At 38.0% G+C, this 60,948-nt stretch overlaps 1 protein-coding gene across 1 annotated transcript; it reads left to right on the top strand.

The window, feature by feature from the left end:
• The first annotated feature begins 209 nt into the window (after positions 1–209).
• On the top strand, positions 210–49,158 carry LOC139463492 (D site-binding protein-like). The gene is made up of 4 exons (XM_071244763.1): positions 210–312; positions 21,729–21,977; positions 23,245–23,469; positions 48,854–49,158. Exons 1-4 carry the CDS (start codon positions 210–212, stop codon positions 49,156–49,158), a joined length of 882 nt encoding a protein of 293 aa, XP_071100864.1.
• Positions 49,159–60,948: the final 11,790 nt, after the last annotated feature.

Raw genomic sequence — 60,948 nt, 5'->3', positions numbered from 1 at the left:
ACTAACACCGGTGTAAATAAAGGTTATTGTTCCAATCAAGGTAATAAGAAATCATATGTCTGGTAAACAACAACCCTGCCCCCCTTCCAAAGTGGACCAACCCTATTGCGCAGGCAGAACGCGAGCTTGTGTCTGTATTATGACGTAACAAGCCTCGGACCTTCCTTGTTGATTTCTTATGTCCGAAAAAAGTGAGGTTTATTACAATAATGGCCGATGGGAGTTTTTGTGACTTTCCCCAACCACTAGATACGTCTATGATCTCTTCTCTACAAGCGTATCACCAACGTTCATCATCTTCAGAAGAGTTTGGTAAGTCAAAGATCAATGAATGTCCATCCGCTCCACCCGAAATGTCGGTAGCCATCTTGAACAGTGTTGCGTTCGTGTTAACCCGAATTATATAATTGACCATAACAACGCGACTGTCATTGAAGATGTTATAACTGTGATCAGAATTAAACGTTGTTGCCAAACTTTATGGTGTAACGAATTATAACACGGCCTTTCGCACAATAACATCGCTATGCACAATATTGTATGTGCGTTATGAACATATATTAACTTGGCAAGTTCGTACCAGTTGTCACGGTCATGCATTTGCATATTTTGCTGACATTACTTACCACCAACCCATGGCATCTGTTGCGAAACGTTTGTAAGAACTGAACTTAACTGTTGTGTCATAACATAAGCATATGAAATTTGTTTAAATATTTTATTGCTCAAAAGAACTTTATGATTTATTACGAAAAGTCATTGATCACAGATGGTGATATACACTGATAAAAGAAGTTTCAAACAAACTTTAAAATGTTTTTATGTGGTTGATATATTTCAGTGTAACATGTGTTATTTCTGATTTTTTAAAGTGAAAATGTTTTATTACTGTCAATGTTTTTCAAGTAGAATTATCCTTATTACTTCTGATCATTATTTGCTTTGGTCAGTGTCAACATTCTGCAAACATGACATATTTAATGTTAGGCAAAAACAATGTTATGTACGTCTTACCATGTCCACTGAAAATGATTAAAACTAAAACATAATTGGCGTTGCAGGGTACTAGTAAATATGAAATGCCAGTCTCCTTATTTTTTTGGCCTTATTGGACTCCTTACTTGAACCGAACATGAAGGAGCAGAAAATGGCGGAATATGTCAATATTAACATAAGAATCTACAGATTTGTCCTGCAGATATTTTTTTGTGAACAGTGACATTGGCTTTGACAGAAAGTGAGTGATAAAATGCTGGCTGTTTATCAGGCTTTTCTTATATTGTAAGAATGTTGTTTTGCAGTACTTATTCAGAAGGCAGGTAGGGTTATATGATTTTGTTTTATTTTCTTTAGTACATTCAAAGTCTATACAAATATACTTGGTTCTAATGTGACCTCCTTTTGCCACGCCCCCCTGCGTCTTGAAGTATAAAGTCCCTTGGCCATTGAGACTACTGTAGTCGGTATCACAGTCGCTGAACCATATTATTTTCGCTTCAGTCCAGCCCTTACAGTAATCCAAAAGCCCCAAATGCAGATTTTTCTCAGGTTCATAAACAAGTAAAATGTGCAACAAACCTTCAAGATGTGAATATTCAGCAAACACCATGATCTGGACAATGGCTGTGAAGTCACAATGTGTCATATTCCTAGCTGATGCATCATATTCCTAGCTGATGCATATCAATGTGTATTGCATAGTTTTGTTTGTGTCATCAGAGAAGATTATAATTGGAACCAAACATCGGATATGGGCATAATATGTTGGACACGTTTTAAGCCTTGTGTCAATCCAGAGCTTTTAAGATGACAGCTTCCAAACCAGTCTCAAAATGATGAAAAAGGTGTGATGTAGGGCTGGGACGGGTACCTGGGTCGGGTGGGTTCTGATAGGACCCGGGTACCAACGGAACTACCCGGACCCATGGTTAGTCACTTGATATATTGTTTAATGGCAAATACTATCTAGAACTTGATCATGTTGATGGTTACACTACAAGTCACTAAAATTCATATTTCTTTCTGACTATGCAGCCATTCCTTCTGACTTTTCATATGGCTGAATAAAGATTTTTTGTCAACTTCAGTGTATGCATGACCAGATTGTTTAATACATCTATCTAAATATTCTTTGCCAGGGCTGTGGTAAATTCCCTATCAGACATTTTGTACCTATCTCTTGAGACCTACAGTGGGTACCCGAGTAGGGTCGGGTAATAGGGGGGTAGGAACCCGGGTAGTAAATTTGGACTTGTCCCAGCCTTAGTGTGGTGTATGAATAGCGTACGGTTTGAAAGTGTCGGTGCAATGCTATCATGAAGCTTCTTGGAAGTGCATAATTCTTGAGTGCCAGTAGGCACCAAGTAGGTCACAGTGATTACCCTTAGAACCTGTTTGGGACCTCAAAAGTATACCTGAGGGAGCTCAGGGCTCCCAAGTCCTTCAACCCAGGTTTTGTTTGTCAATAGCATGTGACCAGTTCCTTCAGTGTATAAATACCTAGTGTAGTGACCATCCTTGGTGTCCTCCACTGTGATATTGCTGAAGGGAAATACTGTTTAAAGCAGCATGAGCATGCTAAAACTTCAATTATACCTCTCTGATACAGGCTTGGTGTGAGCAATAAACACCTGATTGCTGGGCCGTCCACATAAACTTCATCAAACAAAATGAGCCCAGCACACTAATGGTAAATAAATAATGAAAGCACAAAGCACGGTGAATGTTTCTGTCGAGTCAGAAACAAATTAGTGCAAGGTCATCAGTAATTGCCACACTATTAACAGTGCTTTTGCAATAGACGTGAAAGGGGGAAAATACATTGGCCTTACTATTAGCACGGTTAGTAGAGAAGAATGTTGCTTAAGGCCAAAGTCAAGGAATATTTCACAGCAGCCTGCAATTAATTATTTTTTTAAAATTTTATTAAATTCAGTATATGATATTACAGAGTAATACATTGAGTAGCACGTCATGTGGTATACTTATTGGGTGGTGGTTACATACCTATACAGCAGACAGCAAAATTTAATGGCTACAGGTTTCCGACAATGTTTACAAATGGTGAAACAGGCAGGCTACATCTGCCATGTTTATTAACTGAGTGTGAAGCTAAATCCTTACAGTACATTAGTGGAAATTGATCATGTTAAAAACCAAAAATAGTGACATATTAACTAAACAGTTAATTCACTTGCCAAATTTTTTCATTTTCTGTCAAACTGTCTTATTGTATTGTTTTTTTTGTGCAATTGATTTCTCTATCCGAAATATATCAATTAAAGTCTTCAGAAACTTTTCAAGTGACAATTTGTTCTTCTTAATACTTACTACATGTATATATTTTGCATGCCAGTATGATGTGATTTAACAGAATGTTAGAGTTGTACCCAAGTAAAACAGAGCATTTTGTAAATGTAAATTGTTTTGAACATTTTGTATGAAGAAAACATTTGGCTTTGGCCCCAAACTCTTTAACATGCCTACAATCCCAAAATACATGAAGTACCGATTTCAGTATCAGTTTCACAAAATGAGCACTGATCATCATCGAGAATTTTCATTTTAAACAATTCTTTTTTTTGTAAAGATGATGCGATATATAAATTTATATTGAAAATCAAGTAATTTTACATCTTTTGTACATTTTCTGCATCTGATATAAACAATGATAAACATCCTTCCATGATATATCTAAGTCGAGAGTGGTATCCCATTTTTCACAGACTGTTGGGAGATTTGCTGTAGTTATAGACTTATCATAAAAATATCTGGAGCCTTTAGGCGCTACAAGTAAGTCCATCAAAGTTGTATTTAAATGTTGATTATATAAGATAATAGTATCTTTCCAGGATTTTGGTATGTTTAATAGAACTTGGTAATAGCCAATAATTGTGCATTTAATTTGGTATTTTCTTTTAAGTTTCTTAAAGGGCATTATATCATCTTAATTACAGATATCTTTAATAGTGTAAGCCTGCAAATAATTTAGTCACATCTTCAAGACAATACTTAAGCCACATCTAGCATATCCAATGATTTTGTGGGAAAACCTGAGGCATCAATAAAATTCAAAATAAAATCCCAGGCCTACAGTTACTTTCTTTTAACATGGTGTTTTTGTACTGATTGCAATGGTCACCAACTTTCCCGCAATTGAATCATAATGAATATGTAGAGCCACAAGGCTCTGTAGCTCACCTGAAGTGAATATTATTTTAGATCAAAAAGGTCATACAAGGATAAGAAGGGCAAGCAAAGGATTTGACAGAAGTTCATACACACAGGGCTCCAGATAATGGTTTCAGCCATTGACTAATGACTATAAATGTTATCATCTACTTTGGGTATTGATGGTATTTTCACTCCCTTGTGGAATCTATTGGGTATGTTTAAACCAGTGAGTGAACCTTTCCAAACATAGTCTGCTCACAACACTGTTTCAGGAGACTTCTAATTTGCTTCCGTCCATGTGATATCACACAAGCTCACAACAGTGATGTCTGATGTAGCACTTATTTACATTATTCACTGCAGTAGAGTTCATGTATAGGAGATGCCTGCATTCATTCTGTAAATAGATATCGGTAAATACATACAGGTGAGTAAGCTGAAAAATCTCATAAGGTTAATAGTCCTGTGAAGATCCGGGTTAGAATTGGTCTTCAGCAACCAATACTTGCCATAAAAGGCAACTAATGGGATTGGATGGTCAGACTCGCTGACTTGATTGGGGCATGTCATCGTATCCCAATTGTGTGGATCGATGCTCATGATAAAATCACTGCATTGTGTGGTCCAGACTCAATTATTTACAGACCGCCATCATATAGCTGAAACATTGCAGAGTACTGCGTTAAACAACAAACAAATACACATTAGGTTAATATGCACAGTGCTTATTACACTTTGGGGTTTTAAAGTTTTTCATACATATTTGTATGCAAGCATCTCAACATTATTTGGGTTATGGTGATGAGTTGTGCATTTTTTATGCAAATCTGTAGCTCATCTTGAGCTCTGTACACAAGAGACATCCTCTCAGAATGTTCACAGAATTACATTTACATCCATGACCACCTATGCAGAGACAGTATTACATGTTCAGCATGTCACAACGATACATTAAAGTTGAAGTTATGACAACCATATTTTTCATCGGGTCGGAATTCGGTCAGCACATTTTAGAGAAAACCTTGCTTGGTTTACATACATAAAATTTCAGCTTCATAATCCGAGAACTTTCAGAGGAGATAAAGAAAATTCTGAATAATGGGCAAAAGTTACACTTTAAACTTTGATTGGAATTCTGTGAAGCTCTATTGCTGGGATCATTCATGTTACCATGCCTGCATTTCATCTTCATAGCCGGAGATGTAGAAAATTTTTAAAATTATCTTTGGACACGCAATGGACGACTTAAGCATAATAAACTCTGTTAACAGTTTACGTTCAAGCTGCACAATATCAACATCATACATAAGAGAGAACAGAGTAGTGTGTTGGGCAAGAAAATGTGGTCCAGTCTTTAATAAACACAAATAAATAAATGGTCAAGTCTGGAAGCAACCCTAAGAATTATTCCTTAACATGCAAGAGGGTTTTTGTGCTGGAAGAAATTTGCCAAATTTGTTATATGTGGAAAAGGAAAACATGTTATCGTTATTTTTAGCGATTATTCTGTAACCATTGCTATGTCATGGATGAGTAGGCAGGGTAGGATGTCCAGGTTGACTGGGTGTTACAGCGTATTATGTCATCACAGTATCATATCGCTGGCCATGCTGCACATCAAACAGTTGTCAGAGTGCTGGGAGTGCTTCTAGCTGATTCCCAGCAGGGTGTTGCCAGATACTATTACATGTACAGCTCCAAGGATGTAATGCACACCATATATACTCACCGCCAAACTAAAAGCAAATACCATACATGTTGGTTGATATATGAAGACTTACTTATATTCAAGAGATAGAAGTTTGGTTCGATACACAAACAAACATACTGGTATGTTGTGTGAACCAATGCTCATGAAGGCATCGCATGTGACGCCATGGATCCAGGACTCGAGATGCACCATTTGTCTTATGCAGGATTAGCGTGTAAAGTTTATAAATCATGTGTGGCATGTCGTGATAAGAATAAAGTCATCCAGTGATAACATTTGGCAGATTGTTAGTTTTGTCATAAATTGGTATACTTTAGAAACATTTCTTCTTCAATGTAGATACTTCTCAATTTGTTTCTATTGGTCGGTGAGGATATATACTTGTCTGCTTGACCGCAAAGACGGGCTGTTTTCATCTCGGGCAGTTTAATTTTAGAAATTGCATGTCCGGTGGTTTTGTCCAATGTATGAATAAAAATTTGTTTCATAATTTATATCATCTGATGATCTATGAATACAGCTAAGCGACTCCTTTGCTGGGCAATCAAAGACCACTTTCATTAAGTTTAACAAGTTTACAGTCATACAAATCCGGGGCGGTCGGGTAGCCTAGTGGTTAAAGTGTTTGCTCGTCACGCGGAAGACCCGGGTTCGATTCCTGACATGAGCAAATGTGTGAAGTCCATTTCTGGTGTCCCCAGCCATGATATTGCTGGAATATTGCAAAAGGTGTCGTAAAACCAAACTCACTCACTCACTCATACCAACCCCCTTTATTGCCTAAATGTCACCTGATGTTGAGGATACAGGGCCTTCATCACCAATAAACATCTAGGTATTCTTGGAGGCTGGTATCTTGCCCCAGGTCTAGATGACAGTACGGTAAATGTCAGTGTAAATTCCCAGATTGTAACACAAACAATCCTATTTCAAGTTACAGCATTATTTATAACAAATGTCTTAGTTTCGCCAAGGTGACTTCCACTTCTCAGAACACAATCATAAAAGAATAAAATGCTTTCTTATTTTGTTTTATGTTATCGTGTAGAACATGGTTGAAAATTGGATTTGAAGAAATTGAGAGCTTAAATAATGTCGGATTAGAATGTTGGTAGGTACTGTATAAAAAACATAATGTATTTGTTCAATTTCATGAAAAAAGGTGTTTTTTGCTAATTTGAGACTGTAGCAAACTTTCACTATCCAGATTAATGCCTTAACCCAGTCACTGATTATTTGACCAAGTACAGGTGTATCAAAACAACTTTTACGTTATACCTTTATTGTTTATTTACCAGGTATATGTTCCCTTATTACACTGATCAGTCTAAAGAAAAGTATCGGGAGGCAAAATAGAAATGAATTGATATATTTTTTCATGGTAGTTTTGAGGATAATTTAAAGGTTAATGTAATGTATTTTAAGAGTTTATGAACTAAATTGTGTAAATACTCTCTTGAAATAAAAACAAAAAGGATTATTAAAATAGCATGATACTGAAGACATTCTGGATTACTGTAATTTCAAGATTTACACTTGAAAGTGTTAATGCATAAAGTGTAATCTGTAGAACACGGACTACCATTAGGAACATCAGTGTACCAGTGAGAGCCATCATGTGGATATCTGTAACCTCTACCAGGTCTACATTGAGATATTTCCACACCTACTTAGTCCACCAGTGCAAGGCCCATTTAACCTCACTTGAACTTTGTGCAGTGGTCAGTTTTGAATATGTTGATAAGAGGTCAGTGACTAATCTTTACACTATGAACTAGGTAGGGTCTTGACCACTGTGTTGACTCTATCAAGTCTTGGCCACTTGAGGAATTTTATTTTCTTGGCTCTGAAAGATAATACATATATCGGTATTCACTATCAGCTTAATCTTGCAATGGCTTCACTTGTCCATGTGTTATACATCTCTAGAAGTGACCAGGGACCTGGTCATGGGGTGTACTGGACACCTGCACAAGCTTAAAAACACAATCCTGAACATTTACATCTGTGGATTTGTGTTAAGTTAGTTCTGTCCGATCCTCCATGAAGATTAGGGGTGATTATTAGGGCTGTTTTCACTGTTGCCATTGTATTGCCATAGTAACCCACACTATTGCAATGGTATTGTGATAGTTGTCACCTATTGCAATAGTATTGCAATAGTATTGCATTAGTAGTAAAAAAACTTTTAGGCTTGATAATTATATTAATCAATGTAACAGCAATGAATATGGTATTGCTGACAATCTCAAAGATGGCCATTTTCCTCTGTCACCACAAACCAAAGGAAAGTAGCTCAAATGTGAACTCGCAATCCTTGTTCACCAACCACACAGGCTGGTTTGAAATTCTCCTAATCTATGTATTATTTATAACTCATTGCAACTACTGAAACTATTGTTTGCTATGCATATTTTAAATTCCTACTATCATAGGGCAAACAATTGTGATGGTTCAACAGTTGAAATACCATTACACTCCTATTTATGATATCAGAAAATATTTCTCTTTTGTGGCATTTATCCTGTTTATTGCTATGGTTAAACTGCTGTGATGGACATTGTGAAGATACCTGTCTTATGTCAAGGAAAAATTGAAAAATACCAATAATGCTGTCAGCTTAAAATTGATCAATCTCATTAAAATCAGATCTTAGTTCTCGCTACCGCTAAGCAAAGATCTGAGGACATCCCATAAGGGGTCACATCAGAACAACCTTTCTTCCGACCAATCAGAGCGTTGCTTACCAGATCATCTATTCTTGCAACCTCAAAAAAATTTTACACAGGGTATTCCGAACCATAGTTACAGGCTTAACAACTGAATCCACACATTCTAGATCATCTATTAGCCATTCCAGAATGTTGTTTTGTTCAGGTTTCAAATTTTTAATCAAGAATTTGTCCAAATATTTTTCAAAGCGTAGGCGCCAATGTGAAATTTAAAGCATGAGAAAGCTGCCTTTTGTTTGGCTAATGTCAACTTCTTGTCAGTCATTCCATTGGTTGGTCAAAGTTCGCACAAGGTCGGCCTGACGTGACCCGTAATAGGGTGTCCTCAGATCTTTGTCTAGCGGTAGCGAGAACTAAGATCTGATTTTAATGAGATTGAAAATTGATTGGTCTGTGAAGATTATGAAAAAATGAAACATGAACACCAGAGAATAGTTGTCTTGATTATCAGCCAAAACAGATTCCATTAGGCATTAAACGCAAAATAGCGGTGAAAATTGAATATGAAAGGAACACTGAAAATCACTGACAACATCAGGTGTTCACGAAAAGGTAAGCATGTCCTCACCTGCCACTCAAGCAAAGAATCTGTATATGCATGATACAGATGAAGTGACTCTACACAACAACTACACAGAAATAGTTAGCATATGATTATCTTCATCCCAAGACTTTGAAGTATTGGGTTGGAAGATTGTACAGGAACACAAAATAATTGACAATAAATAAGGTCTCACTGTAAGATTTGGCTTAATTAGTAAAAATCTGAAATTCATCCTTTGATGAAACTGGCTACAGTAAAAATACATTACTGTGACATGGGTTAGTCTTCAGTCATGTTACCTGGAATCTTACAATTTTCACATTTAAAAGTTTGATGGTTAAATTAATCGACTACGTTTGATCGAATAGATATGGTTCTTGCAAAAGAGAGAGAGTGAGTCAGTATGGTGTTACGTTAATTTTAGCAATATTCCAGCAATATCATGGCAGGGTACATCAGAAATGGGCTTCACATATTGCACCCATGTGGGGAATTGAACACAGGTCTTTGGCGGATAAGCAAATGCTTAAACCACTGGTCTACACTACCGCCCCTCTAAAGAGAGCATCATCAAAACTGTTAAAACCACCTAAAAGGTCTCACTTACATGTCCCAGAACATGTTAAATAAAGCATTCACCCAATTCCATACTAGTCCCCTCAACTCGAGCAGCCAAAAGTCATCCCTTTTCCTAAAATTGAGAGACTTGTGGGTTCTTTTATTGAATTATTTTTGTTTTATCGTATCCATAACTTTGTTTCAGGGATATAGATAGGTCTACCACAAGGACTGAATTCTCTTGAAAAATGTATGATCAGTGTATAGACCTTTTTAATAAGAAATCACAGAATGAAAAGATATCTATCCGTTGTGATTATGGACAACAAGCCATTGTCTGGTGAGCCTCTGGTCAGGCCCAGTCATCAACAACATGTCCTTGACCTGGCCTGGTGAGTGTGGGATTGGTGGATGAGACAGCACTTTGGTAGATTGACATGGAGTGCTGCTGCTGTTGTAGAGTAGGAAGATGGTGGTCATCAGCCATGTCAGGTGTGGGTGGTGTGTATTGATCTGACAGCAGACATCTATCATACTCATAGGTAGGACACCACACCTGGTATCTTTAGGAGCATGGAAGCGGAGGACCAAGGCATATGTTATTTATCAGCATGTTTACACTATCATGTGTCAGAGAGGTGGGGTGGCCTTGTGGGTAAAGCGTTTGCTTGTCACATCGAAAACCTGGGTTTGATTCCCCTCATGGGCCCCATGTGTGCAGCCCATTTCTGGTGTCCCCCAACCATGATATTGCAGAATACTGCTGAAACCATGCTCGCTCCCTCACTCACTCACTCATTCACTCACTGTATAATGCAAGATTCTATTATTGTCTGTTATCAATCTCTGTTGACAGCCTTCCACTAGATCATGTAGGTGTGCATGTGATGGTAGCAGCGTAAAACCAAACTCACTATCACTCACTCACTCACTCACTCACTCACTCACTCACTCACTCACTCATGTATGACAATAAGGAAGATCATGACAATTAAAACTACTTGACTTACTTCTCAACACCATGGTAGTTTCATAGCTTCAAGATAAGTGTGTAATAAGGGCAATGTGTAAAGTTAGGATCTTGTGCCAGTTTTGATATAAACATACCTCATAACAAAAGGCTAATCTTACAAGGGATGATGTATGCAACTGCCAAAATGATATTTTTAAGAGTGCGACATATTTTCTGTGTCATGTTAGACATTTTAACTTTAAGAAATGAACATATTATCACCTCTACTGCAGTACATCTCTGCAATGTGTTCAATGTCCTGTATTGCATCACATTTCAAATTTCAATATATTGATGCAGGGTTAAAGTCTTTCTTCATTGCACTCAACATGCTCAAGGCCACGAGGCCTGAATTGCTGAAATACACAGAGAATATCAGCCGTCTTTTGATATCAACTATTTCAACACAAGTTGATAAAACTTTACAACTCTGTGGAGTTGTAAACTTTTATCAACAAGTGTTAATATATTTTGTCTGGGTCACATTACATGAGGGTGAGATTCTGTTTATCATCCAAAATCATTCTTCAACTTTTTCAGTTTGTTAACAGTAATAACCGGTGTGTGAAGTGTGAAAATCAAGTAACCTGTTTCAGGGACAGACGCTTTAGTGATGTCATTTCATTTTGACGTCATAAAAACTGGTGGTGGCGCATTGGCCTTCAAAGTATTGTGATGCAAATTTCATTGATCTTGCCCATCCATGTATCCTGTAGAGGCCAGTTTTGGATGTTATGACTGTCTATCTTCCAAGGGTGTTTTATATACAGTCATGCCCCGCTTATACGGACTTCAGATATCTGGAAACCTCGGTTCACGGACGATTTTCATTCAAAACGAAATAATTACTATATAAATTTACCCGTATATCCGGAAATTCAGTTTCCGGAACCGGACAGTCATTTTCATACACAAAACTCTGAAATGCACACAAAATTGTCTCACTTATCCAGACAATACACTTCCGCTGGTGGTAATCCTTTGATTCGTGAGAAGTCAATTAACCAAGTGACACTGAGTTACGTTTGAGAGGAGCTTGTTTATTGTACATGTAATCCCCTTCGATAAATATGGCGTCTGTGGAGGTCAGAGGTCAAAGTTGTGTAAGTATGGCCTGTAAGTATGGCACTGACTTTGGACATACCATAGGAAAATCGACAATTGGTGACAGTTCAAACTTCCGTGACAGACTTTGTCATCTGTCATGAGTTGCATAATTGAAGGGAAGTAACTCTTCCAGTAAGAAGCTGGTTTCAGTTATACGGAAATTCGTTTATACGGACGATTTGTGAAATGACACAAGTGTCCGTATAAACGAGGCACGACTGTATATATATACCCTAGTACCCTCACTGTCAGTGTTTATTGGTGAAATGACAGGCTGTGGTTGATTACACAACCAAGCTTCACACCTCTGCCAGGTCAGAATAGGACTTCAGCAACCCATGCCTGCCATAAAAGGCGACTACGCTGGTTGTTGGAGGCAACTAACAGGACTGGGTGGTCAGGCTTGCTGACTTGGTTGATGCATGTCATCGTATCCCAACTGCGTAGGGGGAAGTCGGGTAGCCTGGTGGTTTGAATCCTAACATGGGTAAAATGTGTGAAAACCCATTTCTGGTGTCCCCCACCGTGATATTCCTGGAATATTGCTAAAAGTGGCGTAAAAACCTTACTCACTCACTCACCAAAATGCGGAGATCGATACTCATGGTGTCAATCACTGGATTGTCTGGTCCAGACTCAATTATTCACAGACCATCGTCATATAGCTGGAATATTGCTCAGTGAGGCGTTAAACAACAAACAAACCCTCAATGAAGAAGTTTTAGAAACTGTGTATGAATACAATCTTTGAGTGAACAGCCCAATGTATCATATAGTGCTAAATGACTTGTAGCAATGTTTGACACATTGGAAAAGCCATATCATAAGCATATTGAGAATGTTTGTCAATAAGTTATTGAGAAAGAAGGCATCACATTGATATATGGAGCTTGAAAGTAGTATTTATTTGATCATGATACCAAGTTTATTGGATTGGTTTACTGCCTTGATAACACAAGCTTGCATATGATAAACAATATGACTGCTGCTATTGAATAATGTCAGAACTTGTGATAATATGTCAAATAGTCATGTTCAAAATGAGTCCTGAGCTGTCTTAAAAACTTTTTGACCAAACAGCTGAATAAGCAGTAAAGGTTAATCAGTTGTTTTGGAATATTTTAGTTTCTTACTCTAAAGATTGAAAGATGATTTCACAGTTCAAATGTTGTCATTAACAGCTGTCCATACATTCTGTATATGCTGCTTCAGATGTTTGGTGTAGGAACATTGATGAATGATCAACATTGTAATAATTATGGCCATTTCTTGATGAGCATGTGTTGAAATAAACATAGAGTTTGATTTTACAATTTCGGAATTTGACTTGATATCTGTAAATGCACAGTACTGTCAGATCAGGCAGCTAAAGATGATTCAAAAACTTCAGGTGAGGCTGTTGACACAATTTGTGAACACATTATTCTTTTTGCCCTCAATAGAACAAGATAATTTGTATTCATACATTTTTGTGTTATTTGTTTGTTTATTTTGTGATACTGAGAGTATCGCTAGCTGGTCCAGTTGTCTAAGGATTTCTGTCAGCTATTAATATGTATTTGGGATATTATAATTCCCTGAACATGCATTTCCTTGGCCATCTTTGTTTTCAACTCAGGAAGACCTACCAGCAGGACAGTGTTCACAACCCCAAAGTCTGGACGTGTACTGGTACTGAACAAATTGTGTGATATGGGAAGATATACAAGCAGATGCCATAAATGAAGACATGAGTGTGTAAAATCTCTCTGGGGGCTGCACCCATGGCTACATCATATGTCCAAGTACAAGCTTTATTGGGAACTGAAATATTCATGATATTGTGGTCAATAACATACAGAATACTTAACGGTACATCATAATACAGTCATGTCCCGTTAAGCCAACATGGCTGGTTGAGGATGATGTCAATCACTGGATTGTCTGGTCCAGACTTGATTATTTGCAGACCGTCGTCATATAGCTAGAATATTGCTGAGTGCGACATTAAACAACAAACAAAACTAACACAATTACACCACCAGTTCACTGTCAGAGTGAACATGGTCAAACAGCTATCAATATTGTAAGCAAAAATAATCCATACCTAAGTAGATGAGGCGAAACAGAAGAAGCTCTCATAAAATCCGTGCAAACCATCATTTCATCACAGCCACTGTACCACCTACCAAGAGCAAATTCCATGTTGTTGAATATGTGTATCAGTAAACTAAAGAAGCTACAAATTCACATTTGATGACATATAATTCATGTATCCAATTATTCCATATCGTAATATTTGATATCTCTGATTATTATGTAAATTAGTGTAGAAACTGTTGACACTAGAGTCTTTTTAAAAGATGGACGAAGCTCTCATAAAATCTACCCGTAGCTACCTCAGTTTCCACCACCCCAATACTGTAGTGCTGTAGTCAGAGCTCCAGATAACATGTTGAGCAATTGAGTTTTTACTCTAGGGTTTCTATTTTAATTGGGTTATTACATTTTTCATTTGGTAACCAATATTTTTCACTCATCTATTCATCACTCTATTTGGTTTTTCCCTAAATGAGTGAATATTTAAAGATTTAAAAAAGAAAAGAAATAATGTCTCAGATGTATATAACTGTTCTATTTTTTAACTCATCTATTCATCACTCTAATTGGGTTTTCCCCCAAATGAGTTAATATTTTAAGATTTAAAAAAAATAAAATTGTTTTAGATGTATATAACTGTTCTGTTTTTTCACTCATCTATTCATCACTCTATTGGGTTTTCTCCCCAAATGAGTGAATATTTTAAGATTTAAAAAAAAAAATAATAATAATTTTTTAGATGTATATAACTGTAGGCTAGACTCTGAGAGTAAATTAGCTCGTATTTGTGTTTCAGTAATTAGCTCCTTTGTGAGCATGCTGAATAAGCTTCATTGGGTATTTACTTTTACGTTATACATTTGAGTTTTTCATTTAATGCATGTGTTTCTGTATGCAAGTTAATTGAAAGTAATTGGGTTTTGAATATTTGGGGGGTATTTCACGCAAATGCGCTGCTTATCTGCAGCTCTGTGCAGTTCCAACTGAGAACACTGTGTCCTCAACACCTGATTGTTAATGTCATGTTGCAATCTACAAATAACTTGCGTGAGAATAAATTACTTGATTTTTTTCTTTTTATGATGTCAAACACAACACACATTGTTGTGTACTCATCCATTTCATTATCAAACACCTGATGTCATCACATAAATTACAATTATTTGCAATTCTAGAAAAGTAAAAAGGAATTAGTTCTGGAGACCAAGTTCTACATTGTCAGTTGTTAGTACATCTAGCCCAGGGAATGCTGTCATGTTTAGTACGTCTAGCCCAGGGAATGCTGTCATGTTTAGTACATCTAGCCCAGGGAATGCTGTCATGTTTAGTACATCTAGCCCGGGGAATGCTGTCATGTTAAGTATATCTAGCCCAGGGAATGCTGTCATGTTTAGTACATCTAGCCCCGGGAATGCTGACATGTTTAGAACATCTAGCCCAGGGAATGCTGTCATGTATGGAACGTCTAGCCTAGAGAATGCTGTCAGGTTTAGAACATCTAGCCAAGGGGAAAGCTGTCATGTATGGAACATCTAGCCCAGGGAATGCCGTCATGTTTGGAACATCTAGCCCAGGGAATGCTGTCAGGTTTAGAACATCTAGCCAAGGGGAAAGCTGTCATGTTTAGAACATCTAGCCCAGGGAATGCAGTCATGTTTAGAACATCTAGCCAAGGGGAAAGCTGTCATGTTTAGAAAATCTAGCCCAGGGAATGCTGTCATGTTTAGTACATCTAGCCCAGGGAATGCTGTCATGTTAAGTATATCTAGCCCAGAGAATGCTGTCATGTTTAGTACATCTAGCCCAGGGAATGCTGACATGTTTAGAACATCTAGCCCAGGGAATGCTGTCATGTATGGAACGTCTAGCCTAGAGAATGCTGTCAGGTTTAGAACATCTAGCCAAGGGGAAAGCTGTCATGTATGGAACATCTAGCCCAGGGAATGCCGTCATGTTTGGAACATCTAGCCCAGGGAATGCTGTCAGGTTTAGAACATCTAGCCAAGGGGAAAGCTGTCATGTTTAGAACATCTAGCCCAGGGAATGCAGTCATGTTTAGAACATCTAGCCAAGGGGAAAGCTGTCATGTTTAGAAAATCTAGCCCAGAGAATGCTGTCATGTTTAGAACATCTAGCCCAGAGAATGCTGTCTTGTTTAGAACATCTAGCCCAGAGAATGCTGTCATGTTTAGTACATCTAGCCCAGGGAATGCTGTCATGTTTAGAACATCTAGCCCAGGGAATGCTGTCATGTATAGAACATCTAGCCCAGGGAATGCTGTCATGTATAGAACGTCTAGCCCAGGGAATGCCGTCATGTATAGAACATCTAGCCCAGGGAATGCTGTCATGTTTAGAACATCTAGCCCAGGGAATGCTGTCATGTTTAGAACATCTAGCCCAGGGAATGCAGTCATGTATTGAACATCTAGCCCAGAGAATGCTGTCATGTTAAGAACATCTAACCCAGAGAATGCTGTCATGTATGGAACGTCTAGCTGTCATGTTAAGTATATCTAGCCCCGGGAATGCTGTCATGTTTAGTACATCTAGCCAAGGGAAAGCTGTCATGTTTAGAACATTAACTGCAGTAAGTTTATGTTAAAGTATGGTAGTATCAATCACTTTAGCAATATAAAGAATGCGCTGTGGAACGGGGCCCTGAACTCACTTGCTTCGCAGATAAGTCAAACTTAGAATACACATATAGATTAGGTCTACTGTTTTGATGTTTTCCAAAATTATGGTCAGTCAGGTGAAAGAAAGACAAGTTTGTGTGTAGTTTCTTTGCATCTTCTGTTTTTACCTACTTTGAAGTAATTTTCATTGCTGAGAAATGTCTTTCCCCTTTTGTGAAATATGTGAAATGAGCACTGGATCCTTAAACCAAATAAACCATAACATCAATAGTGGCATGGCAGGTGGAATTGACAGTTACAAGAGTCTAGATATAATTTGAAATTTAATTTCATGAGACACTCTAGTAGCACAAGTGAGACTAATATCATATTGACCTTCCATCACTGGAACTAATGGCCTCTTATTAAAACAGTGTTGTAATATGGAGACTACCATGACACCTTTGCAACAGCAACATCGGACTCACTTCATATAATAGCAGTTACCAAAATATGCCCTGGTCCACACTCTCTGCACAAATGGCCACATGACTACCTTGTAATCATTACCGCAATGAACGCAGTCACCTATTCAGAGAGAGTGACACTTGGCTGTGAACAACGGCCAGTGTCTATTTCAGTATCTGCAGTACAAATCATGGATTGATTATCGCGTGTCACCTCTGGAGAAAGAGTAACAGTTGATTTAACAGTTTTAATCACACCCCATTGAGTCTGGGACAAAGATTGAGGCTGTCTGAGGTTGTTAATGCTTCATTAGTGTGGCCAGCATGGTGGAGGAAGTAGTGATTTGTTGGGGTCATCCCCATTGTGCTGGCCAATGTCCTTGTGGTCATTATCCTGGTTGGAGCCAGATGCTCGCACTTGGACCCTTCACCTCAGCAAGGACACGAATTTACCACAAATATCACGAATTTACCTGCAGTATATGACCAATGTTTAGTGAAGGCTGTTGTTAATTTGTTATCAGGTCTTCATTTTCACCATGTCACAACTACACACTTTGTCGAACCTTTTTGAAGTACCAACAGATGAAATATATCACTCTCCACTTACTCAATGAAATAAACTATATATAGTAAACTACGGTTGTAACTAACTCAAAGGGACCACTAATTTGAGTTTATTATAAGCATGTATACAGCATATGTACAGGAAATGGATGGGACCAAAAAACAGTTTGTTATATCTGTCAGTTCAATATGAGAGTGTCCATTATTACCGCAGTTTACTGTATATATATATGTGTGTGTGTGTGTGTGTATGTATGTATATATATATATATATATATATATATATATATATATATATATATATATATATATGTATATATATATATATTAAAGTCCTTCATAGTTTTGTGGTTAACTGTATGTATATATATTAGTCCTTCATGCTTCATGTCAATCACATCTGTCGACAATCAATGTACAAATATGCCTTGAACCATTTGTTTCAAAAATTAAAACATTAGATGAAAAATAATGGATGAAAGAAATAATAAATAATTTCTGATAGCCTCACTATGCTCACTAATTGATTGATTCATTTTCCTGTTTTTGAAATGAGGCTACCTTAAATTTTGCTGAAGTTAAGAAATAAACAATATGTTTGATTAAGCAAGTTAAACGATGCTTCTTTATACCATATTTAGTATCCTTTTATTTGATTTCTTTTAATACTTTAACCTCAGTCAGTTTGACTCCATGTTTTAACTTTAAGTTTCCATTCTGCTTCTCATGGCAAATTGCTCAGAAAATCTGTAAGGCAAGAAACGTGATTGGTTACTGTTTGTTGAACTTCTGAATCTGGTCCTCTTGGTGACCTTAGTTGCATTTTAGGGAAATTGTCATAAACATGTACAAGGTTAAACATCTTGAATGAGGTATTCTTCAAAAACCTTAAAGTAAAGTGAAGTCAAGTTTCATAAAAGTAGGACAGTGTTTGCTGTGTACTGTTTGAAATACAGATTGGAAATACGTGGAAAGCATTACAACGTTTGTCCCAATGTACAAGGTGTATATACCAAGTGTGGCTAGTTCTTTCAACATCTTCAATGGTCAGGATGAATGAAACTGAATTCCGGTGTTGTTTCAAACATGGCACTTTCCGACTGATCCTTTTCTAGATGTGTGCCACCTATCAAGTTCAGTTAGATTAACATGAATTAAACTCTATATCATCAGATTTATGTGTCCCCCTCTCTGTAGCGCCCCTTGGTCAAGACTGGCAAGGGGGAACAGGTGTACATCAAAGGAGTTGAGGACAAGTGATACTTGTTGTGGAATACTCAGAAAGAGTAGGGACCCGTTAAGATCCAGGTAGAATAGGCCTTAAACAACCCATGTTTGCCGTAAAAGGCAACTATGCTTGTCGTAAGAGGTGACTAATGGGATCGGGTGGTCAGGCTTGCTGATTTGATTGATGCATGTCATCATATCCAAATTGCGTGGATCAATGCTCATGATGTCAATCACTTGGTTGTCTGGTCCAGACTCGATTATTTACTGACCGCTATCATATAGCTGGAATATTGCTGAGTGCAGCGTTAAACAACAAACAGAAAGAAGAGCACTTATCAATTCTTGTTTAAGGCATGAATGAGTCTAAATGTTTAAATCATAATTGTGTATTTCTTTGTCATCATGTTAATACTAAAATGTCAGAAATCATCCACATGGAAGAGTACACTACATGTTTAATTTGTTCAAAAGCAAATAAAAATGACAATTGTTTATTTTTGAGAAATTCCAAAATGACCATGGGATGTATTCATGGCAATGTAGGGAATAGGAACAATTGTTCAATCACAAGCTAAATATTGTTATGCATATATTTACCTGATTGACATAATGTTATTTTAAGAGGAAAAAATGGTGTCTGGGTAATTTATTTATTTTATCAGTAGTAAATAAATAAGAAAATTATTTGAGAAAACATCTTACTGTAAACTTCGGGACTGTAAGTACCATTCTGATAAACACAGATTTAAGTCATCACAGACTTGATCTTTTTGAAGTAAAGAAATATACAAAATATTTTATCTTGTTAATTGTTTTATAAACAGTCCTATATTTTCATAAGGTGATTTATCATAATATTGGTGACAGTCATGATAGAGCTCCCTCTGAAGGATGCCCTTCATGTAGACATCTATCCATCAGTGTCATGAAGAGATGAATCAAAATGATGATCTTTCAGTAGAAAATAACTCAGGTTCTACCCCAGTGTGTAGATGCCATGGTCAGCAAATAATAAAATCTGCTCTTTATTTGGCAGGGAGTGCCATGAATTGGCATTGGGCACTTCAATAGGCAGATGGCATGTTTGACACATTCACAGCATCCATAACTTGTACTATAATAGCCTTAGCATATGCTAATATTTCCCTACTGGATCCTTGTTTGGTGCATTGTTTGTACAAGGTATCACAATATACGTGCTTCAACTAACAGGTGAGGAAATATTCATAATGTTCCAATAGAAATTCCACCACACCTGAGACTCCTTTCGAAAGGTCCGAGGCACGTGTCTGGATTAAAGGCCTGTTTGCTTTGATTTTTATGGGGGCACGGAAACTATTGTTTGACTCAAATAAAAGGTAGAAAGTAGGATTGAACACTGCAGAAAGATTTGACTGATACACTCACAAAATTATCAGCAGGTGATAGTTTAATTGAATGACCATGATCACTAGATTTCATGCATGGATGAGGACGAACCTCCCTCGCTTGTGTTGTCCCCATGAGCAAAGCTAGAATGTAAATTATGGGTTTTAGATCTTACAACGGTGTGAAAAGGGGATGTTTAGGTGTGTAGAGAAGGGGTGTTTAGGAGTGTAGAGACGGTGTGAGTGAAGTTGGAGGAGGGGGAAGACAAAGGACATGTCTGAGAAGTTGTGGGCAACATAGCTATTGGATCGGCTGTGAGGTGAATGTCCACATGTTGGCTTTGACCTCATGGGGGAATTAGAAGGTGTGTGATGTTATTGTTAGAGGCCCGAGACCTGGTATTTGATGACAGATAGATGATATGGTACAGTGTGGCCTGTAATCAGAAGAGGCGTAGATCATGATGGCTCAATAAGTTGTTGGTAGAATTGTTAAATGTTCATCTTTTCTCCATGCCAGCTGATTAGATGTTCTAATGTCTAACTAGGGGTGTACTGATACACTTTGTGAAGATCTGATACACATCTCCGTAGTAGGACAACATCATCATACACAACACGCTACATAACAACAGGACATGTGGCATGTGATGTCATGTTTCACCATCAATACAAATTTAAGATACGCAATTAAAATATGTAGTAAGTTAAGTCTTTTACAATCCATCAGAAAATAGCTTTTGATGTCACCTGTTCTCCTGATATGTTATATATAGACTTGTACTGGATCAATGAAGGATGGGATGCAATGTTTGTATTATACATGCCAAGTCTTTTTTAAGCCTTTGTTGCATGTCTTTTTATGTATTTTTTAAGATGGATGTTGTAGTTTGTGGAACATGGGCATGTAAAGTTAGGATCTGACAATTTTTGCTCAACATCATCAACTGTAGTGTAGTTAATTACTTTACTATGAACATCACAGAACAAAGAAAACATTTTAAGCTGAAAAAGATCAATTCGATTATCATGGTTATCATCAATTTCAATAATCATCTTCTCAGCATGCTAAACGGTTGAAACCGGAAGGTCCTGTCACCATGTATCCAAAGAAACTGAAATTCACTTTTTGGGTAGTAATTATTGTGCAGAACCTTTCCTTTCCAGATGCATGTTAAGATGCTCCATCATCGATGTAAATATATGAGCCATAACCGAAATATATTGTGAATTTGAGTCATTACAGTCCATCAGATAATTGTATTTCACATTCTATTTGCATGTTACGTGTTCTCCTTATGTAGACTTTTAATATTTTGTAGCGATTGTGATGCATCAGGACTCATCTGTATAGAAAATCTGGTTGTATTGGTTGTATGCAAATGTTAAGTTTTGATATCGAAAATTAGGACCTGCTCATAATAACCAACTCCTTATACTGTCTGTATGTGTGTGGTACATTTAAAACATCATCAAAGAGCAAAAACAACATTTCATGCTCAAAGACAATTTAATTTCACTTCTTTGGTTTGCAATTATTAATGCAAGACTTTTCCTTTCCAGATGCACCTCATGGAAAGTCAGGCCCTGGCTTCTACAATGAGTATGGTCACCATGGCAGCATGGACATGGCTGCGGCAGCCATGGCGATGGGACTGCAGTCCATGGCCCATGCCTCCAGTTCCCTGGACTTCTCGGGCCTCAACGCACTGGCAGCAACAGCGATGTCTTGCGCCAGTGGAAGCATGTTTGATCAGATGGCAATGAACTATCCCCTGAAGCCAGAGAAGAATCTGCCACCTACACCTCCAGGTGATGCCTCAGTACCACAGTGACAAGATTAACTTTCAGGCACAATACTATTGGCTCATGTCGTATAGAAAATAAAGTTACGAATACCAATGCCAACTGAATTATTCATGTCCCCATGGGAGACAATTCTGCTGTACCATCCTTACCAAGTAGTATACTAGTGACTGAAGGGGGCCACAGGTGGCCCAGTCATCTAAGGCGCCGCGATTCGCTGTGCAGAATTGCATCCCTTGGGCTCGCCAAAAACCTATGGTTTGTCAGCACCATACCCGTGCTCGTGGGTTTCACCGAAGTGGTAATCGTCCTAGACCTGCATCACTTAGGGCTTTCCTCCCACATTTAGCTGACACTCCGTGATATGACTGGAATACTGTTAAAAAAGGCGTTAAACCCAACTCACTCACTCACTCACTAGTGACTGAATGATCATTATAATTGAAATTTTTTAGTAATTTGTTTTGGATCCTTATCTGCCAGGATCTGGTCTTAGTGGGATTGAATATAGATTAGCCACAATAATGCTCCTTCATTTGCCAATGTCAACTGTCTGTGACCTGTGTCACTCTGGGATTCTCACCGGCAAGCTATGATATAACGGAAATATTTTTCAATGTGGCAGTTGGAAACTCTGTATCACTCATTGTTGGTCATATCGTCAGTCACTGGATTGTCTGGTACAGACTGAATTACTTACAGGCCGCCGTCATATAGCTGGAATATTGCCGAGTGTGGCATTAAACAACAAACAAACAAACACTATTTTTGATAAACTGCTATTGTTTGGCCTGCCAGCAGACACTCAGGATTATGGCCAAGAATACAGCATAGTGAAATCATCATCAAAAATCATCACAACTTTTATGAGTTTTTGCACGCCAGGTACTGACCAATGAGATATACATAAAGAGCAACAATCATTGTTGTTGTCCCAAGTTTCTTGCTCATGTACATGGACCATATTTGTTGTTTCCTACATAGAGCCTGGCGTATAAAGCTTGCAACTCACTGTGCAGAGTTGCATCCCTTAGGTGTACCAGAGTCACATTGTCAGAGTTTAAATCATGGATTCATTCTTGTTATGATTTCTTGGTTTTTCATCGGTATACCCTTACTAACACAACATGAAATTCTGTTCAAATGGGCATTAAACCCAACTCCCTCACTCGCTTAATGAAAAAATAAAGTTAAACTTTTGAAAGAATGTTGTACAGATAAGTCCTGTATGTGAGTAATGAATGAATTCTCATGACTTTTCTGACGATCCCAGGGAGTCCTGATGATCCAAAGGAGTTACAAGGAATACCTGGCTTGTCCAACTCAGACCACACCTCACAGAACATGATGGCCAAACCTGTAGCCATGAGGAGAGGCTCAGAGAGAAGACATGTCCAAGCCAGAACCAGTTTGACATCACCTCCGATGGTGTCACCATCAATGATGTCACCAGAAGCTATGATGGACCCCAGTATGGGGATGATGCAAATGTCAGACAGTAAGTCGTTATGTGTACCTTGACCTCATGGCTGGTGTTAGCAATTGATAGTACTGTAGTGTATTGCCATTGTGAGTAGTGTTAGAGTAAATAGTATGAGCTAGCTCGAGCACACACCCCTCTAGCGGATTCAGTATTTTTGAAAAAAAAAATCGAATATTATGCACAGAAAAACATTACAGCGTATCCCTTCAGTGAATTCCAAAAGGGTGATGAGAAACTTGGTCAGGACAAAATTTGAAATTTGAGATTAAAAATCACCAGACATGTATTAAAATTGTATTTTTTGTTCTGCTAGGAATTGTTTTACATCCAGGGATTAAGATTACTTTGTGTATTTTCTTGTAAACTAAGCCGGAACAGCAATCAGCTGTACACACGCTTTTCTTGGAATCTACCAGTGATTCGGTTAAGACACACCCAATGATATATATTTACAGGATTTTAATGCAAGGATCGGCAAAAATTTTATCTGAAACTATTTTTTTATCAGGAATAATATATTCCAATATCTTGTTATTTTAGTTGCAGCTTTTACTAAATATATTTAAAATAATAATAACCCTAAGCGAAGCAGCTGATCGCTATTGCTGGTTATTATTTTTCACATGGAACCAGTTCGACCAGTCACCGTCCAGGCTCCCGCGCACGTTATCGTGAGAACTACGTGTTGACATAGAATCGTCAAACTATAACAAATATGACTTTTAACGAGTCAAAGTATGGCATTTATGATATATGTATCCATTCTCTGTCAACTGAAGTTCGTTTCAAGGCGTCAATAGCCATAATCTGACCGTGGTTGCTGTTAATAACTGTGAGTTGTGCGATGTTCCGATCACTTCACACATTATTTGGCCGAAATTAATTAAAACAATATTAAAAGGAATAAAATTTAATGAAATAAGTTACAAACATAAGTCCAGATAAAAAACAAGCCCGACAGTTTAATTACATGATTAATTTGTGTACTTTACCGTCATGTTGGTATCAGTACAGGAATAATCCCTAAACGTTATAGCCTTCTGACACCGTGATGATTTGGGTGAGAATAATGTCTTCAGCAACCCATGCTTGCAATAAAAGGTGAATTTTCTTGTCATAAGAGGCAACTAAAGGGATCGGGTGGTCAGGTTAGCTGACTTCGTTGATGCATGTCATCGTATCCCAATTGCTTGGATTGATGTTCATGATATCAATCACTGGATTGTCTGGTCCAAACTCGATTATTTGCAGACCGCCATCATATAGTTGGAATATTGCCGAGTGTGGCATTAAACAACAAACAAACAAGCTTTATAGTTTGCTGATATAATTTGTATAAGGTGCTTGACAATAATGTGAATATGGATTTGTCTTGGTTGAGCTGAAGTGTGATGCTCTGATTAATTTACTGATATATGGTATCATACCTGGTATGGTTGATCACGGAGTATCTACAACTTGCATTAGTCATGATATGTCTGTATGTATGTCATGACAAATACCCTGATCGATGACCACCAAGCAAGACTTGCCTTGACATATGACCTGTCTTTATACTCAAATTGTCTTGTAATTTCCGGGGGCGGTCGGGTAGCCTTGTGGTTAAAGCGTTCGCTCGTCACGCCGAAGACCCGGTTTCGATTCCCGACGTGGGTACAATGTGTGAAGCCCATTTCTGGTGTCCCCCGCCGTGATATTGCTGGAATATTGCTAAAAGTGGCGTAAAACCATACTCAGTCAGTCGTCATTTTAGAGAACAAACTGAGTTTACATGAAGTTTGCTGATGAATAAATATCCTGTGCACCATAACAAGGCAGTCATTTTCAGTGTCACATCTGAGTAGCTTAAGATTGGGACATAAATTCTTATAATTGATGTTTACATGGGATAATGCTCCATGTACAGGACAAATAAGTGAGTTATTGTTCCACTGTGTTTATGACATTTGAAAACACATTGTTCTTTACCCAAAATTTACAGCTGCCTGAAGAATGATCCCATAGGGACCCTATGCCATAATTGAACTGCTCAAGTAGTGAAGTAGTGTGTTCTAACTCATTGGTTTTTAACAGTTTTTTAATAGCCAGTGCTAGAACTATTCTTGCACATCAACATGTTACATCACAGGTGTGTAATAATAGATTTTACTGGTGCTTTGTCATGTTCAGCCATGTCTTGCCGTCACTTTTGTCACCTTGTCTGTTTTATGGGAGACACATCTCCAGATAATGCTGTCTTTAATCCTGGTCCTGATAAGAAGTGTTGTTTACTGGCCTTATTTAAAACTGACTCGTTTTGATGAAGGCCCTGTTATCTGTGTGACCTGTTATCAGGGCCATCTTTCAGACATGCTAGGGTCACATGAAAGTGAGAGGCATGCACACCTCATGGCAGAGTGTTACAGCCCAATACATACCGGTGTACCCATATTGTGTGTGAGTGTATAAAATATTTCAAATTCCACAACATGATGGAATTTGTATATTTGTTATTCCATTACAATTATTGCTTTGTGTGCAGGTTAAATAAACATTATGTTATGAAGCTAAGAATGGTTAAGTTTGCATCAGAAAGTAATAATTCATATTGATTCAATACTAATAAAAAATCAAGAAGTGAAATTGTGTTTGTTAAACTGCATATATGGTAAAGGTATGCCATGCCAACAGCAAAAATGAATCAACATTATAAAGAACTCCTGATTTATGTCCCAATACAATACATAAATTAACTATTGGATATACTCATTATAAACCTCCCATGTTATAGAGGTATGGTCGTATGATTCATATGATAATAATAACCATAAAATAATAACATAGATGTCTTCTTTGGCATGCCTGAAAAATGTGAAATTGCTGAGAAGTTAATCAACTATGGGGATAGAGTGAGTGAGTGAATGAGTGAGTTTGGTTTCACGCCGCTTTTAGCAATATTCCAGCAATATCACGGCGGGGGACACCAGAAATGGGCTTCATACATTGTACCAATGTCGGGAATCGAACCTGGGTTTTCGGCGTGACGAGCGAACGATTTAACCACTAGGCTACCCGACCATGGGGAATGAAATGTGTTGGGTTTTTTTCAAAGGTGCAATAATTCTCTGACAAAGATCTTTTTGTGTGCATTTAGTAATTTAAGTGTGCTAATAAATCATCAGTGAGAATTAAAAATGTCAACACCCATGTCCAAAGAAAATAATAAGCTGGTACTGATACTTTTTAAGCATTTGGTGTTTTTGTTGGCTTTTTAAATATTATCAAACACATTGCCACAGAGTATTTCAATTGAATCTCTTTGATTTTTAGGAATGTCTTTCAGACACTGGGAATTTATTTTGCAGTGCCATGATGATTTTAACCATGTCATTGGCACCCAAACACATGAACTCTGAGCTCACATTTACATTTGAATTCACCAAATATTAAAGGCAGAATGAAATATTGGTTGAAGCGCTAGTAAAAGCATTGTATTTTTGTCTTTATGCCATGTTGTCATTATGCCGAAGACCAGGGTTCGATTCCCCACATAGGTACAATGTGTGAAGCCCATTTCTGGGTGACGTTGTACAAAACCACCTTAGCGCTATGACTGTCGTAAGTCTGTGTTTAGGTATGGGAGTTACGATCACCTTAGCGTTTAAATCGCTTTGTACATTGGCACCCTGGTGACCCCTGCCATGCGTGATATTGCCGGAATTTTGCCTAAAGTAGCATACAACCATACTCACTCATGCCATGTTGACAAAGTACATAATCTAGACTACCTGTTGTCTGACTTTCGTTTTGTGGAAGCCTTGGTGGCTGAGTGGGTTAGGTCGCTGACTTTACGTGATGGCGATTAGGTGCCTCACTCTGGAAGTGTGGGTTCAACCCAAAACATCACGGGAATCTGTACTTTACTCAGAAAGTGTTATCCCAAATATAACATTTGTTACATGTTCACATCAGGTTGAACATTTGATTGGTTGATTATGTTGTTTACATAGTACACATGTATTTGTGTAAAGATCATCTATCATCTCAAACAAGTGGTTTGTCTCTGTATATACAGGAATGCTAATTTAAAACAGACTTGCCAATTATTTGATTGAGGAAAGTGACATATGTGAAGGATAAAACACGTCAGAGGGTCTTATGAGACTTAAAACCCAACTTGAAGGGATAAAACCGAGGTGCATGAGGCCGAGGTTTTATCCTGAAGATTACTGTTTTATTTCTCATAAAAACATGAAGGTAAGTGTTTTATCTAACCTATACACCCAAAAAGAAAATTTAAAAGAACATTTATCAGCATTTTATGTTTCAAACATACTTTTAAGGAACATAAAATATATTTTGCTGGTGTACAGGTTCTTCAAAAAGACATTCTTTAAAGCATTGTGATTTATCAGCGCATCTGTAGCCTAGTGGTACACTCACTGGGTGGGCTACAGGTACGAAGGTTGTCACTTTGATTCACAGAAATGTCAAGAAAACATTTGTCGTTTGATCTTACAGCATTCCACATTTCATCTCACTGTGTTCAAATGCAAAATAAATGTATAGTGAGAGACATTCGCATGTTACAATATCAATGGAAGTTGTATAAATAAGATACTAGAGATATTATATAAAATCATAGGAATATTATAACATCCCTATTTATTTAACCCTTTTAGTTAAGAAATAAGGTTTGCTTTCACCCAATGTGCAGTGTAATAAAGTATAGTTTGACCCTGAACTATTATAGTTTAAGCACGAGGACAATAGACCCGTGAAGATCAGGGGTAGGATAGGTCTTCAGCAACCCACGCTTGCTGTAAAAGGCGACTCTGCTTGTCGTAAGAGGCTACTAAAGGGATCGGGTGGTCAGGCTCACTGACTTGGTTGATGCATGTCATTGATCCCAATTGCATGGATCAAAACGAGGACAGTAGGATGATGTCACTAGAGGTTTACATGTTTTTAGTCATGCCCAATCAGAAGAATAACATTGTGGAACTGTCACAAAATCAACCTGTGCCCTATCTATTACAGATTACCATATACTGTTGATTAGATGGTATATTTTAGTGTCTTAAGATGAGAAACGAAGGAAGCTGAAACTGTTGGAATTGTGATATTATATTCTCTGAGGTGATTTTTGTATGATACCAGCTGTGTACTGGTACTGTTTTGCAATTCTGGTAAACCAAGGTTTTGCATTGTCATATACAGCATAGGCCACATAGCTGAAGCATATCATGTTCTCTTGGCTTTGCTTGTATGTGAAAAATGTGATGTTCCCATATTCTTTAGTTTTTATTACAGTACCATGATAAATGTTTGACTAACGGACTTTAAGATTTTCTGATAAAGGAGTGTCGAGATGTTTCCTTACCCTTCTTTAGCAATGCTAACTGGTTACCTTCAACTGTCCGATGAGAATCATTATTACTACTCCAAATCAATACTGCAATAGTAGTAAGCATGCACCTGTTTATTCTAAGTGTGTCCTTGATGCTGGAGCGAGGTCTTGACATTCCATAAGTCAGATTTTAGATTAGGACCCAAACCAGGCCAAGATTATTTTTTTTTAAGTTTATCACCTACCAATCTAAATGAAACTTTAAGATGATTTAAAAACCCTTTACAATGCATTTTACTTTTCTTTATATTTTCAACCTATTGACCAAATTTATCACTGTCAAAATATGTAAACCAAAACAAAAAAGTCCTGACTTAGTAGCTATCCAATGTAAAAATCTCTTTGCATTCCGCAAAATGAATCTGGTGTCGTCACTTATGTACGAGTTGTGACAGAAGATTTAGCATTATAAATTGCAACGGGAAATCTATTTAAGAATGATTGTACAATTACTCAAGCCATCAATGCAAAATAGTAAGCATGGTATGTAAAACAATTCTTTTTGGCAGGTAAAATGTAGACATGGAGCATGTACAGGTCTACAAATGGTAAAGGTAAACTCTCTAACATAAGAAGTTTCTACTCCCAAAGAATACCTTTAACATGGGACAGGTGCACTTACAGAGTAAGTGCCAGATATTCTCCTTGTCTCTTCAGCAGAGGATGAACTGATAAGGTGCTAATTAGAAAATACACGGAATGTGTTGGGGACTGGGTGTGTTTGCGGGTGTGCATGCGTGCATGTTACTGAGAACTACACTGCTAATTTCATCCAAAACACCAGCAAATCCAGTCACGAATATTGGCAAAGTGTTGTTAGTCAAAATGCTGTCAGTTATTGTTAAAAGCAATCACTTTCTGTGCATGCAAACAACTGTGAAAAACAAATGGTGTCACTTTGGAATGTAGCGATGTCAACAAATACTGGACGACATCATCAGCTTCCTCAACAACATAACTCCCCCTGGTGAGAGAATATAGAAAAATATAAACTGAAAGGAAGTTTTGTGTTAAAGTTTATTGAAACTTTGGTTATGATGGTGAGAAGAAGTTTCATGCCACATGGTATGTCCTTGCTATTTATCCACAGAGAAGGTTGCCAAGGAATTTCCATTGTTAAATAAGTATGTTTTACTTGTGAAACATTCTTCATATGGCTATGAAAAGATTTTCTGTAGTCAGATGACCATGGTCACTTGTGAATGTAGGGTAACCCTTTATTGGTGTTCATGAAGATAAAATTTACTGTCTAGCATATCTAGCAATGTCTAGTGAAGAAGTTTCTCATAAATTTACTGCAACAATGTAATTCTCAATCTTGTTGCATGATTGTTTAGCTTTGATTCTACATTTCTTCTATGTTATGGTTTCATAGACCAAGCTAACAATATGGAGAAACAGAGCATGAGTGTGTTAGGATCTGTTAATGACGTTATAGCTTTATTCCTGAATTTGACATTTTGATTTGTCTCAGAAAATTCCCGGTGACTTTTGTTGAGTTTAAAAAGCAAATACAAATCTTACTGTAAGTATATTTGATTTGGAGATAGGCATGAATTATATAGTGTTTGAGACAACTATTTTAATCATTTTTGAAGAATTTCACAAAATCAAATGAAACAAAATAATTTACAACACAGATATCAGTGCAAAAAGTGTACTTTCAGAATTATTTTTTTATCAGTCATATAATGTATTGTATGCAGGTTTTAATCATCAAAGCAGTGTCGTTCGGTGTGTTTTGTTTAGGAACCCACAATGAACTTAAGAATGAAATACTAATAATAATACTTGTAGTGTTATGATATTTGAATGTTAAGAATCAGCATGGCCACTTTCCACCAGACGTGGTTCAATTGAAGGTGTAACACCAGACAGATTCAAAAGACAAATAACATGTCTTCCCGGAGTTTCGTTTAATCTTTTCAGGGAATTTTAACAATTATTAGATGTGGTTCCTAAGAAGTTTTGAATGTAAATGTTAGGTGTTGAAAATTGTTAAGAAATAAGAATGCCCGGGCCCCTGACATGGAGAATGGATGGAAGGTGTTTACACTGGGTGGGAGTGAGATATTTGTGTTGGAATGCAAGCCTCCAACATCTGGTAATGAACAGACAGATTCAATAGATAGAAGAATTCTTCAGCTGTTCAAACCTCTTCCTGTAATCACCACTGGTCAGCTTGACCATGCAGACTCTACCATTGTCTGTAGTAGGGGTCCAAGCATGAGTAACTGGGATATATTTATGGAAATTAAACTCAGTTATTACACAGGTGCTAAAGGTTGACAACTACTAATACCATGTTCAATTTGTAATATAATTCTTAACTTTCATAAAGTTATTTCAGGAAAGTTTTGACACCCTTTGTCTCATGAAGCCAATGAGGTAATACTTGCCCATCCGAACATTTGAAGCCATGTCCATCTTTATCAATATGTGCTCCTGACTCTTGTCAGCATATTTATAGATAGCGTCCGTCCACCATTCCTCCAACTTTCCAGGGCCTTGAATGAGATTAATGTCACGGCTGTTACATCATCGGGCCCTTCCCCCTGCCATGGGCCTGATTATGTGTTGGCCCGTTTCTAAATTTATCTTTAATTGCCTGGGGCAGTATGGTCAGTGGTTTGTCCGAAGCCATTTGGAACAGCGGCAAACAGGTTGAGGTTGGACAATAGGGCTCTCTCTGGTCACTAGAAGTAAAAGTGGAAGCTTGTCCCCTACTGGATTAGTCTCATTTGTGACACTGCCCTGCAAGGTTGGGATGACAGTCAACTGACTTGCAATATGGATATGTCAAATATGGATTATTATTGTTCTACCTCTGCTGCCAGTCCAGCAGCATTCCCCTATGCAGCTCTTGCTGGTGCCTTCCCAGGACAATTTGCTGGTGAGATTTCAAATTTATAAATTTAATGAAAATTGAATTTTACGTTTCATTCTTGTGTCAATATTGTAAAAAATGGACATTTATGCTTCTGTTGGTTTTGAGTACTCTTACAAATTGATTTTTTTAGAATAAATTAGAATTAGTTAAAAATTTCTAAATTAAGATTTTATTTTTAGGATTGGTTGGATGTAGATATTTAAATGTTGAGAATTTGTTGATTAAAAAATGATTCTGAAGATTTTATCAGAGGAGAATCCAATTGAAATTATTATGATCTTGCATTTGGTTGTTGGTCATTAATTGAAACAAGTACATGAGAAACAATTCAACTTGTGCAGACAGTGTGGAATGGATTTAGCATAAATCCTAACACTTTTCATTTGCAGAATTCTTGCTTTCTCATGAACTAAAATTGATTCATTTTAAGTTTCTTTAAAAAAGCAAGAAATATACTTTCACAATTTACTTTTGCATATATTACATTAGATAACATATATGGACAAAGTGTTTTCTGATTCCTATAGTTGTACATTATTGCATCTTACTTGTCCAGCAGTGTGAGCAATGGAATATAGTTTGAGTCACTCATTGCAGTTATTTTGATCTTAACCATGCTAAGTATTGAGCAATGCATACAGAATTGTATCATCTGTCTAAATTAGGAAGAGGCTAAAGTTGGATGTTAAATAAAGTTAAAGATGTTAATTGATAGATATGACAAGCATGCTAGTTGAATGCCATTTGGAGAAGTGATTTCACCCTCTCGGTGGCTTAGACACTCAAGCTCAGACAGTTAACCATTCCATGCTCCAAGACAGTATAGATAAGCTAACTAAGAATAGCAACAGAGGCGTTGCATAACCCTGTAGAACTCCAGTGGGGATATATAATATTAGCAATGGTAATGCAATGCAACTATATCACTAAGCGTAAGTTGTCACTTTCTCTACGTCAGTTTAGCTATGGTGTCACATGACGTCATGAAAGGTCGACAACCTTTACTGTTCTAATTAACCTAATAACCTACAGAGTTGCAATAAGTGTTATGTAACACATGTTGTAAGTTTGGATCAGAATGCCTAAGGCTATTGGTCACAAAAACATGGGACTGTAGTCAAGGGCTTTGGTCATAGACCACACAGTACTAGCCCTAACATTACCTGATTGCTTTTTATGAGGCATTGCATCTAATGATTTATTCTGCTTTTGTCGACTTGAATAGGTAATGATCACTTCAAAATAACATTGCATCTTTCTGTGTGGGCTTCATTGTATTGCAGAGTGGGTTTAACCCTTTCAATCCCATTGCATGGTCAGAAGACTGTTTGTAGAGTTTGATACAAATCAATGATCAATCTTAATGGTTATTTGAGCATTGATGTCATGTGTTTTGTATGTAATGAGTAACAATTATTTAGACACATGGTTGTAATCTTTTCTTCAAAGCTAAGTCCATCTGGCCCAACTTCATTTCTTTCCCAGACACTGAGGTTTGAATTGCGTGTTACATTTACTTCACAGAGCTATTACTGACAATGTTCAGGTTTGTCTTTGTTCATACACAAGTGATAGGCATGTGTGTATCGCATTCATGCTTCAGTCTTATATTCCCAGTAGGAGTCAAATGGTTCATTCTGAAAAGTCAGTGTGGAGAAACTGATTAATATTATTCTTAGGTTAAAAAGGACTGAATAATGTATATAAGTAGCTGATGTAATTGAAAAATAACTTGACATATGAGGATATTGTTAATAACTATTATTTACAAATAGTGTTTTAAGTTTATGAATATTTCTATTGTGTAAAAAAGTTTATGTATACTTGTGTGATGTAATGAAACAAGAGCACACACCGTAACTTCCCCAAGAAGACAAAGAAACAAGATGTATAGAGTCACACACATATAAGATGAAAGAACATATAACAGATTAAACACAATTGGCTGTAAATGAGATTCTAGACAGGACAATGTGCTGCCTCAACTTCAACATAAATTTCCAATTAACCAAGAGTCTTCTGTAGGAAGATGAATTTGAACCCTTGGTTTAACTTAAGCAATGAAAGTGTAGTAAATTCAGCACATTACAGTGCTATTGGCTGACATTGCATCATGGGGATTAGGTGGAGAACAATTTAATTAAGTGTTGTGGCTCACACCTGTTTCATTGCCAGCAGGGGGCCAAGTTTATCACATGCCCTCCAAAGATGAGCAGGAAATCCAAGCTTCAAAGAAGGGGCTTTCTATGCCCTACCTGTAGATGGGACAATAAGTAATGGCCATGCTGCATTTGATGGCTGGTCTACAGACGGAAAGTTCACTGACCCTTGGTTGTGTAATCTCACCTAACTGTGACTGTATGTGAAGGATGTAAGTCTGTGGATGGGCTTCAGTGACCACAGAAATTTGTGTGGGATCCCATCGGTTAACTTTCTTTATCATGACAAAGACACATACTGTTTCGCCAAACTTGATAGATTCAGGAATACATCTAGGCCATAATCTGTTCCTGCGTTCAAGTCTCAGATGTTTATGGCATATGAAGTGTGATATGGTTTTAGGTCAAAATCTGTTAAAATGCTGATTGCATGGTCTTCTGTATCATGCCTGTACTTAACATTGTACAGTAAATCAATGTACTGTATTCGACGTAATAAGCGCCCACTGCGATATTTGGCGAGATATTGGCGAGTGAACACTCCCAATTAGTACCCCTTCCGATCGATCAATGTACCCAAGACTTATTTATTCGTGTATAATATGCACTCGTGTGTTATATGCACCCTTAATTATAAGCATTTAAATTCTGGAAAATATATGTATGATACGCACATATTTTTCTTTTGTATCATTTCAGGCTGTCAGCATTAACCATGAAATTCATGATCTTTCAACTCTTTTATTTTTTTACTCACCAAAATTATATTCTAATAAGAGCACCCTATTTCTAATTTTGAGACAGCCCGGACGCTTATTACGTCGAATACGGTATTTATGATATCAGCTGAATATGAACTGGACATAATTGATAATAATGAACATTTCATCCACAATTAGTGGCTAGACATCTTTATTCAAACACTGGAGCGGTATATTGTAATGACTGTAGTGAATTACTTCAAAGTACATATTTATATTTGCTTTGTCACAATTCATGTATTCCACCTGTGGACATCCACTGCTATGCCTGACACACCTGAGTGGCCAGGGAGTTTGTTGACTCTGCCTCAAGCTATTGCATCAGGTACAATATGATTATGGTAATCAGATCAGCTGACGTGTCAATTAGTGCAGTCCTCTGGTGAGGGTGAAGGGCTACTTACCATGCACTTATGTAAATGTAAACACTCAATGGAAACAGATAAATATTCAGGAATAAGATGTGTGGGATTTGTGTCTTTAAATATCCGTAACACAAACGTCAGTTCATCTGAAATTATGTATATTTAAGAAGTGATAATTGATATCACAGGGATGTTTCTATGCTCACAATCTCCTTGGTGGGTTTTAGATACCTTTTCAACTATTGTACAATAGAGGTGTGTGAACCCTACAAGAAGATACATATGGAAGGATAGACAAACATGAAGTCCCAGAAATAACATTTCTTATTTAAAAATATACATCTACAAAATATAAAATATAATCCAAATGAAACCCAGAACAAAGCTTAATTTTCCTGGACCTGAAGCAGTCTAGCCAACCAAATCATTCTAGACTTGAGTTGGATTCCTTTCTTGATTTCTTCTCCTTGGTCTTGGAGACAGACAAATGGAAGGATAAAGACAGAACAGCTCTTTTAGACAGACAGTTACACATACTTGTATTTCCCAGTTCAAGATATTCATTAGAAGACAAATTTGGTTCTACTTGTACCATACCTCTGTATTACACTATTCCTTTTTCTTTATAAGGTATTTTCAATGGACATTCAGGCAAATGTGGCTTGGCCTACTTATTGGAATATGTGTCCAGAAATTCAGTAAAACAGAACTGGTTTGTCCTTAGGAGACTCTTTTGAATATTCACAGCAGTGTTTTTGTCTATCATAAGAATCAAAACAATGTTCATCCATATATCTTATCCTTACTTAGTACTCCAACTTCTAAATGCCTCTCAAAGGATTCATGTTTGAAACATTGTTACGTTATGTTTATGTTAAGTTTAGTAATAAGAGCCCAGGGTGCTCTCAAAATTAGAAGTAGGGGGCTCTTATTAGAATATTATTTTGGTGACAAAAAAACAGTTGAAAGATAAATTTCTTGGTTTATCCTGAAATGTTTCCGTACGACAGATATATATATCCAGCCCATAATTAAGGGTGCATATAACACCTGAGTGCTTATTATATCTGAATAAATAAGTCTTGTGTACATTGATCAATCAGAAGGGGTCCTAATTGGGATTGTTCATTAGCCAATATCTTAGCAAATGTCGCCATGGGCGCTTATTACGTCGAATATGATATCTGACTTGTTGCCTGCAATAGTAATACCAAATTTTTGGTGTTAGCCTTCCAGACCAGGGCCACCACTACTGATTAGTTCAATTAGCCTGTGAGATTATCTCATCAGCTTCAGTATGTTTGACATAGAGGAATCTCTGATGAACTGATCAGAGCATCTCAATTATTGCCCTCAATTAGTGGACATGCTTCACTGGCCAGGCAGGTTGTTGACATTGGCTGAAGATGTTTGGTTTGCCTTAAGGCATGAAATCATTATCTGATGTCAGATTCTTGTCTTGTGAAATTTGTGGCTGTGATAGAGTTAGGTTGGGAAGGAAATCATTAAAAGGGTAACATGGATTTTCTTCTTGGCATTTTCAAACATGTCCAATTTAAGTATGTTTTTGTAAGATTAATTTTTTTACTAAACATGCTTAAATTTGATTAATTAAGGATCTTGACACATTTGACACATTTCAAAATGCCAAGAATACAATTCAGTTATCATGTATAATCTAATTAAGATAGAATTACAGAAATTTTCACTTTTGATAAGCCCAATTTTGTTTTTTGTTTGAGCTTAACCTAAATTTTGAAGGGGAAACAATGTATTTGGACAACAGTGTTATGCCCAACTCACTCACTCACTCACTCAAGAATTGAACAATTCAACAAGAAACCGAGATTGATACTTTCATACTCATTTGCTCTATCCAATTGCTGGATTGTCTGGTCCAAACTCAATTATTTACAGACAGCTTGAATATTGCCGAGTACAGTGTTAAACAACAAACATTTGCTCTAACAATACCCATTGAAAAAAAGATGTGTGTAATCAACTGTTACATAACTCTGCACAAGCTTCAGATTTACTTCCTTCAGAAAGCATTGACTGACACTAACTGTTCTTTCCCACATAGTAGTAGTGGACATGGTCCAGTGGCCATGGAGGACATTGACTTCAGCACAAGACACAGGTAGCCTGAAGCCATGTCTGGCCACCCATCACTAGCTAGGTGATTGGCACAGTAGATATAGGTGTTACACAGTATTGACAGGATGATGACTGCAGTGGGTCATTCACACCACCTTTATAGGCCATGTTTTCACATTTTTGTTAAAACATTTTGTGTAGACTTATTTAAAACTTTTAAAAACATGTTTTTATTCAAATCTTGAAAGTAAACCTGTATATAGTGAGTGGGTATGGTTTTACACCGCTTTTAGCAATAATCCAGCAATATCATGGCGGAGGACACCAGTAATGGACTTCACACATTGTACCCATGTCGGGAATATAACCCAGTCTTTGCTGTGACAAGCAAACGCTTTAACCACTAGGCCACCTGTCCACCCCTAAAACCTGTATATAAATTAAGTTGACATAACATAGCTTTCAAAGATGATCCTAGGTACAATTGAGGATCAAGCATTTTTAAAGGGGAGGGTGCAATATAGCAAAATCCTCTCTCTGGTAATTTTACTGCCTTCAACATTTGGTTTTCAAAAGGGATCCGGACCTCCTGGACCCAAAGCCAATTTCCACCCCCACCCCATCCATGAATCTGCCTATGTTCATATGTTCATATTCGTGTGAAATGCAATTACCGGTAGGTGGTCAGAATCCCTGACTTTGACTTGGTTGATGCATGTCAACACATCGCATGGATAAATTCTCATGATATCGATCACTGGATTCTCTTGTCCAGACTCATCATTTGTCACACCACAGACCAAACCTCTGTCTCTAAGTTGCATTTGACTACCAGTTCCATTCACCTGTTGTGACACTGCTGCTCTGTGAATCAACACGTACACAGTGTATAAAACCACAGTATATGCTTGCCTCCACTCATTGGTTATGAAGGTATTTGCAGAAGTCATTATTTTTCAAGGGTTTTTGTGTCTCTGACTGAATTGTTACAACATGCCACCTCATCATAGATAAAATATGTCAGAAGCCAGGGATTTATTTAGACCTCACAGGCTGATATTTGACCCCAAGTCTGCAGCAATTGTCAGTAAAAATTCCCAAATGTGAATTAAATATTTCCCGAATCATGCTAATACAGTAGTAACTAATGTGATGGCTTGGTCAAGGTGATTTGCATTCCAGTTCACTGACCATTAAAGGCAAAGAAACTTTAATGCTTGAATTTACAATGTTAATATATATATATATATATATATATATATATTAAGCTACCATTGATATAAAAAAAAGTATTAACTTAGAAAAAAAATAACAATATTCATTTCCAAATTTACCGAAGGGCACTTGGTTTGTACATGTTGTAATCATAGATAAATCCCTAAAAGGTATTTCTGTCATGAATTACTGCTGATTCTCATGTCAGTAACCTTTATGTTGTCATGTGATCATTTCTAATGTTGTGTATGTTTATGTAATCTACAGATGTCAATTTCAGTGCTATACATGCTACAGTGCAGGCTGCTACTGACACTAGTGCTTTTGACAAATCTTGCTACGGAGCTCAAGCTTGTCAGTTACAGTAGTGACACTGACAGCCAGTAGGGCATTCACTCCTTGACTATGCTCTCACTTTATATAAGTATTGAATAATAAAAAATATCCCACAAGCTTGTTGAATAACACTTATATCCTATTTAGCCATTGAATAACACTATATATCCCGATGATGCCATTATGTATATGGATCATGGAGGAAATATTAGGCAATATACATGTATGCATATGTCATATTTCATCATATTGTGTCCTTGAGGAATGTATTGGTTAATCCCTCACCAACACAAGTGAGAGGGATTTGTCTTCATCTTCCAGTGATTGTGACTTACAAAAAGCATAAAGTAATGCCACACAGCTATAAGATAAGATCAGATATATTTATTGTACAAAAAAATGCAAGTAGGGAATAGAGGCAATTGTGTAGACATCAACACAATCAGTATATGAAAACATACATGTAATCCTAGATTGAGTGAGTGAGTGGGTAGGTGAGTGGTTTTATGCCACTTTGGGCAATATTCCAGCAATATCACAGTGGGGAACACCAGAAAATGGGCTTCACACATAATACCAATGTGGAGAATCGAACCCAGGCCTTCAACGTCACAAACCGATGCTTTAACAACTAGGCTACTCCACTGCCCCCGTAACATTTAGAAAATTTTTACATAAGAAACATTATATGATACATTCATTCCTCAAATTATTCATAGAACAAAACTAAGGTGATCGACTGTTCTCTTTCTAGCTTTCTGAATTAATGCCCTGGCATAGTAATTGGCATCGATTTCATGAAACTGTACCAAATTATCAACATAATATAAGTTAATCTCCAGCTTACAGTTATGCCTTGTTGATCATAGGAGCTATTCTTGCAAATTATGGGAGAGCTATAACACTGTGTCTGTGTGAGATTACTTTATTTATTCACTCTCTGAAATTGGGAGGTGGTTTATGAACCATGGATGATGTCGTGCTCCAAAGATAATGGTACATAATCACCCTTCTGAAATCAGAGGACCTGTGAAGATCCTGGTAGAGAACGGGCCTTCTGCAACCCATACTTGCTGTAAAAGGGGACTATGTTTGTCGTAATGGGCAACTAACGGGACATGGTCAGGCTTGCTGACTTGGTTGATGCATGCTATGGTAACCCAATTGCGTAGATAGATGTTCATGATCAATGATGTCAGACTAGATTAGTTACAGACCACCATCATATAGCTGAAATATTGTTGAGTGCAGGGTTAAGCACCAAACAAACAAATCAAATGAAATCACAGGCCATCAACATGGACTCGTGTGCCATTAATGTCAGAATATATTATATCTCAGCCTGCTCTTAGTTTATGCAAGGATGTTTTGCATCCAACTTTATCAAGCAACAATCTTTTGCCCATTTCCTCTGAAGGTCCCTGGCCTGTGCATTATGAGGGTCAGATCCTTCACCAGCTTCCTGCAGGTTAGCTCACCAGATCAGTGGAGGTCATCTTACAATAACACGGATGTTACCTCCTCTGATGGTGTTTGTACAGCTACAGGGGTAGGAGGGGGAGATGGCCCTGGCCCTGTCTTCACTCATACAAGTTGTGGGGGATGATGGACTCTGTCCTGTTTCATGGGGGATTGGAGAAACAATGGTGCTAGCCAGGGGGTGGAAGGAAGGGGCTACATAAGAATGGAGATGATGCCTTCTGAGTTAGTTAAGGGTGTAGGGAGGTGTCTTCTGAGTTACTTAGGGGTGGGAGGTGTCTTCTGAGTTACTTAGGGGTGGGAGGTGTCTTCTTAGTTACTTAGGGGCGGGACTTGTCTTCTGAGTTACTTAAGGCTGGGAGGTGTCTTTTGTGTTGCTTAGGGGTGGGCGGTGTCTTCTGAGTTACTTAGGGGTGGGAGGTGTCTTCTGAGTTACTGAGGGGTGGGAGGTGTCTTCTGTGTAGCTTAGGGGTGGGTGGGGGGTGTCTTCTGAGTTACTTTGGGCTGGGAGGTGTCTTCTGTGATACTTAGGGGTGGGGGGTGTCTTCTGAGTTACTTCGGGGTGGGAGGTGTCTTCTGGGTTACTTGTGGGGTGGAGGGAGGTGTCTCCTGAGTTACTTATGTGTGTGTCTTCGGGTGGTGGAGGACGGTGGTTTCTTCTGAGGGGAGGGAGGTTGGGGGTGAAGGGAGTTCTTTTTGCAGGGCTTGTTTTTTATGGCTCCTAAAGAACTGGGTTCTTTGGGACAGTTTATTCTGTCTGCTATCACCCATCTTCCTCCCGACCCGTGAAGATTCTGGGGTAGAATAGGTCTTCAGCAACCCATGCTTGCCATATAAGGTGATTATGCTTGTCGTAAAAGGCGACTAACGGGATCGGATGGTCAGGCTCGCTGACTTGGTTGATACATGTCATCGATCCCAATTGCGTGGATCGATGCTCATGATATCAATCACTGGATTGTCTGGTCCAGACTCGATTATTTACTGACCGCTGTCATATAGCTGGAATATTGCTGAGTGCGGCGTTCAACAACAAACAAAACAACCAATCTTCCTGCCAATAATGAATGCAAAAGGTTAAGGGATTATCTCACCTTGAGAATTTGATACTTGGTGTCACTTGTCTGAATTTGCTACCACAACTCATTGCTCATATCATACTAAGAAATGTTATTATGAGAGATAGAATCCAGAATAAAAAAAAAAAGAGAGTGAAATGTTGGAAACATGGAAATAGGCGATTGGGAGATGAGAAGTGCCCTCTCTGTCTCCTTCCGTATAACCACAGGGGCTTGATAGAATCTCCACTACTGTGGTTTACTCCGTAGGTGGTCAACATCATTAACTTCCAGAGGATGTTTATACATTTGGTCATGACTACTTGTATTGAGCTCTATTTCTATTTAGTTTCTAGTCACAGAAATATACCTCTATAATATCATAAAAGAATATGTTCAGACAAAAACTCCTTTTATTGGATGAACCTGTTCTTTTCCATGTGATTTGTGGAAAGGAAGAACAATTATTTTGAATGGTGCCCCTATGAACCAAACTATGCTTGATTTGAATGTGTCTTTGTTTGATATATACCCTGTGTTAAGGGTTTTCGATGCTTAAGAAATATTCATATTTTTTTCTCAAATCACATGAACAACTGCAAAACATCTCATTCACTGATTAAATAAAATAAAAAATTCTCTGAAAATCAAGCCATCATCTGAGTATTTACAATGTCTGTGTGATGCTACAATCTGAGACCTGTATCACTTCGGGTTTTTCTCCCACATTAAGCTGACATGGCACGATATAACTGGAATACTTTTAAAAGCACTGTTAAACCAAACTCACTCACACACTCATACTTTTCCCCACCTGCATCATGTCACATCATCTAAGACATTATGTACAACTAGAAGGGAAAATGTCTTGGCCACATGAGGATCTTATTTTAAAATAAAAAGTTCTTTATCAAAATCTGCAGTAATTTACTTCAATTTCTACAGTTAATTTGATGGTCAAAGACAAGAAAGCAGAGATCTAGAAATGTGTAATATGAAACGTGGGGTACTAAATATAAATAAGTCCTGGAATGGCATTTAGAATTGATACACAGAAGGAAGAGTTTCTGGATGTCAACTTCTTTATCATGAGGGACATACCGAGTTAATTACCAATTAAGCTTGTTTCCTCAACACCTGTGTCTCTCATAATAAAGAAGTTAACATCCATAAATTCTCTTCAATAAATGTAAATAGTTTAAAGTGTGTCTATGTTGATTGCAAGGTGGTTGCAATTCATTTAGCATCATTGTAACTTCCGCAACAGCACAATAAAACACACCTAGTTAATTACCAATTATGCATGTTTCCTCAATGACTATTAAACTTGCCCACTGGAGTGTATTGGTACAATATGCCAGCATGGCCTTGAGGGTCGGAGGTCAAGGGGATGGGCTAACCATCTGCCCATAGTTTGTATATCCTGATGAAGGCTTTGTCCAGGAGGGGGCTGCGCCAGGGTCAGGTTGTTTGACCTTTACTTTTCATCACTAGCCATCATTGACCCAGGGCCATGGAGCTTATCCATCCTGGAATTTCTTACAGAGCATTGAGTGAAATATACAGATGTGTTAAAAGGAGAGGGTCCAGAGGGAGTGGACTCAACTCTGTTGGAGATTTGTCATCCTGATGGGACAGTCTGAGATGTGTCAATCCTTATGAAATGTCAAGACCATGAAGTCTTATTAGGGATAAGATGTTTAGAGAATTGGTATTTTTTCATTCATGTTCATAAGTATAAGAACTTTAGGCTACAATGAGAGATTCTGAAAGATTTTGAAAATGTAAAAATTCACCTTGGTCATGGACTTGGCCAAAGAAAGATTTTTACTCTTTAAATTTGTAAAAAAGGTGACCATTCCACTTGTTTTTATTTTACTTATCTATGTGTCTGATTATTGTGTGATCTATTTGTATTTATCATGTCCAAAGTTCAAAACATGCCGGAAAGAAAAAAGCTTATTGTAAGTCATTTGAAACGTTTCTGAACTACTAATATTTCATGGTTTTCCACAACTTCAAAAAATTGACATTTCCTTTTGACCAAACCAGATCCTTTTTATTAAAAAAAATAATTCCAATGGCCCAATACCATTGTTATAAAAGCAGACAAGATCGGTGTAATTTCAAAGTTTAATGACTATAAACCTCGGTTGTTCATACAGTGATAGAATATTTGATTGTAACTTTGTCAGGCAGCCATATTGTGTGAACTCCTGGGGACAGAAGTTGGCCCTGGAACGCATTCTCTCCATTGAGGTGAATTACCTTAGACACAAGTTAGAACGCACCCCATTACCATAGACAAATCTGGAGCACTCATAGCCCTTTGACACAGATTGGAATTACATCTCAAAATGACTCAGATGTGCAACGATGTTAGTATTTCAGATATTTTCTGTGTCCTTTTATAAAATGCTTGTTAAATCACTTTCGGTAATCAGAATTCATTTGCTTGGAAAATAAAAGTAAATATTTCTATGACCGTTTTCTTGATAGTGCCAGCTCAAACAGTCTTTTCAATGCTGCCAATCCTATTTAGGCATTTTGAAGTTGTTAGTTCATAAAGACACACAGGGCGATGGGGTTAGGTTGTCATGCTGAAGACCCAGGTTCAATTCCCCACATGGGCACAATGTGTGAAGCCCATTTCTGGTGACCCCTGCCGTGATATTGCTTGAATATTGCTAAAAGCGTCATAAAACATACTTGTTCAATGTTTTCTCACACTCACTCACTCACTCACTCACTCATAAAGACGCACAATATGAGGATTTCAACTTGTATATTATTAATAAACAATGTTTCCAGGGTACTTCAAGGCACATTCCAGATGTGTAAAAAGAAAAAGAAGTCAAAATCCACGTATCCGGTGTCTCTAAATCCTACTTAAACAATATAGCACTACATGACCCACCCTTCGCAACCCTCACAGAAGTATGTTTACACAAACTACAATGAATTACACCTAGACCATTAGGTCACAGTGACCTGGCCATCTACAAACACTGACCAGATCTTTTTACCAGTCCATTGTGATGGTCAGCTTACGCTGAGCTGCTCTGGCCCCTGAATTTAATGGCCAGCTATTACTGGATTTCTGACACTCTGAGATTTATAGGGAATCTAATGACCAGTTATAAGCTTTTGACCTTGTAATGTAAGCAAACAGAGCATGTTGATAGTAAGGTTTTGATTGGACACTTGAAAGAAATTGCCTCCTTGTTAAGTAGTTTTCCAATACCTCCCTGTTGATGGGTGTAAGTCTATCATTAAGGCATAAAAGCTGGTTTCATTTGAGTTAGCCCCCATTATTTATTACTCTAATGTCGAGCAAGGGCCATTTCTCTTTGTGTAATTGATGAAATGAGAGTGAGATAGAGCATGAAGTGACTGGTACTTTACTGGATCAGACCCAGTGTGTCGTCAATGTTCGTGCAATAACACATTACTGGCATGATGTAAACAGCCTAGGACCTTGTGGTACAACTCTTGCTAGTTCGTAAGCTGGTGGTAGTCATTACTCTAGCTCTTACAACAAAGTTAGATCACTGTCGTAACATAGGGAAGTACTCCACATGTTACCAGATTGCTAGTACCATGGTTTGAGATGGTTATATCCCACCACTGCTACACATAAGTCTCGATTTAACTATGTAAAACGTGCAGCGGTGCAACCTATTACTGAAAACTGCAACCTGGGTGCCATTGTACAAACCGATCTTAGCACTACGGTGATCATAACTCCCATACCTTAACATAGACTTACGGCAGTCGCAGTGCTAAGGTTGTTTTGTAAAACAGCACCCTGATATTTATTTATCATCCAAAACTGGCTTGGGTGAGATCAAGCGATATCTACTTGGCAAGCCAGGGAGTTAACCCACTTTTATCAACTCGTGTTGATATATTTGATATCAAAAGACACTCAGGTGAGATTCTCTATCTCTGCATGGTTGGCATCACCTTAAAATTCCAATGTTTGTGTTGTCTAACCCCGACTTGTCCACACAACATCAATCTTTGAACAAGCTCAGTACCTCTAAGCTTTATATAGGATACTACATCACTAACCCCTGTGTTATGTGTAATTTATAACAAGTACAGTCATCAGAGATCTGAGGTTTTACTTATTCAGACTAGTTAATGCATCTTTGATAAATTTATGGGGCCAGGGTGCAACATGGTTTTGTCTGGTGTAACTATCTTTTCATGTCAACATGCACCTGGTGCAACTTAAAACAAGTTCCTAATATTGAGTCCTGCAAGTCAACATGGCCTCCTTAATTGCAAATCTTGACTTGAAAGTCCAAAATTGAAGTAAAGTTATGGACAAACCATTTTATATTCAGGTTTATGGCTGGGATTTTTTCGAAAAATAAAATTGTCCCCATCTTAAAAAAAATAATAATGCTTCTGACTATTGAAAAAAAACAAATTTGCCTGCCACAAAAATGACTTTGTTGCAAGGTATTTTTCTTTTACGACAATCAGGCTCGTGGTTTTAAATAAGGAATATTAAATGGTCAGTCCACAATAAATAAAAACTATAGTCTGAAATGAATGGTGAACCCTGGTGTCTACCCCTGCTAGGTCATTATCTTGGCGTGTTCATTTGGAATAGAACTGGGTAAAATAAAAGGTGGATCTTTTCACATTATCCCACTTCTATTACACTGGCTTTAACATCCTAGCAGCTACGGACATTATTGGCACCAGGCACAGACCTGACAAAATGTGACTAGTCTGTGTATTTGCCAGGTACTAGACTCCATTCTAGGGTTAGAGCTACATCCACAAAGGTAGTGCTGTGGGTAAGGTGGCAGGTTTCCATCACAGAAACCTCACAGAAACCTCACAAACACCATGTCAGACTATGGTCTATTGGTCTTTGGAAGGGATACTGGTTTGAATTCAATAAAAAAAAGTTCCACTGCATCATATGCACATATTTCTAAGGAGAGAAAAATCATGACAGTTTTTATGGATTGATGTTGCACCTTATGTCAAACATTGTGCTGGTACCCATAGTTTTACTTCATACTCAGTTGTGACACCAATTGTCTTACCTCAGACTCGGTTGTGAAACCCATTGTCTTACCTCATCATACTGGTTGTGACACCAATTGTCTTACCTCATCATACTGGTTGTGAAACCCATTGTCTTACCTCATCATACTGGTTGTGACACCAATTGTCTTACCTCATCATACTGGTTGTGACACCAGTTGTCTTACCTCATCATACTGGGTTGTGACACCAGTTGTCTTACCTCATCATACTGGTTGTGACACCATTGTCTTCCTTCATCATACTGGGGGCACGGGTGGCCAAGTTGTCTAAGGCGCTGCGATTCGTTGTGCAGAGTTGCGGCCCTTGGGTATGCCAGAAACCTATGATTGTGGGTTCGAATCCTGGTTCACCCCAATTATGTTTCTAGGTTTGTCAGCACCATACCCGTGCTCGTGGGTTTGAACGAAGTGGTAAACATCTGAGACCTGCATCACTTCGGGCTTTCCTCCCACATTAAGCTGACATGCCGCGATATAACTGGAATACTGTTAAAAGCGGCGTTAAACGCAACTCATTTACTCACTCACTCACTCCCTCATCATTGTCTATCTCATCATACTGGGTTGTGACATCATTGTCTTACCTCATCATACTTGGTTGTGACACCATTGTTTTACTTCATCCTACTGGGTTGTGACATCATTGTCTTACTTCATCCTACTGGGTTGTGACATCATTGTTTTACTTCATCCTACTGGGTTGTAACATCATTGTCTTACTTCATCCTACTGGGTTGTAACATTGTTTTACTTCATCCTACTGGGTTGTAATATCATTGTCCTACTTCATCCTACTGGGTTGTGACATCATTGTTTTACTTATCCTACTGGGTTGTAACATTGTTTTACTTCATCCTACTGGGTTGTAACATCATTGTCCTACTTCATCCTACTGGGTTGTGACATCATTGTTTTACTTCATCCTACTGGGTTGTAACATTGTTTTACTTCATCCTACTGGGTTGTAACATCATTGTTTTACTTCATCCTACTGGGTTGTAACATCATTGTCCTACTTCATCCTACTGGGTTGTGACATCATTGTCTTACTTCATCCTACTGGGTTGTGACATCATTGTCTTACTTCATCCTACTTGGTTGTGACATCATTGTCTTACTTCATCCTACTTGGTTGTGACACCATTGTTTTACTTCATCCTACTGGGTTGTGACATCATTGTCTTACTTCATCCTTCTGGGTTGTAACATTGTTTTACTTCATCCTACTGGGTTGTAACATTGTTTTACTTCATCCTACTGGGTTGTAACATCATTGTCTTACTTCATCCTACTGGGTTGTAACATCATTGTCCTACTTCATCCTACTGGGTTGTGACATCATTGTCTTACTTCATCCTACTGGGTTGTAACATCATTGTCCTACTTCATCCTACTGGGTTGTGACATCATTGTCTTACTTCATCCTACTGGGTTGTAACATCATTGTTTTACTTCATCCTACTGGGTTGTAACATTGTTTTACTTCATCCTACTGGGTTGTAACATCATTGTCTTACTTCATCCTACTGGGTTGTGACATCATTGTCTTACTTCATCCTACTGGGTTGTAACATCATTGTCTTACTTTATCCTACTGGGTTGTGACATCATTGTCTTACTTCATCCTACTGGGTTGTAACATCATTGTCCTACTTCATCCTACTGGGTTGTAACATCATTGTTTTACTTCATCCTACTGGGTTGTGACATGATTGTTTTACTTCATCCTACTGGGTTGTGACATGATTGTTTTACTTCATCATACTTGGTTGTGACATGATTGTTTTACTTCATCCTACTGGGTTGTAACATCATTGTTTTACTTTATCCTACTGGGTTGTGACATCATTGTCTTACTTCATCCTACTGGGTTGTGACACCATTGTCTTACTTATGACCCGTGAAGATCCGGGGTAGAATAGGTTTTCAGCAATCCATGCATGCCGTAAAAGGCGACTCAATTATTATTTACAGACCGCTGTCATATAGCTGGAATATTGCTGAGTGCAGCGTTAAACAACCAACCAACCTGATCATACTGAGTCATACGGCACCCATTTCTGGAACTTGTGTATTGCTGTGTGCAGAGAAATATGAACTCCCTTAAGTGTTATAACTCTAAGGTTTGATGACATTATAACGTTTCATTTTGAGTATATTCTTCTGTCTTTGACTTTAGCCACAAATCAAAAGCCTGAGTAAAAACCCCTTTCTTACTTGTAAGCTTTCACTTTAGAAGTACAATCTACAAGAAAGGTTGCAGGACAACTTTGAACTAGTCCACTCAAATGAAACAATGAACAATGGTTTGGACCCAGTCTGTAAAACTGTTCATGTCCACACCCTTGTGTCTTTGTGGTGTGAAGCCCATTTCTGGTGTCCCCCGCCGTGATATTGCTGGAATATTGCTAAAAGCGGCGTAAATCCGAACTCACTCACTCACTCACTCACTCACTCACTCACTCACTCACTCACTCACTCACTCACTCACTCACTTTGTGAGTGCCAAAGGTCCTTAGATAGTATTGTAGTTACAACAGCTGAAATACTTCATTAATTTGTCTTTTCACTATTTCAGCTGCCTCGTCACCTGCCTTAGCAAGAGCCCTCACAGCCATCCAGGGCTCACAAAAGCGACCTCGCAGTGAGAAGAAGGCTATTCCAGATGAACAAAAAGACGGTAAATACTTTGAAAGAAGACAACGCAACAACAATGCAGCCAAAAAGTCGCGAGACGCAAGGAAAGCTAGAGAAGATGAAATTGCAATCAGGGCCAGTTTCTTGGAGAAGGAAAACGCAATACTCAGAGCCCAGGTAGCGACTCTGCGAGAAGAAGCCAACTCACTACGGCAGCTCCTCCTTCAGAAGAGGTCGAGACATTAGGACACACTGTTTACCCTTATCTTTCAGATTTTATATACCTGCAGCAGCTGTTACTATTGTATTCTGTGTTGTGTTTGTTTCTGTTTCTTGAAGGGGTTCTCTGCCTGGACAATATACATCGCACACTGCATGTTACTGGTCACATGGGGAACAGTTCATGACAAGCTCCTTGTCTGTGTAGAACATCCCTCATAAGCTGCTTGCTACGAATTTGCATACAATTCTGACAAAATGCTTGATCCATCAATAGAACACTCCTGACAGCTTGCTTGGTTGTCAAAGATGGTCATCTGCATGATGATAAGATGGCCAATAAAAACTTCCTTAAACCTGAAAGAACCCCTTTAAGACCCTCTGCAAACCTTCTCTCTAGTGCTGTGTTAGATTAACAGTTCTCACTGTTTTATTACTGTTGAAATAGACCCAAAACCTTCCTATTTATGCAAATAAATCTATGTACATAGCAATAGTGGCTTTAGATATTCAGGTGGCTAAATTTAGGTTATTAAAAAAGCCGTTGAGCTGATTTTCAGATTTACATCCTATTTTCTAAAGTAATTGTTATTCGATCATTGATAGTACATCTAAAAAAATATTATCAGATATATACTTGTGTTTTCATTGGTTTTGTTTCAATGTAAGAGATTGTGAAAAAAAACAATAATCTCACTTTTGTAACATATAATAGAGATGTGACAGCTTCAGGTCAGAAATGGGGAACATTTGTTTTTGTAATGTTTTTCTTATTGTTTTGGAATAATTACAACTTGTATGCATTATCTATTTGTAAATTCTATGCGAAGAAATGGGATGAAAATCTGATTATCTCAGTTGGCTTTAAACCCCCAATTGTTAATGCAAAGGTCTTTACTACTTAATGTTTTAACATTGTTTTGTTGTCACATTTTAAACCTTTGTCTTTTATGCTGCCTTGTACATTGCATGACAATTGTGATTTTCTGTGTAGTTAGCTGATATCAGTCAAGAAATAGCTGGATAGCGAACTTTGTTTCAAAACCAAGTTTGAAGGAGGACACTATTCTACTGCATGTGGTTGGAACATGTTCAATAGTGATAAGATGTTTAGTTTTATTTCGCTATAAATGCTGTGTCGATACCTGTATTAGGACTCTTTCTCTCAAATATCTTCAAGGGAGTATCTGTAGACTTCGGAACATTCATTCACAGTATACCACTGGACGTTTAACAGGACCGCAAAGGTCTATGAACTGGGATTACAATCTTAAATGTGTTTGACATTGAGATCATTTCGTTAAAAGTCAGAATGATATATTCATTGCAAGAAAATGTTTTATACATTTTACCTGAGTGCTAGCCCTGTGGTAAATGTGTTAGGTTATCATGCCTACGGGGTTCAGTCACTCGTTTCATTGCAATAAGAAATTTGGGGATCCCCATTGTGATGAAGGTGCTCAATTGTGATGCATAACCAAACCACATGATCTCAGCCTCTTTACAATGTAGGGATGAAATGATACACCGAAAACCAAGATCGGTATGCATCACAATAGTCGTTTACAATGTGATATGTGTCACAATGTGATATGTGTCACAATGAGATATGTGTCACAATGTGATATGTGTCACAATGAGATATGTGTTACAATGTGATATGTGTCACAATGTGATATGTGTCACAATGTCTAAATTGGAGTAAGATAGTTGAAGTTTAGTCAGAATTTAGCAAAGGAAAAGAATACTTGATTTTTTTCCAAAATAATCATTTTATGTGATCGTTCATGTTGTTTTAGATGCCAGAAAGGCATGATCACACTGAATAATAAACTTCATATGATTAAACAGCATAAAACCATTCTCTCAATCACTCAGGATAAAACCAAAATGGTGAGGAGAATGTGATTTTAAATAATTAAAAAAAATTTTGAAACATCAGTTATCATGTACCGTATCATTCAGATAATTATTGTGATGCATTGGCAAATCAATTCAGCCTTTGGCAGGATCTTTCATTTGCTTGGCTTACGGGACTGCTGACCCAAATTTTGACAATTGTGAAATAAATAATATTTTTAAATATTTCTCAATTTCAGAAGTGAATATAACTCTTCAAAGAAGGTCAATAAAGGGAGAAAAGTACTCCTCAGTCTTGTCCTTCCCCAAAACACCCTTTTTTTTAACTTTCTCTTCATTTAACCAAACCAAGCAGTATTTACAAAAATCATTTAAAAGTATATTTATTTTTTTGAAAATATGTATATATTATTACTATTTCAAAAGGTTTGGAAAAGACTCTGCAGACCAAGTGATTGAAAACATAGGCCTTATAACATTGTGGATCAATTATTATTATTATTGATCAGCCAAGTATTACAATTCCATTTATTCCAATAGTTGTATAATGCTGTTATACACTGTTCTCTGTACAATAACACTGATATGTGACCACCTAGGCTACAACGCATGCAGATTAAACATCTGAAACAAGCTTATTAGGAAATGTGATGAATATGACAAATTATATATTGATATACTCCTTATCAATATGATGTAAGAACCTGATGTTGTCTATACCCATGTACTATTTTATGAATTTGAGTTTTGCCATAACATGAGAATCAATTATATATAACCCCCGGTGATTATGATCAGTTATTTCTAACTGATGAGGGAGGTACTTCTATGTGATCACGGGTGAAAGAGTCGTTGGTTCTGTAGCTGGTATCATATGTAGTAGACTGTGCATATACAAGCCTATCACTGCCATTGTAAATATATTGCTGTGTCAAAATGATGTATTAAGTATAATTGAAAATGTAGAAATATTCTACCCAAAGCAACTGACTTGTTTTTTGGTAAAATGTAAGATAATGATTTCATTTAAGGATATAGCTGATTGATGAAAGTGTCATTTGTGTAATTTATACATTGTATTTAAACTTCAAGAATAATTTGCAATCACCTCGACTGTCTTTTACAAAAGAGTTTTAAAAATCAAAATTATGAATCATCAGTTGAAACAAATGTACAGATCTACTCAAATATGCTCAATTGAGATATGATTATGCGGAAATGTGTATGTTTGTCAGTGTTTATTGTTTTCGCTCCTTGTTTGGCCATATGGGTTCTCACTACTGTATCTACAGTGTATGCTCTGTGACATAGTGATTCTAGTAATGTAGATTAGATCTATTATATTACCAGCAAATTGTGTGATAGCCAGGAGACATGTTTTTCTGTCAATGCATTTATTTCATTTCTGTATTTTCCAATATGTAATAGTGGAGGAGGATAACTATATGTTTTGCTTGTTTTTGTCAAATTTATTCATAAGAATTCTCTTAATAATCTTTGATGAGAGTTACTGTTAAGAGATGTCTTACGATTATATTTTCTTAGAGAGTAAAACTAGCAAGCTTTGAAAATCACAAGATAATAAATTAAATTTGTATTTGACAAGTCCCAGGATATGTAGGTTTTATTGAAATTGAAGATTAAATAGAAACACTGCTTGTAAATTGCTAATACACCTTTAAAGACAGCATGATAAACTTTATTTCCAAGCGTTAAGATAATATTTGGGGAACAGATTGAATATTTTACAGCTTTAGAAATTCTGTATTCAATATTTTTCATTTTTAGATATCAATATGGGCATCTGTTTCAATAAAAAGAATTCACTGAAAAAGAAAATTATGCAGATTCATATTGGCAGACATTGATGCTGATGTGTCAGGTTCTTCAGAATTAAGAAAAACATGAAAACTTGTTTATGAGACTTCTCTAGATGAAGAAACAATCTAAGAATGTGGATGTTGCAGTAGTAATCTGAGTAGTGAATGAAAGTCTTTGTGTGGTATTTGTTGCCCAAACCATTAACACCACAACTGTTTTGTGTCTAAATGTATCATACATCTCAGGGACATAAGTCAATACATGCAAACTATAGATTAGATTTTTTTATGGATAATCAAATATGCATTTTTGAAGTATACACCACTAATAAATTCTTTTTGAAATGATATATTGTTTTATATTTATTTTTTGCTTGCTCAAGCTGTTACCTTGATATACCTGTAATATTGCTGACTATGACATTCGCTTTTGAACAGTTGGGTCAAATGAGCAGCGTACAGTGGCGGCCATGCAATGCTTGGTCGGACCACTGCGGGGTACATTTTACGAATGCTTCAAAAGGAAGCCAATAAAACTAAGAATAATACCTATATAAATGCACAAATACAACTTTAGTTGTAATGCAAAATGGCTACCAGACGGAGGAACACTACTACCATGTGCATAGCTATAATACACAACTATGAGGAGTTAACCAGTGTGTTATTACTCGACACAACGTACATCGTACATTTTCTATTAAATACCTGTAAAACGGCAAGACATTTCCGGTGTCTGAAAGAGGAGATACGGTAAGTATGAAACGGGAGTGACAGAAACTGTCAAATTTAAATTGTTCCCACGAATATACAGTTACCACAATAAGCGCATCAGTCAATAGTCATTGTCTGTGATCACTCATCACGATATTAAAGGGCCATAGCCAACAATATTCCGGTTATTTCACGGCCGCCTGGTAGTAATGTAACTGGATCAGTTAAATGTGTTACTCGGTACACAAGCAATGTCACTAGCGGTCGGGGCACGATAACACGCACTCATCTTCACCTGACCAACCGATCCTCTCATCCGACTCATACAACAGCCATGGTCTCCTAGTGACTGACTACCCACGTGTCAAATCTTCATGATCTCTATAAAAGCATCAAAACCCTTTCCATATCCATATACAATCGTTGCCACAAGTAGAGAAGATTTACGATCACGATTATATCATGAGCATGTGTCTATGAATTACTATCAAATAGTGATAACAGTTTTCACGAAAAGGTGAGCGTAGCCTGCCCCACCGGTGACACACGTCAAAAACACATGCAAAGCCAAGCCAATTGCAATGAAATGTATAAACAAACCATTTGTAGCCATAATCGTTCACGCAACATGTCAGCATTCTGAAGTGTGAGTGTTTTTTGCTTGAATCTTATATCAGAACCATTGGAATAAAAACAAAATCGTCTTTAGTGGAAACATGGATATAGTAGACCACAGGAGGAGATAGGATAAGGGTCATTTCGCCCACTGGAAATGTAAAATATGAACTAAAGGAAAACTTTGAATATTGGTACAGGGTATAACAATTATCAAACGTGTTCAAATGGCTGACATCTTGTCTATCTTCTTCCATACTCTTGTAAATTTTCGGCTTCTTACGTGGTCAAATTCGTAATTATGGCTAGAATGATTGAAAATGAAAACTCCAAATGAAAATCTAAACATAAGTCCGTCAACCAAGATGAATATTTTACCTTATGTCTGTAATGTTCTTATGTATATCTCCGTGGAAATTTAGCTTTAGGGAACAAGACATTCATGCTAAAAGAAATTCTTGAAAACCTCTAAATTCCGCCTTTTTGACACATTTTATCCTCAACAGTGGTGTCATAAGTCCCACACATGCAATGGTTGAAATCAAAGTTTAGTTCTCAGTCTTGTGAACATGACTTGCTCAGCTCTTAAAGTATGCAGATCCCGTGGCTCAAAACTTTGTCCTTTCAGCTTCATTGGTCCGGGCATTTCAGGGGAGAAAACTGTTTTCAGCCGTCAATGACAAAAATAAAGCAATCTATAACAAATATGGTGTGGTTCGAGAGCCAAGGTGAGGTGAGGTTAAGTGAAATGGGGTTTAACGTCGCGTTGACTTATGCAGCGACAGACGTGCATTCACGTGTGCCTGCGCGCGCGCGCGTGTGTGTATTTGCTTTTATTTCATTTGAAAGACAATCCAGCAATAAAACGAAAAGTCCTTAAAATCCTATAAAGTGTATTTTGGCCTGCAAAATCTATACTATACAGGGTTCAAGGAATACACAATATGGACGCACCGACGTCATCCGAATGTAGATAAGGCAAAAAGAGTCGGAGGGGAAAAAATATATATTTAGTGTGGCATGCGAATCACGATATGCATGTAAGGTTGCTGAAGCTTCGCAAAACTATTCACTCACTCACTCACTCGCTCGCATGCACGCACGCATTCACTCACTTTTGTTACGTATAATTGACAGAGCGAAAGCGAGCACAACCGACTCTTGGCATGGTTCCAATGAAGGGAAGTAACTCTTACAACCTTAATACGTGTGAACTTCGAACTAAATTCACTCAGTTTTTTTCCGTAAGACAGTCACTTTTTGATCTTTCATGGTATGCAGAATTGATCACACGTAAGATCGAACTGCTTGCATGGAACGTTGGCCAGTTCAACATTTTATTCAGGTCAGCGAATGTTGTTATATAAGAAATAAGAAAACTCAAGAACCTTACACGGTATTGCCAGCTTGGAATTATGAATTGGGGTACTATAAAGGTTATCTATAAACTAACTGTCAGAACGTGAAGTAACAGCGATTCTGAATGTGTATTGAAATATTCCGCCTTTAACGGAAATGGGAATTTGAATGGCATCACTAAAAGCCGCGGACAAAACCGATCAAAACGCAAACCAAGTGTTTTCTACCGTGTCGAAATCTGCACCGTAAAAGGCATTAATGGGAATATCTAATCAACGTGTCAGTTTGTTTTTTGCCGGTTGTTGCACTATTCAATATCAGCCGAGAGACCCAACATATAATAACACCAAGTTAGGGCTGTGAGTTATGTTTAACGCCACAATGATGGCACAAAATATAGTCTAGCTTTATCACGACGGCCTGTAGATAATCGAGATAAACCTGTGGTTAACATAATGACCAACGTCTTACGCTGTCGTTGTACGCTGACACACTGTCGACTAGTCACAGATTTGTTCGTTTGTTGTTTAACATCGCACATAGCAATATTCCAGCTATATGATGGCGTTCTGTAAATAATCGAGTCTGGACCAGATAATCCAGTGACTGACATCACGCGCATCGATCTATGCAGCTAGGATACGATGACATGCATCAACCAAGTCGCATGGGTTGCTGAAGACCAAATCTGACCCGGATCTTCACGGGTGGAGGCAAGCATGGGTTGCTGAAGACCAAATCTGACCCGGATCTTCACGGGTGGAGGCACGCATGGGTTGCTGAAGACCAAATCTGACCCGGATCTTCACGAGTGGAGGCAAGCATGGGTTGCTGAAGACCAAATCTGACCCGGATCTTCACGGGTGGAGGCGAGCATGGGTTGCTGAAAACCAAATCTGACCCGGATCTTCACGGGTGGAGGCACGCATGGGTTGCTGAAGACCAAATGTAACCCGGATCTTCACGAGTGGAGGCAAGCATGGGTTGCTGAAGACCAAATCTGACCCGGATCTTCACGGGTGGAGGCGAGCATGGGTTGCTGAAAACCAAATCTGACCCGGATCTTCACGGATAGAGGCAAGCATGAGTTGCTGAAGACCAAATGTAACCCGGATGTTCACGGGAAGCCGTCCTAAGAAACTACAGTCGTCACTGTCAGGCTTTGTATGCATCAAGTGTGATGTGGATGATGTGTGTTCTGAATACGATGTAGTCTATAGGTTCGAAGATGGTAAGTAGGTTAACTGGTTCTCCGCGTGTGAAGACAAACAGATATGCTGACTGATTTACAGTATAGAGAACACAGACATTGTTTAAGAACCAGGTGCGCCAGCATGATCTTGTACAGAATACCTATCTCAGAACAGCTGCTTGACAAACGTAAGCGCAATGCACACCGCCATGCTGAAATACACAAACTGATGTGATAATGCAAATTAGAAGTGACTTCAACCTACATCTATGACTCGAAGAAAGCTGTACAGCCAAGATAATCCGGTCGTGTTCTTTTAGACAAAAATTCAGTTGTGAGAAACGTCGAACCCCGCTCTAGCATATTCTGAATCCAATGTAAATTATCGGCATTTATTTTCACATGTACTCCAACTTAGTTTATTTTCACTCCTTCCATCAATTCCTTAAAGTCTGTATATCACCCATGTTAGGGGCCTGTACAGTTTACTGCGCGACGGCCTGTCGCATTCGGGATGCGAATGGAATGCCACATGACGTTCCTTCTCACTGTTACGATCTGTAACCTCAATATGAGAGTGAGGTGTATTTGTTTGGATGACACTGTTTAAAGGTTAAATAAACTACATCTTGGATTCATAGCCTATAGACCCCGAGGCTGTTTTGTTTATATCTTATTTATTGTCTTGTGAATATATGAAGGATTAGATCACAATCCAACATATGATCATGTAATGACGAACCAACTTGTAATCTGTGGATGTTGTAACGATATTGGTGGCTCGATCAGCCGTGCGTGCGTGTAGAACTGATTGCAGATGGTTGTCGGCCTGTGTAGTTTCTATGGAGGTTGACGGGGGAGTATGTAGCAGGGCGTGGAGTCGTCCCACAGATGATATCCTGACCTTGTCAGCTTGCTGACGGGGTTAACCTCTTTAGTCATGTTGACAAGGCGTCCGACCTCGATTCAGAAGGTCTGTGATTCGAATCCCATTAAGGGACTCGGAAATTTTATGGCCGCTACACATGCATTTAACATTCTTGGAAGATAAAAGAAGTTTAAATTCTCAGAAACAGAATATTATTACATATACATGGTTACATTTATATCAGACCGCCCCCATGGTCTAGTGGTAGAGCGTTTGCCGGAGGTATCTATACCAAAAGAAGTTAAGAGATGGAACTTGTTGTTGCCATGCCTGGCTCTTTGCATTAAGGGGCTAAAACATGGAATGGTCGGCTAGGAGTCAAAATCGGTGTCTGAATGGGGTATTCGTGTTCAACTTGGCTAGCACTATAAACTCGGCATTAGTCCGGACTAGTACAAGCAGTCAAACACATATATGATATAAGATATACAAGATATGTAATATAACAAGGCCATGTAGATGCGCTTGCGAAAGATCAGCTCACAGCCAAGTTTATATATACTATTCATATCTCTATAAATTCCAAAGAATGTCGAAATTTGTTCAGTGAGTTTAGAGGTATGTTATTCTGCATTGGATTACTCATGATCAGCTGAAAAAAATGTCTGAGTTTACATAATTCAACGAAATAGCAAACATAACCGATCCGATATGAGATGGAAAGCAGAAGCAAACATTGCTCCGCAAATATTATCGTGTATTTTAACGCGTCGCTCAGCGTCAGTTGTCACAGTCAGTGCCGTGGCCACGACTCCGCCGTGAGTCATCAGACATCAGCCTTGAATCAGCTCACTGGGAGACCAGCGCAGTGCACACCACGGATCACACAGATACACAACTAAACACAATTTCGAAACACTGTTATTTTCCGCCGCATATCACTTCATACATAAACAGTTTAAGAGGGAGGGATTTGGATAATATATAGGCTAACATCTAGTCTCTGAAATGAACATGTCGTACATAAAAAAAACAGTTGTTCAGTTATCTTAATAAAAATATAATAAAAAGGAGCCCAGTGACTCTCTTCATTTTCAGATACTGCAGTGATCTAGACTTGCCAAACATTATAGACTTGCATGGGCTGTATTTGATATATATTTGTATCAGGGTCTGTAAGACAGACTAGATAATATATAAATTTCATTTTTACACGTAGAGTGAAATCTCGATAATTAAAATTCATTATATTGAAGTTTCTTTAATGTCGCTTATTCTAAACGGATATTTGTAATGCCCTATAGTCCGCTGGAGCATGCTCAAAGCGCTATCACCGTGTTTACCCCAGTCAATTGATCAGTGTGCACTCGATTTTCTTTCTCAGCTCCCTGGAGAGTATACAACCCAAGCTGTCCGTGAGGCGGTAGACGGTTAACAAGCCACATTACAGTCTCTTCCTTTTGGGTACCCATTCACTGCTGGGTGAACAGAGACATATTTTCAACAAATTCACCTGCCTAACGATGCACCACACGTCCAGCTTGTGTTTCAGTGTGGGGCAAGACCGAAGCACAAGAAGCAGAGTAAACGCCTCTCATCCATGTGTGCTGCTCTTCCTCCCCATTTCTCCCCACTAACGGTGACAAAGGTGACAAAGTAGTTATTATTTTGTTTGCTGTGTATTCAAAGTTGTATTTATATACTTTGGTGATATAGCTATAATGTATGCATTTGCCAAATGTTTATCATTACCGGCGAAATAAGAAATCTCACAAATGGTGATGTCTTCCCATGCACACAATTATCTGTGTGAAGAATTGGAAGACCAGACTAGTGCCAAAGACACGTTAATGGTTAAAGGTTGTTGTATGTTGTATTTCAAATATTCCTATGCGTGTCGTAAGAGGCGACTAACGGGATCAGGTGGTCAGACTCGCTGACTTGGTTGATGCATGTCATCGATCCCAATTTTGTGGATCGATACTCATGATATCAATCACTGGATTGTCTGGTCCAGACTCGATTATTTTCAGACCGCCGTCATATAGCTGGAATATTGCTGAGCGCGGCGTTAAACAACCAACCAACCAACCTACTAGGGTACAATGGCAGGACTTTACTGAAGTGTTGAAGTTCAGTGAAAGTAGGCCCCATTAATGTACAGTCCCGTCCCTCAAGAAGAAATCATATGTGCAGTTGTGTTCTTCCAGATGCGCGTTATAATAGGTTTCCACGAAATCAAGTGAAATAAAGCAGCAGCCCCATCCCCTTCTGGAAACCCTCTAAAGGAGCCAGAATGTTATGTTCTGCAGTTGTCCTTCCAAATGGCACCAAAACGGGTTCTATGAAGTGCAGTGAAAGTAGGCCCCTAGTCTGCAGACCACCAAGTAGACAGAACGATGTGATCGGCAGTTGTCCTTCCAAATGGCACCAAAACGGGTTCTATGAAGTACATTGAAAGTAGGCCCCTAGTCTGCAGACCACAAAGTAGGCAGAACGATGAGATCTGCAGTTGTCCTTCAAGGTATGCCTTAAATCCATTTCAGAGATTTCAGTAGCCATTGGCCTCAGCCGTGCACAGCCTTTAATAATACAAATTAAATATTAAATTAACTGCAGTTGTCCTTTCAGGTGGGTCATAAAATCGCATTACAAATTTCAGTGAAAGTGTGTCCCTCCCCTGTAGACCCTCTTAAAAACGCGTACATGATCTGTTTGTAGATCTTCATGATTTGCCTAAAAGACTATCTTCGAATATCAGCGAAAGCAGACCCGCTCCTGTGGGCCCTCTCGAGAAGACAGAATAATATGATCTTGCGGTTGTTGTCCTTCCAGATGTGATATAAAAGCCTTCCATTGTTATGTTACACATATGGGAGTTGTGGGGTACTCAGGACCATGTTAGAGCGGCGGTCTGAGGGCGCTATGGTTCGTGTCAACACTGAACACTTCCAGCTAACCTCTTCCAATTTGCAAGTCTGATGATCAAAGCTTAAATATATACCCAAGTCATGTTGCCGTTGGTTTATAAAGAACGGAGATCTGGTAGCCAAACTTAATGTTAAAGTATTGATTTGGACAGAAGTAACTGACCGTCACATTATTACTGTGTCGTATTGCTTGACGGTTCACCACACACTCAAGGTAACCTTGGCCTAGCGTTGAATCTATTCACTCGACTGAATCCCGTATAATGGGTATATTCTGATTGGACCTATTGATGCTGGGTGATATCCAAATATTCTCTTGAATTACGGTCTTGAAATGGGACCTATAATTATATATTCTATCCAAAAATCGAAATGCTTCATTTAGCAGACGCCGTAGCCTATTATGTGTTTTCTATTGATTTTCAAGTGCACATCGACATGTATCTAATACTGTGTTGG

The sequence above is a fragment of the Haliotis cracherodii genome, unplaced genomic scaffold (genome assembly GCF_022045235.1).
Source record: "Haliotis cracherodii isolate W230 unplaced genomic scaffold, xgHalCrac1.p SCAF_16, whole genome shotgun sequence".
Classification (NCBI taxonomy): Eukaryota; Metazoa; Mollusca; class Gastropoda; order Lepetellida; family Haliotidae; genus Haliotis; species Haliotis cracherodii.
Note: the sequence above shows the minus strand (reverse complement) of the source record. Positions and strands in the feature narration are given on the sequence as shown.

Bases quoted from the DNA above. Each gene is read 5' to 3' on its own strand.
- LOC139463492 (XM_071244763.1), top strand. From the start codon at position 210: ATGGCCGATGGGAGTTTTTGTGACTTTCCCCAACCACTAGATACGTCT. The intron at 21,978-23,244 runs GTGATGCCTCAG...TGACGATCCCAG, and splicing joins TCTGCCACCTACACCTCCAG to GGAGTCCTGATGATCCAAAG. The intron at 23,470-48,853 runs GTAAGTCGTTAT...TCACTATTTCAG, and splicing joins GATGATGCAAATGTCAGACA to CTGCCTCGTCACCTGCCTTA.